Source organism: Salvia splendens, chromosome 10 (genome assembly GCF_004379255.2).
Source record: "Salvia splendens isolate huo1 chromosome 10, SspV2, whole genome shotgun sequence".
Lineage (NCBI taxonomy): Eukaryota > Viridiplantae > Streptophyta > Magnoliopsida > Lamiales > Lamiaceae > Salvia > Salvia splendens.
Window position 1 is genome coordinate 15,839,377 of NC_056041.1, and position 69,820 is coordinate 15,909,196.

At 35.5% G+C, this 69,820-nt stretch overlaps 9 protein-coding genes and 1 long non-coding RNA gene across 17 annotated transcripts; 4 read left to right on the forward strand and 6 right to left on the reverse strand.

The window, feature by feature from the left end:
* Positions 1-735: 735 nt before the first annotated feature.
* Positions 736-3,770, forward strand: LOC121752684 (bZIP transcription factor TGA10-like). The gene is made up of 9 exons (XM_042147791.1): positions 736-798; positions 911-991; positions 1,161-1,223; positions 1,311-1,370; positions 1,475-1,573; positions 1,672-1,738; positions 1,909-2,180; positions 2,287-2,526; positions 3,621-3,770. The coding sequence occupies exons 1-9, from the start codon at positions 736-738 to the stop codon at positions 3,768-3,770; spliced, it is 1,095 nt and encodes a 364-aa protein (XP_042003725.1).
* Positions 3,771-8,591: 4,821 nt separating this feature from the next.
* On the reverse strand, positions 8,592-11,751 carry LOC121752435 (protein ABHD18-like). The gene is made up of 5 exons (XM_042147507.1): positions 10,913-11,751; positions 9,751-9,835; positions 9,511-9,680; positions 9,103-9,377; positions 8,592-8,929 (listed from the first exon to the last, which is right to left on the reverse strand). The coding sequence occupies exons 1-5, from the start codon at positions 11,286-11,288 to the stop codon at positions 8,753-8,755; spliced, it is 1,083 nt and encodes a 360-aa protein (XP_042003441.1). The 5' UTR covers positions 11,289-11,751; the 3' UTR covers positions 8,592-8,752.
* A 696-nt stretch (positions 11,752-12,447) lies between these two features.
* LOC121751443 (protein POLYCHOME-like) lies at positions 12,448-14,016 on the reverse strand. The gene is made up of 3 exons (XM_042146192.1): positions 13,866-14,016; positions 13,087-13,479; positions 12,448-12,945 (listed from the first exon to the last, which is right to left on the reverse strand). Exons 2-3 carry the CDS (start codon positions 13,465-13,467, stop codon positions 12,679-12,681), a joined length of 648 nt encoding a protein of 215 aa, XP_042002126.1. The 5' UTR covers positions 13,468-13,479; positions 13,866-14,016; the 3' UTR covers positions 12,448-12,678.
* Positions 14,017-15,470: 1,454 nt separating this feature from the next.
* Positions 15,471-16,985, reverse strand: LOC121750765 (ras-related protein RABA4d-like). Its single transcript, XM_042145368.1, has 2 exons — positions 16,497-16,985; positions 15,471-16,058 (listed from the first exon to the last, which is right to left on the reverse strand). The coding sequence occupies exons 1-2, from the start codon at positions 16,724-16,726 to the stop codon at positions 15,629-15,631; spliced, it is 660 nt and encodes a 219-aa protein (XP_042001302.1). The 5' UTR covers positions 16,727-16,985; the 3' UTR covers positions 15,471-15,628.
* Positions 16,986-17,703: 718 nt separating this feature from the next.
* On the reverse strand, positions 17,704-20,485 carry LOC121752240 (OVARIAN TUMOR DOMAIN-containing deubiquitinating enzyme 4-like). 2 transcript variants are annotated; one of them, XM_042147197.1, is made up of 6 exons: positions 20,380-20,485; positions 19,259-19,760; positions 19,073-19,194; positions 18,760-18,800; positions 18,319-18,417; positions 17,704-18,062 (listed from the first exon to the last, which is right to left on the reverse strand). In XM_042147197.1, the coding sequence occupies exons 1-6, from the start codon at positions 20,380-20,382 to the stop codon at positions 17,891-17,893; spliced, it is 939 nt and encodes a 312-aa protein (XP_042003131.1). In that variant the 5' UTR covers positions 20,383-20,485; the 3' UTR covers positions 17,704-17,890. The 2 variants fall into 2 exon arrangements, with proteins under 2 accessions (XP_042003131.1, XP_042003132.1); XM_042147198.1 differs by lacking the exon at positions 20,380-20,485 and adding an exon at positions 20,186-20,373.
* Positions 20,486-20,653: 168 nt separating this feature from the next.
* LOC121751488 (protein cornichon homolog 1-like) lies at positions 20,654-24,111 on the forward strand. 2 transcript variants are annotated; one of them, XM_042146235.1, is made up of 4 exons: positions 20,654-20,894; positions 22,163-22,344; positions 23,173-23,295; positions 23,714-24,111. In XM_042146235.1, exons 1-4 carry the CDS (start codon positions 20,820-20,822, stop codon positions 23,784-23,786), a joined length of 453 nt encoding a protein of 150 aa, XP_042002169.1. In that variant the 5' UTR covers positions 20,654-20,819; the 3' UTR covers positions 23,787-24,111. The 2 variants fall into 2 exon arrangements, with proteins under 2 accessions (XP_042002169.1, XP_042002170.1); XM_042146236.1 differs by lacking the exon at positions 20,654-20,894 and adding an exon at positions 20,975-21,153.
* Positions 24,112-35,308: 11,197 nt separating this feature from the next.
* On the forward strand, positions 35,309-37,077 carry LOC121750847. Of its 3 annotated transcripts, none has more exons than XR_006039948.1 (4): positions 35,309-35,485; positions 36,195-36,495; positions 36,606-36,759; positions 36,835-37,077. It is a non-coding gene; the product is annotated as an uncharacterized LOC121750847 (long non-coding RNA). The 3 variants fall into 3 exon arrangements; XR_006039947.1 differs by having other exon boundaries at positions 36,384-36,495; XR_006039946.1 differs by having other exon boundaries at positions 35,309-36,495.
* Positions 37,078-37,299: 222 nt separating this feature from the next.
* Positions 37,300-39,750, reverse strand: LOC121750845 (zinc finger A20 and AN1 domain-containing stress-associated protein 8-like). Of its 4 annotated transcripts, none has more exons than XM_042145462.1 (3): positions 39,582-39,750; positions 39,048-39,189; positions 37,300-38,092 (listed from the first exon to the last, which is right to left on the reverse strand). In XM_042145462.1, exon 3 carries the CDS (start codon positions 38,079-38,081, stop codon positions 37,560-37,562), a length of 522 nt encoding a protein of 173 aa, XP_042001396.1. In that variant the 5' UTR covers positions 38,082-38,092; positions 39,048-39,189; positions 39,582-39,750; the 3' UTR covers positions 37,300-37,559. The 4 variants fall into 4 exon arrangements, with proteins under 4 accessions (XP_042001396.1, XP_042001397.1, XP_042001395.1 ...); XM_042145463.1 differs by lacking the exon at positions 39,582-39,750 and adding an exon at positions 39,342-39,567; XM_042145461.1 differs by lacking the exon at positions 39,048-39,189 and having other exon boundaries at positions 39,582-39,748.
* An 8,498-nt stretch (positions 39,751-48,248) lies between these two features.
* Positions 48,249-52,340, forward strand: LOC121750841 (serine/threonine-protein kinase Nek6-like). The gene is made up of 14 exons (XM_042145459.1): positions 48,249-48,528; positions 48,608-48,732; positions 49,226-49,292; positions 49,427-49,492; positions 49,594-49,640; positions 49,730-49,775; positions 49,862-49,942; positions 50,031-50,073; positions 50,166-50,215; positions 50,512-50,593; positions 50,668-50,717; positions 50,840-50,913; positions 51,018-51,069; positions 51,154-52,340. Exons 2-14 carry the CDS (start codon positions 48,614-48,616, stop codon positions 52,114-52,116), a joined length of 1,740 nt encoding a protein of 579 aa, XP_042001393.1. The 5' UTR covers positions 48,249-48,528; positions 48,608-48,613; the 3' UTR covers positions 52,117-52,340.
* A 6,540-nt stretch (positions 52,341-58,880) lies between these two features.
* Positions 58,881-61,185, reverse strand: LOC121750842 (H/ACA ribonucleoprotein complex subunit 4-like). The gene is made up of 2 exons (XM_042145460.1): positions 60,431-61,185; positions 58,881-60,082 (listed from the first exon to the last, which is right to left on the reverse strand). The coding sequence occupies exons 1-2, from the start codon at positions 61,142-61,144 to the stop codon at positions 59,147-59,149; spliced, it is 1,650 nt and encodes a 549-aa protein (XP_042001394.1). The 5' UTR covers positions 61,145-61,185; the 3' UTR covers positions 58,881-59,146.
* Positions 61,186-69,820: the final 8,635 nt, after the last annotated feature.

The following is a 69,820-nucleotide window of genomic DNA, read 5'->3' on the forward strand; positions in this document are numbered from 1 at the left end:
GGCTTCAAACAAAGTCAGCAGCAACGAGCTTCATCACTCTCACTCTGCACAACTAGCTCTACATCATCATATGCAACACGATGATCAAACCAATCATCATCAAAATCAATATAATAATTCTATGTTTTCATTTGGGATGATGCCATCGTCCTCATCAGCCACACCCTTCAATATGTAAGCAACTTCCGCCTTTTTTTTATTCTAATTTATTTTTCTAATATATATTTTAATTAAGTATGATTTGTTGATATGGAATATTAGCAGAAGCAAAGAATCCGGCGCTTACGAATCAGGCTATATGGATCAAGCTCTCTGTAAATACCTCAACAGCCAAGATCCATCTTCGTCTCAAGATCAACGTCGTAAACATTCATATGCACCTATATCAATTTTAATTTTTTTGAGATTTTACAAAATCGAATTTTTTTCTGTATCTTTCTAGAGATTCTGATTCTTCATGAGAGAAATATGTTATAAATTGGCAGATTGAAGCGACTGGTTTAATTTGTGCAAATCCTCAAAAATATTTTTCATTTTAACTATGAAAAAAAGAATATACAATTTTCTCAAAATTTGGGCAGACATGTAACAAACTTTTTGCTAACTTTTTTCATGTACAACCAATATTTGGTTTCAATTTGTTTAACCTTTTTTTATAACAATTATTGTCCGATTTTAATTTAATTGACTAATTTATATTCAATTAAATTAATTTGTGTCTGAATTTATGCAGAGATGAGGCAGCACAGTCTCAGCATTCTACCTCCTCAGCCCCTGCATGGTGAACCAAATTTCACGGTAATTAGAATTTAAAAAATGAAGCATTTTCTTAATTTCATTATTTGCTTGTTTAAACTCTTGATTTATGGTAATGGGGTTTTTGAATCAATTTATCTTGGGTTTTTGGTAGGGAGTGAGCAGTGGTTCGAAAAAACCATTTGAGGCATCTAACCCTAGAAATGATGTTCAAGAATTTGCTAGTGTAGTTCAGGTTGCGATATTATATTACTGCATTAATTTAATACAAAAATACCTATTTTTAATAAATCTAAAAGATTCCCCATTAACTAAATGTTGAGATTTATATAAGTGAAATTTTGTGCGTGGATCAATTAATTCCTTTATTTTGATTTTTTTCGTTTTGAATTACTTAATTGCAGCGTGAGGTAAACTGTCAAGGGCTTACTTCAGAGCAGGATGTTCTAAAGCCAACTGATTTAAAGGTATTTTCGCTTAATATTTTATAAACTTAGTTTTTAAAAAATTATTAAATATATTCTTCTTGAAAAGATTTGTTTTTGGAAATACAGACATTGAAGAGGCTTGCTCAGAATAGAGAAGCAGCGAAAAAAAGCAGGCTTAAGAAAAAGGCATGCTTTTAATTTAGATAAAAAAGCAAGAAATTTAGTTTCGTTTTTTATTAATTAACTAATTTATATATAATCTCTTTGATCTTTGTTTATTATTAATGCAGGCTTATGTTCAAGAACTGGAATCCCATGTTCAAGAACTGGAATCCCACAAAATAGAGCTAGATCAGTTAAAGCTGGAAATTCAAAATGATGGAGCACAAGTAGTCATATTTAATCTCCATTAATTAAACTACTTTTCTCTAAAATCCCAATTCCATATATAACTAAAAATTCTCTAAATGTACATTTTTTGCTATAGGGAATTTTACTGGGTGGAAATGCGAATGCCGGAGAGCAAGGCCTCGCTTATACCAACATAATTCCAGGTACAATTCTTTCTAAATTAAAAGAAAAAAATTAGGGATGAGAAAATTTATCCCAACCCATGTGCGTGGTTGGTGAATAGCGGCTGCGTGTGAAAAGTTGCACATGGCGTGGTTCTTGAGGCTGTTGCATTAATTATGAATTAATGAATTGATTCCACATATTTTTTTAGGTGCGGCGCAATTCGATAAGGCGTACGCGCGATGGCTGGAGGAGCACCACCACTTGACGGTGGATCTGAGGGGCGCGGTCAACGATTACCGGCGGCTGAACGAGATAGGTACCGCCACCAGGAACTGGTTGGCCCACTGCGACCAGATCGTCGCCCTCAAGCGCAAGGCCCTCAAGAACGACGTCTTCCACGTCTTCACCGGAATGTGGAAGGCACCGGCAGAGCGCTGCTTTATGTGGATGGGGGGTTTCCGGCCGTCAGCGGCCATCAAGGTACAAGAAACCCTAAATTCAAAAATGGAAAAAACCCTAAAATCAGAAAATTCCTAAATTGAAATTTTTTGAAGATGGAAGTTGAATCTCTCTTAATCTCTATCAGATAGCGTTGAGTCAGATGGAGGGCTTGACGGAGCAGCAACGGGCGGGGCTTCGGGGGCTGCATCAGTCGACCAACGAAGCGGAAGAGGCGATCTCTGGTGGGTTCGAGAGGTTGGATCAATGCCTGACCCAAACCATCGTCGGCAACACTCTCACTGTGCCACCAGATGTGAACACTTACATGACACAAATGTCTATTGCCACTAAGCAAGTCTCTGCTCTCCAAGGCGTTGTCACACAGGTAATTAATTTACTCAATTTACTATTTATTAATAAATTTAGTGTTTTGCATTTATGTTTATATAGATTGTCTTTTCTAATTAAACTACATTTTCTTTGAATCGTGTTAAATTAGACATTTAGTTCCCTTGGTCACCAGAAAAATTCGATGGGTTAATTAGGTATTATTAATGAATTGATGATGCATAGGTTGCTTTTATTTCACTGTGTAAAAATGGGGAAAATGTTAGTGTTCGGATTTGTAACATCTACTATAGAAAAATGTATATATGTGTGTTTATGATAAAAAATCATTCCACCCTACTACTAATATATATGTGGATACAATTTGAAGATGTAAATATCACTAACCTTTGACTTGAAAATACAGTGAAAAAATTCAGCCAACTATAGGTTCTTGTATATCTTTATTTTATTTGAATATGACTGATAAAATATTGCTAGAATTTATATTTTAAATTTAACATATACTAGACCACGTTAAATGTTATATTTATCCCATATAGAATCTTATTGCCAAATGCTTACTTATTTTCTATTTCTGGTAAATGCATTTATTATTAATTGCATCTTTGCATGATATACACGCATTAACTTTAAATTGTAACTTTAAGTTTTTTTTCCTCAGATATGAAATTGTAACGTAAGTTGGACGGGTCTTATATACTCCAGTTTATCTCTAGTTAGGAATCTTTATAGAGTTCTTAATAGAAGGATGCCATCAAATAAAAATAATAAAAATAATAGAAATAAAAAATCCACCACCCCTTTCAAAGTATTACTCCGCCCGTCTTATAAAAATAGACTAGTTTCTCTTTCTATGTTACTTAACTAATTGCGCATTAAAACTCGTGTCATTTAAAGTTATGCTATTAGTAAATAAATACTTTATGCATATAAATGTTTTTCTCTTTTATCCTTTCCATATTTAATTTGTCATAAATATATCATCTAACCTAAAATTTCCGTATAGTCAACATTCATGTATGATGAGTTGTGTAATAAACACTCATCAATCTTTATTCTTGTTATTATTATTGTATAACTTTAATTAATTAAAGTAAAAAAAAAATGGTTGATTTAATTTAATTACAGGGTGATAGCTTGAGGCTGCAAACCCTTCAAGAGCTGCGGCTGCATCTGACGATCCGCCAAGCCGCGCAATGTTTTCTGGTCATCAGCGAGTACTTCAACCGCCTCCGCTCCCTCAGCACCCTCTGGCTCAACCGCACCCGCCACGACTAAAGGCGGCAATAGAGAAATTGCTCTATGCATAAAACATTTGATTCTGAAGATTTTTTTGAAATTTTTTTTTGGTATGCATAACAGATTCAAACTCTATTTCTTCTATATTATTTTTTCTCTCAATTTACTTTTTTTCACTTTAACTATTTATTATTATTTTCCCAAAATACGTGTGAAAAAGAAATGTGTGACTTAGGCTGGGACAGAAAGAATATTAGTTTTATAATAAAATATAAGTGAGAATGAGTTAGCAGAATATAGGGTCCACTACCAGAAATAGTAAAAGTGAAAGGTGACAAATTTTTTGGGACAAATGAAAAGGGAAATAAGTGACAAATTTTCAATGACGGATGGAGTAATTATTTTGTCTAAAAACAAATGATACTTTTGTTAATTTACATTGATAAATTAAATAATAGTTAGATTTTATGTAAATTCTAATTGTTTGGATGTGTTAATTGGTTGACACAATATAACTTGTGCTAATTGTAAAATATTACTTTGAATTTTCTTTATTTTTGGATATATTTATGCAATTTTTGCTTTTCGATCTAGAGTGGTCTTTACAATTCGGATTTATGTTTTTTGAGTTGATTTTCAGATAATTTAGTTCAGTTTGATTTTCATTTTTCACAAAAATTTGTTTTTTCGGTTTGGCCAAAAAACCGAGTACTCACCCCTACTTCACAAAATGTGAGCAGTGTACGTATAGTTTGTGTACGATGTAGTATGTGTAGTGTGTAGTCTGTGTACAATGTGTGTGTATAGTGAGGGGCGGACCTACATAGTGTCTTGGGGACCCATGGAAACCCCAACAATTTCACAATTTACTATATATATATTGTATTCATCAAATTTACAAATTCATTTATCAGCACAAGTGACAAGTCACCTTGCCTTCCACAATCTTGATTGTGTTCGATTCCTCTCCCGCCAGTTTGCCTTTTTATTATTTCAATATGTCTATTTGATTTTTTATTTTTCTTACAGTTATTATAAACAAATAAAGTTCATGTTTTACAGTAGTACTTCATTTATTAAATTATTTCAAATTTATTCATAATTGATAATTTTCTTTTTTTGTTATTTCTATAATGTTTTTATTTTCTATAACTATTATGTACAAAAAATTTCATGTTTTATGGAGTATTTCTTTAATCTACCTATTTAATAATTATCATTATTATTAATAATAAATACATACATTTCTCCAGTTTTCATATCATTTAATTATTTCTATCTCATCACTCATCTCCCTCACAATTTTCGGTAACACCAGTATTAAAAAATACCCTAGAATTGGTCCCCCTCCAACGTCAAAATCATGCGTCTGTCACTATGTATAGTATGTGCAGTGTGTGTGCATGTCCAATGTGTGTAGTGTGTGCAATGTGTGTGCATGTGCAATGTGTGTGTAGTGTGAATTCTTTTTTCAATTATTTAAAATTCTCAAAATGTACATTTTTTGCTATACGCCATTTTATTGGGTGGAAATGTGAATGCCGGAGAGCAAGGCCTCCCTTATACCAACATAATTCCGGGTACAATTCTTTCTAAATAAAAAAAAAATAGGATGAGAAAATTTATCACAACCCATGCGTGGTTGGTGAATTGCGGCTGTGTGAGAAAAGTCGCACATGGCGTGATTCTCGAGGGCGTTGCATTAATTATGGATTAATGAATTGATTCCGCATATTTTCTAGGTGCGGCAAATTCGATAAGGAGTACGTGTGATGGCTGGAGGAGCACCACCGCCTTACGGCGGATCTGAGGGGTGCGGCCAACGGGTACCAGCCGCAGATCGTGCTAGGTACCGCCACCAGGAACTGGTTGGCCCACTGCGACCAGATTGTCACCCTCAAGCGCAATGGGCGTTGGGTTCATGGGCTGCAGCGGTCGACCAACGAAGCGGAAGAGGTGATCACTGATGGGTTCGAGAGGTTGGATCAATGTCTGACCCAAACCATCGCCGGTAACACTCTCACTATGCTACCAGATGTGAACACTTACATGACACAGATGTCTATTGCCACTAAGGAATCCTAACACCAGATGTGAACACTTACATGACACTTTCTGCACATAAGTGTTGTTTCTCTTTTATCTTTTCCATATTTAACTTGATATAAATTATATCATCTAAGATAAAATTTCTTTATAGTCAACATTACTATTCGCACGCGCGCACATACCACACACTTCACATGCGTGCATATCTTAACTAAAAAATTCTCCAAATGTACATTTTTTTCCTATAAGGAATTTTATTGGGTAGAAATGCGAATGCGGGAGAGCAAGGCCTCCCTTATACCAATATAATTCTGGGTACAATCCTTTCTTAATTAGAAAAACATTAAGGATGAGAAAATTTATCCCAACCCATGTGCGTGGTTGGTGATTGCGGTTGCGTGTGAAAAGTCACACACATGACGTGATATTTGAGGGTATTGCATTAATTATGAATTAATGAATTGATTCCGCATATTTTCTAGGTGCGGCACAATTTGATATGGAGTACGCACGATGGCTGGAGGAGCACCAACGCCTGACGGTGGAGCTGAGACGTGCGGTCAACGAGTACCGGCCGCAGAACGATATGTGTGTCGCCATCGGGAACTAGTTGGCCCACTGCCAACTGGTTGACATAACTATGTTAAGTATACTTTATGCACATAAGTGTTGTTTCTCATTTATCTTTTGTATATTTAACTTGATATAAATATATCATCTAACATAAAATTTCCTTATAGTCAACATTACTATTCGCACGCGCGTGCACACACACGCGTGTGCACACCATAACTTAAAAAATCTCCAAATGTACATTTTTTCCTATAAGGAATTTTATTGTGTAGAAATGCGAATGCGGGAGAGCAAGGCCTCGCTTTTACCAATATAATTTAGGGTACAATTCTTTTTTAATTAGAAAAAAATTAAGGATGCGAAAATTTATCCCAACCCATGTGCGTGGTTGGTGAATTGCGGCTGCGTGTGAAAAGTCGCACATGGCGTGATACTCGAGAGTGTTGCATTAATTATGCATTAATGAATTGATTTCGCATATTTTCTAGGTGCGGCACAGTTTGATATGGAGTACGCACGATGGCTGGAGGAACACCACCGCCTGACGCTGGAGCTGAGAAGCGCGGTCAACAAGTAACGACCGCAGAACGAGATGTGTGTAGCCCTCGGCAACTGGTTGGCCCACTGCCAACTGGTTGACATAACTATGTAAGTATACTTTAGGCACACAAGTGTTGTTTCTCTTTTATCTTTTCCATATTTAACTTGATATAAATATATCATCTAACATAAAATTTCTTTATAGTCAACATTACTATTCGCAAGCGCGCACATACCACACATTTCACGCGCGTGCATATATTAACTAAAAAATTCTCCAAATGTACATTTTTTTCCTATAAGGACTTTTATTGGGTAGAAATGCGAATGCGGGAGAGCAAGGCCTCCCTTACACCAATATAATTATGGGTACAATTCTTTCTTAATTAGAAAAAAATTAAGGATGAGAAAATTTATCCCACCCATGTGCGTGGTTGGTAAATTGCGGCTACGTGAGAAATGTCGCACTAGGCGTGAATCTCGAGGGTGTTGAATTAATTAATGAATTGATTCCGCTTATTTTTCTAGGTGTGGCGCTATTTGATATGGAGTACGCACAATGGCTAGAGGAGTACCACCGCCTGACGGTGGAGCTGAGGGGTGCGGTCAACCAGTACCTGCCGGAGAACTAGATGTGTGTCGCCATCGGCAACTGGTTGGCCCACCTCCAACTAGTTGACATAACATTGTAAATATACTTTATGCACATAAATATTTTTTCTCTTTTATTCTTTCCATATTTAACTTGATATAAATATATCATCTAACATAAAATTTCCTTATAGTTAACATTACTCATCTAACATAAAATTTCCTTATAGTTAACATTACTATTCGCACGCATGCGCACGCACACTAAAACACACACTGCAGCTTTGCAGACACTTTGAATTATAATTCAACTACTTTGTTAAACGAACAATGGATTTGAAATTAATTATAGAATTTCAATTCCAGTTCCGTGTACCAACGGACCCTTTATAAAATTCACAATAATTAGGGATTACTATTATATATCCTCAACTAATAGTATTTGTTTCCATTTTATTGCTACAACCCCTCGTTGACTCTTTGTGTGTATCTCTCTGTCTCTTCTGTCGCTCAAAGCGAGAACTAAATATTTGGTGGGCAAGACAAGTTTGATAGGGCCACATATCCATGTCAAAAATGATTTTATTGTTTAAATCTATCGTTAAATGACATATTGGGTCTTAAATAGGATGGCTCATTGGATTCTCTCATTTTTGTAACATCAATTATTGGGATTTTTAAATTTTAGACCTTCAGATCTTTTGTGAGACTCCGTTAGCTTTACAAAATATCACATTTGTAATTACCTTTAAATTGAGACGTTTCAATTTTCGAAAACCATGAGGATAAACCATATTTACTTTGAGTTTTTGTAGTATAGAAATACTCAAACACAGACACAGGAGTTATTGCAAGATACATCTCATATGACTAGAGATGAGGCACAAGATTTCAGGCTACAGAAAACCAGTTTACAGTCTGGTAAAATGGAGCTCGAAACTAGCACAAAAAGACGAAGATCAAAAGAGACAGGCTGCTCGCGAGCTAGCAATGGAGCCCGTCTCTCTCCAAAGACCATTTCAGTCATCAACCACTCAATATCACATGGCCAACATACACACGTATTCACTGATTTACTACTATCATATATCCAAATAAATGGACACATTTTTGAACAATTTAACAATTATATTCAGTTCATCAGCAAGGTATTTTCCTTTTACAATACAAATTAGAGACCGAGAAGAGAAAGCAACCCTCGAGTTCAATTACAAATATCGTGAGTTAGAGTCGAAGAATTAAGACTTACAACATATCTTGTCACCGTATCATGAATGAGGTTCCTTCCACTGCAGTCTATTAAGTCCGTCCACGATGGCTCTACGGAATTCCCCATTGTGAAGAAGGAAAGACGAGACGTGGCCCCCTGAAACCCACCTTACTTCTGATCCTGGCCACGCCTTCTGAAGCTCCAACACAGAGTGTCTCGGGATATAACCGTCGTCCTGCCAATAACACATGATGAATTCTCAATGAAATATAATGAATTCGCTGAGAAATGTGCAATTTCCGTACAAATTGCAAAAATCGGTGATAATTCACCTTCACGATCTAAGGGCTGAAAATAATTCATACTTCTTATTTTAAGAAATTTGAAATTCATATAAAGGTTGCTTACAGTAGCAGCGACGTAGATAACAGCGTTGGGGTTTTTGGGGATAGGAAACCGTGTGACATCAGTTAGAGACAGCACGTCCCGCATCCGTTCCCTCACTTCCTCAATCGTCAACGCGACTTTCTGCATGGCAAGATCTTCTCTAAGAGCTTCCCAGGCAGTCGCGTGCTTGAGAACCCCTTCACAGAATGCGACAACAGCAGAATGTGGAGAAAGAAAAGGGAATGTAGCAATAGGCGTTGGATGCAAGGATCCAACCATGGCAGCATGCACTCCGCCTACATTCACACAGAAAATATTCAACGGCACGGAGATACAAGAGCAAAATTCACTACCAAGAAAGTAAATCAATCAATGAATCCTTTTTTTTAATTCTGTCAATAGCTAAAGCAAATGACCGACGTGTCTTACCCATGCTAAGCCCACAAACACCCATTTTCCCAAAGCCAGCTTCGTAGTCTAACCAATGCAAAAGGCTACGAGCCTCTTCAATGGTAGCTCTTCCTAATAGAAGCAAATCACTGACGCACAACAGCTTTGCACCATGTTGCTGCAAAGGACGTCTTCTTCCATAGAAAGGGCTGCAAAAGCGTCGCATCGGTAAAAGTCCATAAGCTGATGAAAATCTATGGATTTAGGTAAAAAGTTCACCTCTCAAGCACCATGGTTGCTATGTTTTCCTTCAGCAGAGGCCCACCAAGGCGTAACCTGCGCTCGAACGAATGGTCTCCTGTGCCTGAAACAAATGACATATGCCACACACTGTCGTCATTTGTCTAATATATATAATGCATATAATCTTAGGAAAGTGTTTACTTCGAGTGATTGGATAGATTGGTAAAACATGACTCATACAAGTACAAAAATGTATCAATACGCCCGAGCATGGTAGATTAGCTTGGAGTAATTTATCTATCCATCCTATCACCTCAAAGCAAATGCCTCCTTATTCTTTTATCAGAACGACAAGAGAGAAGTTCCATACATCAATTTCTTACATGTTTGTTTCACTGGAAATAGACCAGGAGAAAAGAAAAGACACTCCTCCTCTATAACCTTCACGTGTGTCAAGTACAATTTTCAGATCATCTACATATGTGCAAATGTACGCCTATCAACACATACATAACAATTTGAATGCAAAACAACATCACACAAACAAGGCTCGGAACACTTAATTCCCTTATTAAATCATATCAATATCTTCATCATCAATCCCTCAATAGCAGTATTCACTTTATTAACTACTACTACAACATAATTCTAACTTAATCAACAACGACATAATTCTAAACCCAGCTCCATCATTCAGTTCGGAGGCGTCCACTAAGGTCTTGGTAAACACGATCACCAAAACTAAAACAGAAACAAACACACACAACCAATTCCAAATCCAATAAGCAAAACTAGCACAAATGATCAAATACAACCCAAAGCTCCCATCCATCTTCATAAACAACAGATTAAACTTATTGTATTATAATCCGTCTAGGCTAATTCTCAAAAGTAAACCGCCCCTCAATCAACTACGACATAATTCTAAATACAGCATCATCATTCAATTCAGAGGTTTCCACTAGGTTCTTGGTAAAGACAATCACCAATACTCAAGTCTCAAACACACAAATCATTTATATAATTACACACATACACTAGATTCTTGGAAAGACAATCACCAATACTCAAACACACACACTGCCAGAGAGCAGACTAGCTACACAATCCTCAAACAACATAACCACTACCCAAATCCAATTAATTTCCACATGACACCGCAATATAAAAGAAAACATAATGCAAACAAATGAAATACCAGCAAGATGAACAACGCATGCCATCCTCTGGGGCTGGCAAGATTTAGGGGAGAGAAAGGCAACTCTTGCAGTGTGGCTCTCGGGTGGCAATGCATTGAGAAGCACCTCATCACAAGGGGTCTGAAACACCCCTTCTCTCAAACAAGCAGTCTTCGATTCCCAAACCGTTTTCCAAACCGGCTGCACCAAAGCAGGAGGCCAATTCTGACCTTCTATTTCAGGAAACAACTGATTTATCATCTTCTCAAGAAGCTCAAGCTTCGTGCCGCCCCAACCCCTCGAGAAAAATGGAGGGCTAATCCTTGTTCTGTGCAGCAATGCACCATACACATGATCCAGCACATAGTAAAGGGTGCCCATGTTTACAGCCACCATCTCCTTTTTCTGGATGAATTTGGGGGGAAACACTCCACAAGAATCAAGAAATAAAATTAAGAAAGACTAGATTTTTCCATCAATTTTGGGCTGTTAGAGAGAATCCCTCATCAAAGGAATCTAATTGGTACCAGAACGAATTACAACAAATTGCAATTCAGATCTAGCGAGCTAAAATTTCCAATTTCAAATAGTATTGCTTGAAGCTGCAACAAGATGAGAGAGGGATGATTTTGAAAGGGGAAAAGATTACTTTTTTATTCGAAATGCCAAGTAACTTATACCCTACGACCACCAGATTAGGCGAAGAAACGGAAGCGTGTGTGTATGTGTGAGAGAGAGAGAGGGGGAGAGAGAAAACCAGGGGCGGAGAAGGTGGTGTTGTGACACCGCGGATTTAGATAAGGGTCCGCCGGCGGCGCCACCTCACTAAATCCATAAAATTATTATCTAATTTTTGTCTAATAATTTTGGCTGAATAATTGTGCCAGCAAATCGATTGCACTGTTTAAGGTGTCAATTGCACACCTAATTCGAGTCAAATCATGGAGTAATACTTAATTATGGTATTTCTATTTTTATTTTGGGTTAATGATATTGATATATATTTTCCAATTATGCGTATCAGTTTTGTTAGTATAATTTTTATTTTTGTCAAAATTTTATTAGTTATTATGAATCTATGATGATTCTATCATAATCTTTTCAACTCATTAATTTTGGTTATCATTTTTAGATAACTGTTCATAAAATATTTTATTATGCCCACCGTGTCCATGCAATTCAACAAATCAACTCAGTCGTTAGATTGAAAAAATGATAACAAAATGTATTGCGATGAATTGTGAATTGAAAAATGTACTAATCCCCTTCTTCGAGTCAAAAGGGCAAAAAATACTCTCAGAGAATCCAAATCAATATTTATACTCCGTACTTCTTTTTAAACACGGTTGATAATCAACTGAAACTCAACTTTTCAACGGTTGTCAAAAAGAAATAACTATACTAAAATTGAAGATAACTTACTTATAGTAACACATAATCCCAATTTGGATTTGATTAAATTCAGAAATAAAGATTAAACAACTTATTTACATTTCTTTCAACTTTCAAGAATCAAATTCATATCCAATGGATATGACTCTATGTTTCTCCCAAACTGTATCCTGACTACACTTCCAATCAAGAATTGAATATGAAATGTGATTTGTAGCATGAGAAAAGCTACAAACAAATCAACAATACTTGTATCTTGCCCCCTAAAAGAAAACTCTCGAGTTGGATCATCAGTTGATGATCAGCCATGCCCCCATCTCAAAATCCTTTAGTCTCAACCTTGGTTGAGAGTCCTAAATGAGCTTTAATCGAATCTACAACGAGCTTTCTCTCATCAGCGCATGGACCTCAAAGTCCGCACCCTTTTCTCCCTCTCACCTCTCTTGACAGAGGGCTTCATCATCCGAAGCTCCTCCATCACCGCCTTCTCGACTGTGTCAACGCTGTTCAAGAGCTTCTTCTGCGGCGTCATGCAAGCTGCGCCTCCCCCCTTTTGAGTCGTGATATCGAGCAATATCTTGGGAACTTTGCCTATGCTTGCTTGATCTTGAGCTTGAGGGCCTTCACCATCTCTTTCTCGCTCTCTTCTTCTTTCAATTGCCTAGATAAAGAGAGAGATACTATCAAATAACATGTAATCCAGAATTTGGAACCACATTTACAATCAAACTAGAAGCAATTCAACCAGCATCCAAAAGAGTGCAAAATGGAAATGGATTTCCAAGAGAATTGAGCATTTTACCCTCACTACAGCAGTGATGTCATTGAGAGGCCTTCTGGGATACCAAGCAGGCAATGGACTTCCGCCTGTGCCTCGGCCACTCCCCACCACAGGTGACAAGTTCTCCTTCCCTTCCAGCCTGATTTTCGGAGTCCCAAAACTACCTCCACGGCTTTGAGGCCTAATTCCAGGGGTCCCAAGAGGACCTCCAGCTGATCCAGGATTACCGACCAACGTTGTATCTCTCCACTGGAATGGAGTCCTTGCATTCAGCCCTTCCTCATTATCATCTTCAAGAACAAAAGATATCGAACTCCTATCACCAGTTCTTGAAACTCGCCTTTGGTTGTAAGATGCTATGGCGCTGTCTTCGGTCGATAGCCGATTTCTTGATTCAGGCATTTTGTCGAATATCTTCAGCATAATGTCAATTAGGCATAGTTAGATGCAAGCATATCACGATAAATTCAATCATAAAAACGGGAAATTCACCCTTTTCATACATACACTCAAATCAAATTCAGAAATCTAAGTACATCCACCCGCAGTTTTAAATCAAGCCCGCATCATAAGCAATGAGATTAAAGCAAACTTCTCAGCAAAACTCAAACGATTTCCCCAATTACAATGAGGTAAATATTACCACTATGAATCTAGTCATCTGTGCTACTAGATACACAAAACATAGTTAATTTCATCATATCTTCACCAAGCTACACCTGGGAACACTGATTTCTCAGTATGAAATTGAACTCGTAAAAACCCTAGAAATTAGAAAAAACAATTTAAAATCTTAGTACCTTCGAAAACTCTGTGATTGATCCGATTACTTCCTTATGGTGAAATCGAGGTGATTTCAGATCAGTAGTGAGTGACTAAAAGGGAAATTTATCCCCTCTTATAAGTGTGGGGATTTGTGAATCTGTGAGTTCAGACTGAAGAAGGAGCTGCAGAGAAAGAAGGCGAAATGGCGATTTTCAGAAATGCAAGTGAAGCCGCTATTTATACAATTGAGTTTAAGCAGAAATGGAAAGCGCGGTGATGATGGTCAGATTTTTCCGTTCAAATTTATGTAATTACCAATTTACCCATCAAATTTATTATAGAGATAATTTAATTGAAAAACACTAGGATTTATTACTAAATTAATCCACACTAATTGTGTGACGCGTGACACATTTATAATGGTACATTGTTAGTAGAATAATGCAAATTTGTTAGATTAAAAGGTTAAGACATGAAAAAAATGACTAGTTTGAAGTGATTTTAGGAAAATTATAGTATAACTACAAAAACAAATAAATATTGTCGACTGGACTAGTATATTTCAGTGAACTCCCATGCAATATTTTCTACATGGATATATATCAATCAAATACCTGATATTATTGTAGTACTAATAAAAATGTTTTAAACCATCAATAACATAAACTAAAGACTCAAATTATCGTGGTTGTAAAAAGATTGTTCGGAACTAAACACAATACTTAATCAAATGCATGAACTATATACACTATACCCCAAAGACAAAGTTTTATTAATATTCCCTTCATTCATTATTGAGAAAAAAATTCCTAATTTCAACCTACCAAGTTAATTGTGTGAATTAGAGTATCCAACTAATAATAATTGATATAGTGATACATAATATAGAAACTAAATACACCTAAAATATAGAAATTTCCTCAGTTGTTTTAGCCATAATTTAGATTCTGTTATCATACTAATTAATTAATTCAAGATTTCAAGGTAAGAAAAGTTCCATTCTATATGCAATGAAAAATAAAGTGAATAAAGTATGGCCATAATTATTATGCTAAAAATTATTCTTTTATTTCACAAAATGACTAAACAAGTAAATAAAGTATGTCCATAACTATATTAGCAAATTAGTTACTTATTTTCAATGTTTAATAATTTTGATAGCGTATAAAAAGTCAGAGAAAATTTCAAATGCCTTCCATTTTGGATAGGAACAGTAATATTTTTCTTCTTCTTAGTTTACCAAAAAATGGCATTGCATAATTTATGTTCAAAATTTTATACAAAATTCCTCTTTCATATCTCTCTTCAAGCATTTAACAACCAATACATAGTTACTGTTGTAACGAATTGTCATCTCTATTCAAGAGATTATTGTTCTTCTAATTCCATCACTTCTTTATCATTTTGTACTATGTTCTCCTTTGAATGCTATAAGACATAGCTTAGGTAACAGAAATTAAATATTAGAAATCATCCCATTAAACAAAGATTATAATTGAGAGCATAAAAATGATTGTTTTTTTTTGTGATCATGGAATGTATGGTCTATCTCTCTCCCTGATCTCTATCATGTGTTAGGACAAAGAGAAGAAAACTGCAAGCTTCCTTAACTGGAAAAATGCCAAATTTCTACATGTACATCAAAATGCAAAAGCAAAGTACTCTGCTGCTTACAATTTCTTCAAATTTTTCTCAGTTATGCAACACCAGTTCTGTCATTTCAACCACAAAAAAAGAAGACTAATCTAAACCAAAAAAGGTGTGTACACAGCAATGTATCAAGAAAAAAACACTCAGTTCATGTGCAGCAACCAGACTTAGATTCGTTATCTCCTTGACCAGTAACCATGATGGCAGTGCCCTTCAAAGACGAAGACTTCGAATACTCACCATTCGCAGCCAGAGCCCTCTTGCTCACGATCCGGTATATCTCCGTGAGAATGGTCATGAACGCACCCTCCACATTCGTTGCTTCGAGGGCTGACGTCTCCATGAAGTACAGATTCTCCCTCTCAGCAAACTCTTGAGCGTCCTCTGTGGGGACTGCTCGGAGAGTCCCTAAATCGGACTTGTTCCCGATCAGCATTATCACGATGTTCTTGTCAGCGTGCCCTCTTAGCTCCTCCAGCCATCTGGCCATGTGATCAAAGGATTGGCGTTTTGTTATGTCGTAAACCAGCATTGCACCAACCGCGCCTCTGTAATACGCGCTTGTAACTGCTCGATACCTAGAATCATCATTGCGGAGACTAATTAAGGTCCAACAGTATCATATCATATTTTGAAGAAACTGTAAATATAGTTGTAGATGAACTAGTGAGATTGATGTGCTTATTTCAATGGATCTGCTTTTTTGTTCAGCTTCTATGTGTATATGCAGATCAAGAATTTAGCACTCATTCATCCAAGTAATTTATTGGATGAATGAGTGCTAAATTCAACTTTCACACATTGCAAAAAAAGACCTAGAAACCTAATCTCTCACAAAATCACACACAAATAAGTCTCTCTCTCTCTCTCTCCATTAACAGTTAGCATATCCAAAAATCCTCATTCAAAAATTAGCTAAAGTCAGTTATTACATAAAACAACTAATAGCAGCGGGAAAACAATATGAAATCAAGATCTACTTCATCATTAATTGGAAATTAGGCCAAGAATTTAACCTCTCTTGACCTGCAGTATCCCAAATCTGTGCCTTGACAGTTTTTTGATCGATGAGGAGCGTCTTTGTCTGGAATTCAACCCCAATTGTGGCCTTCGATTCCAAGCTAAATTCATTCCTCGCAAACCTAGACAGCAACTGCGATTTCCCGACCGCGGAATCCCCAATCAACACGACCTTGAACACATAATCAATCTTCTGATTAAAATCCCCTCCATATAAATTTGACATTGCCACACCCTCGCGATCCTCTCCTCCGATTAGATCATCCAAACATCACGATTTTTTCACCGTGTAAACTTCGGAATTTGTTTAAAATCAACGAAAATTAACAATATTCTCCCTTTCCAATGGATCATCATAAGACGGAAAATTCAATCGTTTATATCCGGAACCGCGAAAATGAGTTGATCAAATGTTTGGGATTAGGGTTCGTGAGAGATTTCAATCGATGAATCGCATTTTTGTGTGGGAAAATGGGAATTTTTCGTGAGCTAGCCGAGCAGGAAATGAACCAACGGCAACTGCGGGCAAAATAAACGGTTTTTTGCGGAGATTACTAGTTTGCCCTTTGTATTAAATGGATATTTTTGAAATTATATACTAGTACTACTTTTACTAAGACCATTTTTTAGATGAAATCATTGAATATATTTGTAGGTGATAATACAGTTTCATGTTTTCGGAAAGACGGAGTAATATCTAAGGAATTGGACTTTTGAAATATTAAATTTAATGATTTTTCACTTTTTTTTTGATAATATACGGTGAAAAACAAGAGAGAGATAAAAGCAAAAAGCACGTCCAGCTTTCGGTTAATCCTATAAGATTATTTACAAAAAAGTATTATAAGGGCATTTTTTTGGAAATTTTTAGGATCATCTTTCCGACCTCAACCTGAATTCTTTTATCGACACGAGGACTTGGAGACGCCTCTAATTCACGCATATCGGAGTGTTTCATCTTTCCACTTTTGCTTACAATGAACTCTTAATTTATACCATACTTGAAGAAGCAATGTTAGATCTTGCTAGATTATATATGTAAAATACAAATTGTAAACATCACAATCTAGTCCATGAATTCCCATAATCAAAATCAATCTTCACGATTTGAAATGAAGCATAGAGAGAGTGATTATCACCATGCAATGCATTGTGCAAGCTTGCACCCCCAACAAATCCAACTTCTCATCACTCAAAATCAAATGAAATTGTAAGTTCAGCTATAGACTAATAGTAAAGAATAATTATAAATTTCAGGCCAATATCCCTAAAGATAAAGTAATGTTAGTGTACATGAAACTCAAATATGAGCCAAGAAGTTATAATAGAGGCATCAGCCCTTAATAAGTTCCGGTCAAAAAAGTCCATCTACCACGTTCGAGCAAGAGTCTCAGAGTCGAGGCCTTGCCCCTCTCTTAGCAGGAAGGCGCAGAGCATCATAGTGGCCATATCCATGATAAAGAACTCTAATGGGATCATCTTTTCCATATTCTTGGCCATACTCAGCTATAGATATCAAGCCGCCAGAATCTTCATCGCGCATGTATACAGTGATTGGCATCCTGGGATTTACGTGTCCATTAGTTCTCATATCACATTTCCATCTCGACTAACACAATATTTACCTAAATGTGGCAATCACATTTTTTATAACTGGCCTGGGTGATTACTCGTTCTTTATTATGTACTCAACCCGGAAAATGGTGAATTATCAACAGAAACGGCTCAAGATGAAACCACCCCACCAGGGAAGGGCAAATTTATACTTGGCGTGAATGCATAAATAAACGCTGCTAATTGCTCGATAGGTACACTTACTGTAGGACATGAGATGCCATTAATAATTCAGGTTCGCCTCCCCAAGAATGAGGCCTCCTTATTTGTGAAACGTATTTATCGAAATCACCTTCTATGAACCTGAAAGGTTGTAGCAAACTATATACTATTAAAATGCAGGATCTAAAAGAAATGCAAAAATAGAGCAAAAGAAGAATCATTGACTGGCGAAAATAGAGCATGTTTAAAAGCTCAAGTTATTGTTATTTATCTGATAGTTGTTGTTCATGACATCGTCTTGGCATCATTACATTATTCATAGACGATAAAATCTATTAATATTATCGCCAGTTTTATCTGACTTGTTTAACCAATTTCATCACATTTACATATACATACAAGTAATATAAGCTACTAAATGCAAACTCCCTCGTATCATGGGCTAATATATACGAAGAGGGGATGAAAAGAGGGAAGACTAACCATTCTGTTTCTTCTTTTCTCTTGATAAACTCATCCGCCACCTAACAAACCATGCAGATTCGTTGTGAAGGGACTAATCTTGAAAATTATGAAGAAATTGGGAAGGGTTTGAAATGTTTAGTTCGATCCCCTCAAATTCCGTTGAAGGCTTAATGTTAATGTACAAGTACAAAATGCAACATCAATATCAGCCAATTGTTATACTGCACATCTTATGCCGAAAGCTAATTATGCACATGGCGCTTCTGTACTTTACATATGTATGAATACCCTCGAAGTTTAAACTCAAGTTAAAGCCAAAGATGCAACTTACCCGAGCCCGTAACTCATCAGCTAGCTCTCTTTGGGCGTTCTCGTTTGGTGCAGGATTTCCCAGTCGGATACAAGCTCCGTGAGCTACAGAACGAAACAAGCATCTCCCGTCTCCAGGTATACCTGTGCAGTCGAGCAGTTATGTAAATCACATCTACTTAAAAGAAAATGACATGATGCTACTAACCAATCACAGAGTAGTCTGTCAGGACGTTCTTGCTGTTTGAATCCCCGGCACAAGAATCTCGTCTCATCTCATTCCCCTCATGCGACTCCGCATATGAAGGTTGAGCAGTCGAAAAACAGACCATTAGTCCAATAAAAAGGCCGGCTGACACACTGCGTTGCCTCAAAGAAAAAGGCCCTACTCTACATTTAACACTTGAGCCCTGGCCTCGTTTGAGCATCAAAAGCCTCAAATTCAAATCCCCGTAACCAGCTGAAATGTTGACACGGGTATCCCCACGACCAACAGGGCCTTTAAATGTCAGCGAATGGCATCCTAAAGAGCTACTAGACTTTGCATTGCTGGTTAACTGATTTAGTCCCACGTGTTTGCTGAGGGTGGAGCAACAGCACGACGGGTGCTGGAACGCATCAGAAACACGGACAATCGTGTGTCTTTGCACGTTCCCAACTAAGCATACAATGCTCTTGGTGCATGTGGTGATGGGAGTGAAAACAGCCATCTTGATTTAGAGCAATAATGCAAGTGAAAAGGATCAAACACCACTAATATACATAAAATCTATAATAAAATCTTCATTTACACAAACAAACCAAAATTGGGGTCTAAAATTTAGTGCTTAAATTCATATCACCATAGTCAGATTATATATATAGAACCACACAGAATCACAGATTCAGCCCTAAATTGCTAAATTGTGATCAAAATTGAATACCAAAAACAGAAAAACAAAGAGGGTGATTTTACCAAATTTATATGAAAATCCAAAAATTATAAACTTTCACACACAACACAAGGTCGCAGACAGACACAGATGGAAGAACACATCAATTATAGAGGTAGAAAAATAATTCTCAGCCATAAAAACATTGATCAAATTAAACATGCCATAAATAAATCAAAATAAACTGAATTGAATAGAATTACCTACATGACGTCCAAGGTTTCTTTTGTGCAGAAATAAAAAATTAATTTAGCTGAATATACGAATAAAAGACATCAATTCGAAGCAGAAAAGTAAGAATAAAACTCAGCTGGAAGCATTAGCTAAAATCAAGCAACTACAGAATAAAAGTAAAGAATAAAATAGCCATGTTAATGTAAGTAAAGAAAAATAGTACCATTGAATCTTTCTGAATTGTTGTTGAAATGAAAATAGAAGCTTCAAGCAAACTTCTGTCCTTCAAGCTTTGGAGCTCCGTAAACGACGTCGTATTTTATTTGGACAGGTCGCAAGAAATATAGCTTAATTAATTTTTACGGCTAATAAATACTACGTATTTCCCTTTTTTTAAAGATACTTATATTTATGTTTTTGTGTAAAAATACGCATTTCCATTTTTTTAAGGGAACGATTATCGAAAAATAAAAATTACGAATTTGGCTTTAATTATATGGAGTATATTCAAAAAGTAAACCCACGTTCTCCGAGTAGAATTAGAGTGAGACGATCATCATTTTTTCTTCTTCTTAATTCTCAATCAATCGCCAGGGAAATAGGATCCAAGAAAGAATCTTGCAACAGGGGCAGTAAATTCCAGTGTTAATTCCTTGCAAAATCATGGATTGGTTACCATTTATCTGGTTAATTTTCTCATGCATGAACCTAACTCTATTGGGATTAAATTTTTACGAGGTATTTTTCTGTCCTTTTCCCCCAATTTTACAGTTCCTTAATCGCGATTTATCATAGCCCCTTTTGGTTTTTTGTGATACAGTAATACTCAGTCCCAAGTAAAAAAAAAAAAATCTTTTTGTAGCTGTGAGGATGAGAGCCGAATTTTGTGCTTTGAGCTGCTGTTTGATTACTATTAGCATAAAGCTTTGGTTTTGTTTATATTCCAGTTGAAAAGCTAATTGCTATGTCAATGACAAAATTTTTGGGTCAGTCTAATGTATGTATTCTTGTATTCTGCAATTTCTTTTTATGTGAAGTTTAGATTAAATTTGCAGCTTGATTAATTAAATTTGTGAGCTGATTAAAAAAATTGCAATTTTTGATAGCTATGAGGTTGAAAAATCATGATGTCTCTAGATATGAAAAGCCCGCTTGATTTGAGTAGTTGTTTAATTGCTGTGAGAATAAAGGTGTTAATTATTTCTAGGGTTAAGATATGCTAATTAGAATCCATCTCTCTCTCTTTTCTTAATTTCTTGTGTCTTCCTTGTTTGGAAAGCTAATGGCTCTGTAAAAGAGAAAATCCCGGCCAGTGTTTATGACTGAAATAAGGCATTTGCCAAGCTTCGTGAATATTAGTGCAGTTTGGACAAAATTTCGGCGTTGAGCATTGATCCTTAGTCCTTAGGCCCACTTTCCTGCCTCGACTTCATGAATTGGCTGAGAATTAAATTTTTCCTTCATAGTTGTTTGTATTTGGCCAAATTTTCAGAGTGTAAGTGAAAAAATTTTACTTCTGTGAATTTGTAGAGAGTTCCGTGTCTACTTTAAAGATTGTTTCAAAATTTGAATGTCGGCTGCATTTGTGGATGCATAAGTTTTTACGAGGATAGAGAACTTGGCTTCAAATCTAGGAACGTCAAACACACTAAGTGTTTCAATGTTCTTTGTTGGTTTCTACAATGAATCCTTAATTTCTTTTACATCCAACTCCACTTTGCTTTCCTGCCTCGACTTCATGAATCATCCTCTTATTTTAGTTCATAACTTTTCTCGAAGTCTATGATGTTATGCGATTTCTTGATCGTGTATTACAATTTTCTTTAAGCACCTAAGCTCTTTGCTTGTTATCGATGTTTCTTGCATGTGTCCTCGGGCTCCACTCTCGTCTGTCTGCCTATTTATTAATCTAATACCAGCATTTAGTCCTCACATTTGTTCGTGTAAGTATCTCAGCCACGACCCAACGTCTACATGGATCTCAAAAGCTCGTTTGTTTTCTGTAGTTCTTAGGGTTCTCGGATTTGGAGGCTGACTTTTTGAATCCCTACGAATTATCTTCTCGTATCAACTATGTGATTGTGCCCGAGTATTTGTTGCATGGCGCATTGTGCATTCTCTTTCTCATGACGGGGCATTGGATCATGTTCTTGCTCTCGCTTCCCACTGCATACTATAATCTCAAACAGTAAGTTTTCACCACCCAATTATTTTGCTGCAGCAGATAGTGTGATTTACTCATACAACTATAACTATTTCTAATCAATAAACCATTTATATCTAAATTCATATTACAAATATATGCTTCAAGCATGTTCTGCAAGCATATTTGCTGCACCTTTTGTTGCAACTTTTATTAGTATATGATATTACGTTTCATTATTAATTTCCCTTGGTATTTATAAAAATTGTGTCATTATCCATTACATGGTTTAGAGTTATATCATTATCAATATCACATATGTTTCCTTAGTGGCAATGGTGAAAAATAGCCATTTTGTTTGGTCGACATATCAATAGTTGCCAAAGTTAAAAATATTTATACAAATTATAGCCACTTTTTATGTAAATCGACTTTGTTACCTTTACTGAGTTGTAAGAAAAAAACTATGTTCATGGGAAAATTAGAGGTTCACACGATCATGTGAATTGAACAATTTCGCATGAACCTTCAACTTGAATTACTTTCATATTTTAAATTACTATGGGCAAGAATTTATATATTTTCTCTAGGATTTATATGTTTTTAAACTTTGGCTACTATTTATATATCGACCAAGCAAAATGCTTATTTTCTGCATCTATATTTCTTATCTGAACTGTGATGATATCTAGCCATGCCCTGTCCTGCCCTTGGAAATGGATTAGGCCAGGAGAGACTGAGCCTGGCTAGGATCATCATGTGTCATCGTGTGAACATGCTTGGTTAAATTTGTGCACCCACAACAACATCATTACATTTTCACCAGATTGCTCGTCTTGTTTCTGTCTAATGTCTCTCGAATTTAAATTTCAGGTACCTATCAAACAAACATCTTGTCGATGTGACTGAAGTCTTCAAAGTAGTCAGTACTGAGAAAAAGGCTCGTCTTATAAAGCTGGGGTTTTACGTCATCTTCTTTGGTCTAGTCATTACAAGGTTAGCTAAAATACTTATCCTCCAAATTCTTTGTTTCTGGTGAATGAATGCATTAATTCTTTTGTGGCCATTCTCATCAAATGTGTGTTGTTTGGATATAGAACTATTGCTATGGGGCATTTTCTTCTGTGCTCTCAGTCCTCCATTCCATTGACAAAGAATTAGATTTTCGATCCAAGTACTTGAATTTTAGAAATCAGTTAGTGTGAGCAGAGCAATAACTTTGAGGTAGTTTTTCGAAGTTGATGTAATTAAAAAATTGCATATTTTCTAGTTTTGCATCTCCTACATGGTCAAATGGTTTTGTTCTTTAATTATGTTTTATTTACTTAAAACTCCCGGTTTCTTAAAATAGTAGAGGCCGTTCTTATCCAGCACGATAATTCTTGATTTATGATGGTTGAATGGTAATATACAGGCTTGCATTGTCTGTTGTAAGCACTGTATTTGCCGACGATGAGGATATTGTGGCTTGGTCGACTATATATTGAACTTGTGTAAGCCGTCGTGTGGCTTCTTCCTGATGATTGTCCGACTTGGTCGAGAGTGAGATAAGCGCCATTTGCAACCAAGTCTCCCAATTTAATATAACATGGTTAGCCTCTCTCTCTCTCTCTCCCCCCATAGATTAGGACAAGAGCTGATGTCTGATCTGCTCAAATGGCTAGTAAATTTGTCATGGCATATGTTTTTAAGTTGTGATCATTCGAGCCTTCTTTCTTCACATGCCTTGTAGTTTGATTGAATTTTTTTTGGTGTTTCTCTGCATAATGTACCTTGATTATAATTGTTGAATAGGATGGTTAATTTGTACTAGGAGTAGTATTTGCTTGAGGATTTGTGCATTTTGATTTTGGTGTAAGTCCGACGTTGGGGAATGCATACGAAATATTCTACTTCCTCCGTCCCCAAAGAATATGCACTTTGGGGTTGACACAAGTTTTAATATAAAAATTGGTAAAATAAGAGAGAGGTAAAGAGAAAAAGTAAATAAAATATTGTTAGTGGAGAATGTGTCCCACCTCATTAGAGAGAAGGCTTTTCAAAATTAGAAAGTGCATATTTTTGTGGGACGGACTAAAAAGGAAATAGTGCATATTCTCGAGGGACGGAGGGAATATAATATTTGGTTTTCACTAAATGGAATGAGGAAAGATCTCTTAATGTTGGAGATTGCACTTTTATCTTTACTAACTTTTATGTTGTTGATTCGTTTATATGAAAGTACACAAAAACTAATACCCTCAAAAAGTAGTCAATAAACCACATAGGACTCCCTACGTTCCATAATAGGTGTTACATTTTCTTTTTTTCAGTTTGTCCCAAAAAAGAAAAAGATGTTACATTTCTTATTTTGAAAAATTTCTCTAACATTAATATAAATATATTTTTTCTCTCTTCACTCAATACACAAAACAATATCTCCTAAATTTTCGTAGCATTACCCAAATGTATCATCTATTATGGGACAGATGGAGTAGTAAAAAGTAATAAACTAGATAGCAGTCCAGCCAAATGGTTCAATCTTAAGCTACTACCAGTCTAAAAAAAATAGACTAGTTTTGTGATTTTGGGTCGTCCATCAAACATAGATTTATTCTAAATATGGAAAGTTTTAAACACTATTAATAATATGGACCCTACAATTCACTGGCACTACTTCCACTACATTTTTCTTCACTCTTTCTTACTTTATCAATTGCGCATTAAAACTTATGTCATCTATAATTTTATCCATTTTTTTGTGGACGAACGTAGTTTTACAATCCTCATTTGTTCCACTGAAAGTGACTCGTTTTTTTAGGGATGTCATACTTAAAGTTATATGTTACTCCCTCCTACCCAAAGAGTATGAACTATTTCCTTTTTCATCCGTCCCTTAAGAGTATAAACTTTCTAATTTAAAAAAATTCAAACAACATACTACCCCTAAACATCATTTTATTTACCACTTATAGCATAACCATTAACATTTATTTCATTATAATAATGTGGACCCCACTCTCAACTAACATTATTTCCACTACCCTTTCTCTCTCTTATTTTTCTCCCTATTTATTAAAACTCGTGCTGAACCCAAAGTTTATACTATTTGGAAACGGAGGAAGTACATAAAATGAAAACATCATCATATTTGCTTCGTCATATTTTCTTCTTTGTATCTTCAAACACGAAAACGTTTCGCTTTACGCGGAACTCATTTAATTGACAGGCCTAAAAGCCTAAACACACGTACAACGATGTTAAATGACAGATAATTTGGGGGGCACAACTGATTGGGCAGAAGACATGAAATTTCACATATCACTGTTAAATAAATTTATTAATATAATTGAATGAAAGGACCATGGGGACATTGGGCCCAATACGCCTATAACTTGTCTCCCATCAAAATATTCAATTTTTGTCTTATCACCTAAATACTTTACTATTAAACTTTGAACATATCAAAGATTGTTACTTTCATTGTCTTAAAATTGAGAGTGACCTTCAACTATAATTCCTTCATTCAAATACAGTATATTCATGTTTGATTGTGTGGTAAAATATACGGTGAAATCGAATGCTATTATGTTCTAACTTGGTTCACTTAAGTTTTAATATTGGGCCAAGTGTTTATCTAGTATGTCAAGAGTCAAAACTCACGAGATTAATCAAGTCTAAGAGCACTTTTGGAATTCAGAGATATGTTTTAAATTATGATGATTTTCTTGTTAAAATATAGGAGTACTATGTTTTTTATCCCCAATGATACATTATATTCATTGGTTAATATGAATAATTTAGTTGGATATATAATTATAGTTAGCTAATAATTTCATAATATGAGGTCAAATCACTTGAGGAGCTTAGCTTGCTCACGAGTTGACGGGACAAATGCTACCATATTCAGGCTTTGTTCGTTTAGCTAGCAAGTTGTACAAGTTCGAATGAACCTTTTTCGACTGAAGCCTAAAATAGTTCGCAATCGACTTGATTTATTAAAAACCATGTGCCTAGCATAGTAGTCCCTCAGTCCTGGAGAAGTTGTTATAGTTGGGGGATGACATGAGATTTTGATCTTTTATTTCGTACATTAAATAGATAAATAAAAGTTCCGTAGATATATTAGTGAAGAAAGAGAAAAGTAACTAGAGTAATAATAAAAAGAGAGAAAATATAACTTAATGTACAGATGATGATTTACTTTTTGTTTGGGCATATAAAAAAATGGGATATGTTTTGTAATACGAATATAAATATTTATGAGAGCAGATGATAAATCTCGTAATGGAATTGTGGCCCACGAGTGAGGTGGGGGCCCAAGTTTGGTGCATTAACTCTGTGGCTTAGTGTTGGATGTGTGGGTCATGGCTCATCAACTTCGTTGGTGTTGTCAAACTTGGTATTCATCTCAAACTCTACACTTATAGGGTCATGACAGCTTGATAAAGGGTGGAGACATATCACCACAAATATCTATTTTATATACTCCGTTAATTAATACTCCACTTATCTCATAATAATTGTCGCTCTTATTGTGGGCACATGTTTTAAGAATTGTAAAGAAAAGTTGGTTGAAAAAGTTAGTGGAATGTGAGACTCACTTTTTTATATATATTTTATAATAAAATATGAGTGGAGTGAGTTAGTGGAATGTGAGACCTACTTATCATTTATGGTAAAAAAGAAGTGTGACAATTATTGTGTAACGGACTGAAATGGAAAAGAGTGACAATTATTGTGGGGCGGAGGAGTAATAGACTTGATAGTGAATAGTATATATTTTCTTACAAAATTAATAAATTAGGAGAATGATAAGGATAATAGATAAAATCTGTAGCTCGAATGAATTGGGGAATGATTTTCAGATTGGCAGTTTTATTTTTGAGTGAGCTATTTGTTGTTGTGCTGGTGTTGGTTCATGTGTTCGCTTTTGTAGGTATGTTGTTGGGACTATTTCTTGGGCTACATTCCTTGGTTTTGGTTTTTAGCATGGTTTTGTTCTAGTTGTTTGGTTGTCCGTTTCTGTTTCTCTTTGTTCTCTGCATCATTTTCTGGTTCGCATCCCTTTCAGACTTGAGCATTTTTATTTACCAAAAAAAAAGACAGTGTGAAATTTTTGTTAAGAATCATTCATCAAACAAATACCAATGTGTAATTTTTATATAATCAAACGTTTCTTTTTATCTAATCAACTTCCTATTTTCTATACACCTTTTCATATGAAGAATAGTATTGTTCTTTCTATCAAAATTCCTTCTGGAGTTCTGGGGTAAAAATAATTATTACGTCGCATATAGGGTTCGTATTCAGAAAATCAACCAAGATATTAAAATATCTCCATCTTAAATAATTTGTAATATCACATCGACAAACACAAAAAAAAAAATTGCAATATCATCCGCAACGCAACGTATTCGACAAACGATGCAACTATTCAAATAATTGTCAAAATCTCATCATCGAAATTGTTACACATGCAAATGAAAAATTCTCAAAATAGTTCTTTCACTTTGGCAATGATTATTTTGTAGTAGTTTGTTAGATAGTTAAAAACTATTCTGTTCGTCTTATAATAATAGAACACTTTTATCATTTTTAGTTTGTCCTGTAAAATTAGTTATCTCTATTTCAAATTTTTTAGATTATTTCAATCAAATTTTTTATCTCATACTAACTGTGTAATAAAATTCCTTCTGTTTTAAAAATGTCTATTTTTATGAAATGGATGGAGGTATGTACATTGATTAAATAATAATTAGAAAGTGAGCCCTAAAAGAAAAAAAGCCCAAATAAATTGGGCCGAGGGAACAATAATCACGTGAGCATAGGGCAGCTGGAGCCCCACTCAAATTTTATGATTATGATGTTTTTTCTTCTAATTTCATAATAAAAATTAAGGCCGATTATTTAGTGGTCCATGTAATTAAAGGGCATATAATAATAATAATAATAATAATAATAATAATAATAATAATAATAATAATAATAATAATAATAATAATAATAATAATAATAATAATAATAATAATAATAATAATAATAATAATAATAATAATAATAATAATAATAATAATAATAATAATAATAATAATAATAATAATAATAATAATAATAATAATAATAGGCATCTAGATGTTAAAGTATGTTGTAAATTAATAGGAGTATAGTAAAGAAGTTACATTATCCTAAAACAGTAGGTTTACTATATGGTTGAATTTTTATATTGAATGAAGTCTTCATTATTAATTAGCGATGATATGTTAAGTACTCTGTTTATTTTTCATGGAAAATAATACTACCAGTATACTAATTTATTGGAAAATAACATTATTGCTTTTTATTTAACTCAAATTTACCACAGATTAATTTTAAATTTATAGAATATGGGTCAACAATGTCGACGGTTTGTACTATATTTATTTATATAGTAGGAGTATTTAATTTGGGGAAGATGCGTCAACAAATACTGCGGTAAATTTATTTCAATACCGACATTTTAAACAATCTGATTCTGACATCTTATATAGTAATATTCCATGCGATTTTATCATTTATTATGGTACTATTTTTTTTCTCCTTTACACAAAAAGTTTAGTATCGTATTTTTATTATTTTTTTCAGTGTAAGGGTTTTTAAATATACACTACAAATACAGTAGCATATTGTAATAAAATCGTTTATTTTTAGCTAGCAATTATGTGATCAACGGTGCATTATTATTACACCATAATTAGAAATCTGAAATTAAAATTAATGACCTAGCTAGGTCTTCCAATTATCTAAGTAGATGAGAAGCCTAAATTGTGTTGCTTTGATAATAGTGTTGATTATTGTTCTAATAAAGTTTATTTCGATTTATATAATTGACACGTCTTATGGTAGATTAAGGTCGGGTATCATAGCTATTTTCCTATCAAAGTTTAAGAGAATTATTATTGTAGAATATTAATTATTTTTGTCAGAAAACGTCCTCTTCTTGACTTATATCCCTATTTTATTAGTACTTCAATATTCCATTTTGGAATTAAAATTATTTATTAATTTTTTTAAAAAAATATTTATTGAATAAATAGGGATTCAACCAATCAACCCTAAATATAAACCCATAAAAATTGTTAAATTATTAATAACTGATATAGTATTATGATAACTTAACATACTTTTTTTGTTTTGTATTTTGTACTCCCTCCGTCCGCGAATAGAAATCATATTTCTTTCCGCATGAATTTTAAGATATGTTAAAAAAATTGGATGGAAGAAAATTAGTGGAATATGAGTTTCAATCTCACTTTTATATATATATATTAATTTTTAATAATATGTGATTTGAATGAATTAGTGAAATATGAGGATATTAATTATGAATTGAAACATGTATTTACGGATTAAAATAGCAATACGGACTTCTATTTACCAACGGAGTGAGTATTTATTAGTATTATTAAGAAATAGCAAAGGCAGTGCAGCACTGTTTCTGACAAAATGTACAAAAAAGTAAGAAAAAGAAGTGTATGATAAAGTTGTTTCATAATTTATGAGAATTATTAAAAGTTTACGAAGTTATGATCAGGAAATTAATTATAGAAATTAATGCTTAAATGGGAAAAGCAGTGCTACAACGTCAGAGAGCTCATCTATATAGTAATTTAAGTAGTGTGCCGACAATTTTGACTATCTTCACAATCACATATAATAACAATTAGAGTTATTTATTATTAATCAGTTTTACTTATTGCAAACATATTAAAAATAATATTAATAAAATAAGAGAGTAGAAAAGAGTAGTTAAAGTAGTGCATTAAGTGGATAATGAGACTCATATTATTAGTAGTGTTTAATGGTCGTATAAGTTGATGTATAGGGATAATAAATTGGAATGATATGCACATATTTTTATGGGACGGACGAAAATAGAAAGTGCACATATTTTTATGGGCGGAGGGAGTATAATCTATTACTCTCATCCGTCCTAAGAAAGATGACTCATTTTTTGGACGACACGAGATTTTAATCAAATTGATTTTTTGTGTTAAATTGAGAGAATAAAATAAAAGAGAAAGAATAAAGCACGAATAAAAATGTTTCAGTTTTTAGTAATGGGGATTTTGGTTGGAATAAACCAAAAAACAAATCATCTTCAGTGCAACACGGAAGGTATAAGTTAATATTTTTAACAATTTTTTTTATTTATTACTAGAACAAAAATGGTACTATAAAAAAACTAATGATGTCAAGAGTTACTAAAGAAAAAAAATACTAGGAGTACTGTGTATAGATGGTAGACTCAGACATATAATTTTATGCAAAACTATTATTTTATTTTTAATAATGGATTTCTCGATTAAGAATCAAAATGAAAAGTGTATCATTTTGGAAGGGACAACTAATAACCAATTTTGAAGGGGGAGGATCCCCTACTGTGCTTCAAAACACAGCACAAAATGCTGTGGTACAAAACGCACATATTTATGCACAAAACGCACATATTTAATCAATCCCTTTCCTTTTCTTTTTTGCAATATATCATTCTTGTTTTTATATTTTTAAGTAACTACTGCATTATTAATTTTCAACAATATATCATTTACTGTATACCTTTGTAGTTAATTATTTTATACAATTGATGATTTCAATTCATTAACATTAAGTTGGGATCATTGAGTTTGAAATAATACTCTAATTATAATTATCATTCTTGGAATAAAGAATTAACTAAAAAAATATGTCATCCTTAATTTTTTTCTTTCGTAGTTAATTATTTATATGATTGATGATTTAACTTACATTTAATTAGAGTATATATTTATCATTCGTATTAAATATTACGGAGTATTAGTTGTATAGTAATCATTCTTGATATATAATAATTAGCTCAAATATATGATATATTTTAAAAAAAAATTTCTTTTGTAGTTAATTATTTTATATAATTGATGATTTCACTAACATTTAATTAGGTATATACATCATTGAGTTTTAAATATTATTAATTTTAGTTATCATTCTTGAAATAAAATAATTAGCTCAAAAATATATTTAATTTTACATTTTTTCTTTCATAATTAAGTAGTACTCTTAGATAATGATGATTTCATCCATATTTAATTATTTTGAGATGATGATTTTGTTTCAGAACTGATAATATAAAAAAATGAAAACAAGAATGGGAAGATATTGAAAAAAACAGAAAGTGAGAGATTGATTAAATATGTGCGTTTTGTTCCTAAATATGTGCGTTTTGTACCACAGCATTTTGTGCTGTGTTTTGAAGCACAGTAGGGGATCCTCCCCGAATTTTGAATCCATTCTGTATCTAACCATCTATACATCTTTGTTTAGTTAGAGCATCCACAACCGTGCTCTTGCCAGCGGCACGGTTGTGGGCCCGGGCGGTACTATTCATGCCTGCTCTCTGGCAAGAGCACAACACCCACAATTGTGCTCTTCCGCAAGGACGAGCACAATTAATATAAAATTCAATTACACAGAAACATTTCCATAATATTAAAATTCATTTAAAACCCACAATAAATATTACAAATGACAAATAAAATTAAACATTGCATAATTAAAATCATAAAAATTAAAAATTACATAATTAAAATCCTAAAAATTAAAAATTACATAATTAAAATCCTAAAAATTAAAAATGACACTACTCGTTGCCGAATTTCGCCCACATGTGGTTGATTAGGTCTTCTTGTAGTTGATTGTGGATTCGAGTATCGCGCATTGTGTGTCTTGTCTCGATCCTCTGGCCAACCGTCGTATGCTCGCCTCGGCGTAGGGGAGACCTCGGACAATTCTTCCACCTCCAATGCATGCAGTCAATGCTGCCAAGCATTCCGGGAAAGCCATGGACTGATTCATGAAGACGAAGCAACCGTTGGCAATCATCAGTGGTGGGTGCTCGAAGGAATTCATCCCCAAAAGCAGAACGAACGCCCTCGCAAAAATTCTTTAAACATAGGATTCCAGTGGACTCACCGATATGCAAATACTCGTCGAACATGTCGGCCGTTTGCCCAGTAGCGAGTTGTCGGATGGCACACGTACACTTCTGCAACGCCGTGATACTTTGCCGGCCGGCTGCATCTACACCTGTTTGAAAGTATTCAACACGTGCGGACAATGTGTTGACAATTCGCATGAACAAGCGCTTTGACATGCGAAAACGGCGCCTGAAGTAATCTGCCGGAAACCGCGGCTGGTCGGCAAAGTAGTCGGCAACGAACCTTTCGTGGGCTCCCTCCCGGTCACGATGGATGTACCGTCGATTTGATCTGGTTCGTTGAGGAGGAGGAGCAGGGGTATTCGCCGCGACATATGCTTCGTAAGCGGCACGATGTTGTTCGTAGTATTCTTGTTCTTCGCGTTCCGCTTCCGCCATAATATGGGTGAAATCCATTTGAGATTTTGAGTGGGTGATGAATGTGTTGATAGTTTGTATGAGAATTATGAATGAGAGATGAATGAGAGATGATTTGATGTGATAAATGGATGATGAATGTGTGTATTTATAGATGATTTTGGGGAAAAAAAAATAAAAAAAAATCAAAAAAATTCAGAAAAAACGGGAAAAAAACGGCCATATTTTTGGGATTTGGAAAATATTTTTTTTTTATTTTTTAGCATTATTTATAATTAAATACCGATTTTTAAAAAAAAAAATAAAAAAAAGTTTAAACACAACGGCTATGCCGTTGACGAATGGGAGCGCGCCACGTGTGCGTCCGCTGGCACGGACGTGCTCGATACATCGAGCAGCGCCGTGCCAGCGGCGCGGCTGCAGCGGCGGCGGTCCTGCGCCTTGCCAACTCGCCACCGCTGCGGATGCTCTTAAACCATGAACAAGTCTCATAAGGTATATTATACTCTTTTGACTATTTTCTTGATATTTGTGAATTTCTAAATTTATAATATTTCGTATAGCAAATGCAAAGAAAATGACGGGTTACCCACTGGCCACTGCGAATGAATGAATGGCGGTCGAAGTTGTTATCCTCCATTTTATATATTCTCCCTCGGTCTCATTTTATATATTCTCCCTCGGTCGAAGTTGTTATCCTCCAAACTTTGTTCTTACCATTTTGCCATCGGTGGAGGATTAATTTATAAGTAATGTATTTTATAGTAATAATAATGACTACTCATAGAGTTGTTTGTATCTTCTAAATTAATGGATTTTATGTGCATTTAAATAACAAATGAATGCATTTTTCACCTCAACAATTATTTGTTCGAACAACTAATCAAGTCAAATTTCGATAATAAAGAATTAAAACTACTCCTCCTTAATATTAGCTTGTTTGAGGAGTATATATATATATATAATCATAATATCAACTTTTAAGGCATGCTTGCTACTATAATGAACAGTGATTTAGAAACATGTATTTGCTACATATGATATTAATTTAGAATTTTTTTATCATTTTTTATTTTTAGTTAATTATTAAATTTTTAATATCTATTAAGATTAGAATAAGATTGTATTATGAAATTCTAAAATACAACGAATCATATATATGCTTCAACAATCTAATCTAGTCTAATCGTATGTTTGAATTCCCTTATTTCACACCAATTCATAATTAATTACGTAAAAGTCGTAGATACATAGATATTGTGCATAAATATTACTACTACTTCCTTTAATTATATCTATGTGGGGATGTATTCATTTCCTTTTTGTATCTTTTGTTCTATTGTTCTTTTTAATCTCAGCCCCACGATTTTGTCATCCGACGGTTAGATTGATGCCACATGTCATTTAATAATGCAGATTTTCAGTTGAATAATGCGCACCGAGTAATAATGCACCATTATAGTGTAATAATGCAGATTTTCAGTTGAATAATGCACACTGACTGATAATGCAAATTTTTCATCAAATAATGCAGATCATCACGACCATCCAATTCAATGATCCAAGGGTTGTGATTAAAAAGAACATTGGACTGAAAAGCTGCGAAGAACCTTAACACACTCCTATGTGTGTCTCATTTAATTTAGGCGATATAGATGACTTCCTTTAATTTAATGTTGTTCATTTAAAATTTTCTTTTGATATCAATTTTTACACAAAAATAATGACAATGGAAATAACATAATTAATATACTTACAAAAGCATATGAAAATTTTATACTATTTTTTAGAATGGAAAATACTAATACTACTAGTTAACAAAAAATCAAGGTATAGTAATCTGATCTTTTAATTAAAAGAAATTTAAACAAAAAATGCAAATACTATATTCCAATTTCAGATTGGACCAAAATACAAAAAATATATTTGAGAAATACTATGTATCATGCATTTCGATTGAAATATCATGATGCGATTATTTATATGAGAATATCGTGAAACGAATTAAAATTGATTATGCATAATATGTGAAAAATAATTTTAAGATTATTAAGTTGTTGACCAATTAAGATTTTAGCATGGTGCTTAAATTTGAAAATATTATGTCATGAATTACACATTTTATACGAAATATGCTATATGCATAAATATGTGAATGTTGGATACATGTATTTTTTGGATAAGGATATTTAATTTAATTTGTTTTATAATTTAATTTTACCAAAATAGGATATTAAATATTATTTCCATCCCTAAAAATTTATCACCTGTTACTTTTACCAATTTTTGTAATGGACACACGTTCCACTAACTCATTCATATTTATATTTTATTACAACCAGTATATAAAAATTTAAAATTTTTATTATATTTTTTAGAAATTCGTGTCGAATTATATGGAGACCAATTATTAGATACCGGATGTATTTTAATGAAAAGTATAAAATATAATTATGGAAAGATAAAGAGCAATTATGATATAGAGACATGTGTCAAAAAATTATTTTACTAAAAGTTAAACAATATTATAATCGGACTGAATATATTTATTGATTATTTGAATTTCTACAGACCAATAGTAAACTTCTAATTACGAAGTACTTAATAAAGTAAAAGAAAATAAGGTGGTTCATTCATTCATCCACAGCAAGGGCATAATCGTAATTCCGTAACCCCAAGAATGATATGAACAGCAGACAATTGCAATTGAGCTGAAAATTCAGCTCGGAAAATGGCGGCAGCAATCACTTTCCGATCCCGATTCAGACCGTATAATCGGGTTCTAGACGTTGTAGATGATCGTTCGGTTCTAATTAGTGGATGCTTGGAAGAAAGGTATTTTTCCCCCTACTTTTATGGAGTGATTAAATAATAATGTGGTGGAATCGTTTAGTCGGCCTCAATTTGGTGAAATTACGTGTTTTTATTTTTCTGCAATTTTGTTGATCAACTGGAAAGTAATGGAATCCTGATTAATGAATTGGTTAAAATAGCGGCTTCTTAATTGATGTGCAGGGGGCGTGTTTGAAATTTTGAATATCTAGGTTTGTTGTTAGTTTCGTGTATGTGATTATTATGGGGAATCAGAACTAGTATATTTGGGGTTTGAATGAGTAATGTGATTGAATTTGCTGTTAATATGTGATTCCAAAGCTACTTATTAGATGAACCTGTTCTGCTTTGCTCTCACAATATCCGAGTCCCTGACTGAAAGGTCGTTGTATACGTCGTTTGATCGGCTGCTTACATAGAAATGTATCCAGATGGATTGTTTGTGCTTCTTGCATTTCAATTGGCGTCTTTCTTTGTTATCAGCTCAAACGTGTGGTGGTCTTTGTTTTTGTGCAAATCTGCTGCTGCATTCACTCTTTTATCTTTAGAATATATGTGTTTGGTTCGGCCTATATAGTACGAACATTACAGTTTTTGGAAATACACATCAACCTAAGTGCTTGGGGCTGATATTGATGGTTAATCTTCTTGCTGCGGTCTCCCTCATATTTCCTGCCTCGGGTTTCCTTGTCCCTGTGTATCTCAAAATTAGCCAAGAGAATACCAACACTAGCGCAGAGAGTTTTCGAACACGGAAATCAGCCTGAGGACTTGTGGCTTATATGATACCAACATTAGGGTAGAGAGATTTCATAAATGGACACCAAGCTGAGTATTTGGGGCTGATATTGATGTTTACTCTCCCCTGTATATTTCTTAACTCGTGTTTTCTTGCATGCAGCATGCCTCAAAATTAAGCCTAGATTATACCAACACAAGGTAGAGAATTTTGGAAAACAAACATCAACTTGTGGCTGTGTTTAACTTTTGATGGCTGTTCATTCCAACACAAGGTAGAGAAGTTTTGAAAACGAACATCAACTTGTGGCTGTGTTTAACTTGATGTCAGTTCTTCTTTTGCTTCCATCCCTTGCATATTTTCTAATTGGCTTTTCTTGTTCAGATGCTGTTGTTGGTCCATTAAATTTTCTACTACAGTAGTTCCCCTGCACTGCATTTGAGTTTCCATTGCATTTCACCATTTCGTCGAAGCAATGGAGCACTACACAAGTCTCCATGATGAGCTAAAATGGACTTGAGACTGTTATGTTTAAAAGGTGACATTTTTCTGTGCGATCTCAAGATCATTTGTGTTACATATTTTTACTTATTCAGATATTCCTTCTTTGCAGTTTCTGTTGTATCATTGAAGTTTGGCTATTAGTAAGATGCAGCCGTGCATACCCAACCCCATCGACCTTCTGCATCGTTGCAACTTGCAAGTGTTTGAAACTGACTTGTTACAGTGCCGATAGCTCTTCAACTGTAGGGTTTATTGAATATGCACTTCTTTTAATGTTTTTAGCAAACTTGAGTAATGTCAAGCATTATCTTATTCATGTACGATTATATAACACAAGCGTTGTTTCTGCCTATGATCTATATATCCCATCATTCCAGCACTTAATGGTTGATTATCCAATGTGTGAGTCTTGTATCAGATTATCCAAACACTACAAATTTATGCCATTAGATATGAGTTTGAATTCACGTCGAACACAATTCATTACGAGGGGCGAACAACGAGCAAGAACTGTATGAACCATATACGAGGTCCAGTGTAGCATGATCCGTAGAACAAAATGATGCACACGATGTGAAAAAGATGGGCAACTTACAAATTCCACAATAATGTTATTCAACAAAGCCAGCAAATAACAACTTGCACACTGCAACCAAACCAAAGTAACCCTAGCCAATTGAAGCACGACTCTAGAATATGCAACAACCCACAATCACCATCAACCCTCCCCTTCCCTTCTTTCCTCCCTACACCACCCAACACAAGTCTAGAGACCATGACGAACCACTGACATTTTAAAGATAGCAAATTATCATACTATGGCCCAGTGACCTTTCAGATCTTGTCCAGCTTATCAGCTTTAACGAGCGGGTTCGCCTTTGCTATGGCGTCCTGAGCAGCCGACCGGTAGTCGAACGGGCACTCATGTTTGTCCGAGTAGCGATGGACCGAGCAGAAAAGGTCCCCACACCTACAGCTGAATCCGGTCAATCCCACGCGCTTGCGGCAAGTAGTGCACCTGTTTGGCCCCTCCTTTGGCTTAGGCTCCGGGCTCTGGCTTGATGCCACATCAGGGGTCAGTTGAGGAGCGTCAGTTTTTAATACAACTGGCTCAGCCTTCACGTTCACCACATCAGCCGTAAGAGGCTCGATCAAATTGCTGCTTGAGCTGCTGCCATTGACCATGTTCTCGATGGATGCGGCAGCAAACTGGGCCTGCTGCTGTTTCAAGACCATGTCTTTATGGCACTTGGAGCACATATTCATCGTAGCAGCACTGCCGAAGAAACCGCAGTTGTTGATGCAAAGAATTGGGCCTTCTCGAGCTTGGCAGCCAGTCTCCTTGGAGGATTCCATAGATCCAATTCCTACAAAGGCAAGCAACAAATGTGAAGAAGGTCTCAAATCGAATGGCAGTCAGGATCATGTACCTTAAGCAAAGTATAAACACACAGCTAAAGACATCAAAAAGCCCAGCTCAAACTCACTTTCATTTTGCAACAAACAACCACCTAAGAATTTTTAGATCTTCGAAAGTGAAGACCACAAAACATCTATACCAACTTTGAAAAAATTATGCATCAAGCCGTAACACACATCTCATGTAGTTATGCATCAAGTGGTAACATGATTTTTTTCAAACAACATTAGACAACCAGCACCAAAGAAGTCATTCAAAGGTCACTTTTTATTATCAAAACTGGCTAAAAAAGTCTCCTTTTCAACCCATCTCACTGTACTGCAGCATGAGACGGGTTTTGAGGCGGGAAGTTTAATCACATCCTCAACCATATAAAGGAGCCCAACAACTTAACCAATTGAGCATTAAGTTCAGTAGAATGAAAAGATTATATTTTTTCAAATAAAAACAAAGAAGAACCAATTTACAGAATTTCAACAAGATGAGAAAAATAATCCCCCGGTGAGATGAAATCATGAAATCCTCTACAAGTGACAAGTGAGCAACATCGACAACAATTTATAGAGGATAGCCATAGGACGAAGGTCATCAGAACAAAGGGACCAACTCTGTATTATGTAAGTGAAATATCAATTAAAATGCGCACATCAATAACCATAACCTTCGAAATTGACCAGTCTGCTATATACCTATTGTTCCCATATGATTTCTCATCACAAATAATTGATTATAGTCACCCACGAGCATAAATAAATCTCACCGAGTTACTATTCTCATCATTCAATATATAAGCTTTAATTCATTTCATTCAATACCGAATATATAATCATCTATTAGAGAGCATGAGAAGGGAGCAACAGAATTCATCCCAAATAGCTAGTAACTATGGAACAACATATTACCTTCATAAACAAATCCAGAAAAATATCAGCAATAAAATTGAGAACGCAACCAAATTAAGCCCTCTGGATACAACAGGACTCTATTTAGCTTGTCACGAGAAAACCCACAATTGATATATCACGCATCTCCTTTACCATAAACCTAAAATTCCCAAATCATCATAAACTCAAAAACATAAACATTAATCAATAATCACACCGAATCAATCAAAGGTTCACAACATCAATTAATCATCAAGGCAATTCCTAACAAAAAAATGAAAAAACCTAAGCAAAAAAGACGGGAATTTTCACCTTCCGAGATGACAAACAAAGAGGCGTTAGGGCGATCTTAACTTAATGGAAAATATCAAAGAAATTTTGTGATATTTATCCTGACCCACAAGAAAAGCAACAAAAAGAAAGGGAGCGGAAGGCAAAAGATTCAATTTTTCACATAAATTACAAAGAACCCTTGCGCAGATCAGTGGATCTGAGTCCAATAAAAATAGGGGAAATGGTAACAATTAATCAACAAACAAGAGGAAATAATACCTTAATCTAAATAGCTTAATTTAACAGATAATTGGATGAATTTGAGAGGTGAAGAGAGAAACACAGGGGTTGGGAAGAGAGAGACGAAAATGAGGCCTTCAATTTGTTATTGAATTGTAATTTTATTTTCGTTTGGAAGAAGAGTCGTACATTCCGCCCTCACCAAACTCTCATTTTACCAATTTGCTATTGGGGAAATGTATTTTGATGATCTGTCTGTATTAAATTTGTTTTTTTTAATGTGTATTTTATTAGATATTTTTATTTGAGGTGGTGCCACGTAAGATCCAGTCCAGCAGAAATTGAAATTCGAAAAATTACAATAATATGTTTTAAAATGTTAGAAATTGAAATTCGAAAAATTACAATAATATGTTTTAAAATGTTGATGATAAAAACAATATTTTTGGAAGTTTTGGGCATTATCAATTAAAGGAGTATGATTTTAAATTTAAAATCCTCATTACATTATATTATGATTTTATCATTTATGGCATTGTCTGAATACAGTGGAGTGAAATTTAATTCATTTTGACCTTGACTAATTTAAACGCGTTACGCAGTTTAATTTTCATGATTAAGAATTTATGGCTAGTGGGCTGAAATACTATTAGGCAATTTATATTTTGAGAAATAGGAGAAGGCCCATTTGGTTGCTAAATTTTGTGATTCATCCAATTTAATACACAATTATGAAACTTGAATCTCCAACGCATATATATAAGAGTATAATCATTTTTCTTCTGCAATACCAACCAAAGACACCTCTAGTGATTATTAGACTTTTCATAACCCAACTTTTTTGTCAAGGCTCAAGTCTTAAGAGATAAACAAATATTTTTGACTGGTTACTTATTTGTAACATCAAGTCATGATGAGACTATAGATGATATCTTGATTGAGAACTTCACATACAATCTAGCGTTGAATAAAATTTAAATGGATTGAGATGTTGAATTTTGTAGGAGTGGGAACTTAAAACTTTTGCTATATTCTATAGTTAGTGGTCTAAAATTTGGATTTAATAGAAATTATTGGACTTCGTATTATAAATTCAATTAAAAAACCCAATCAAACTTACTTGATAGTATGATCTATATCGCTTGATTTATGCTTAGGAGCAATGTAGAAGTCGCACATATGAAGTTTACATATAGGCATTAATTCTTGACATATACACAAATAAAATTAAAAGGAAATAAATGAAGAGGAAATAAATTAGAAAATAAATAAAATTAAAAAATTGTACTAATTGATATAAGTAAAGAATACTAAAATCGTGACTGGAGTATTTGAATAACAAAACAAGATAAGTAAGTTTCCAAGAGCTGAATATTCCGTCGACGATGAAACAATTTTCATCCACACTCATTAATCATAATGGAGTTGTATCATTACTAGATCGGATAAGAGAGACCGAAAATTAGAACTCCACAAATTTCGAAACCCAACCCATTATAACAAACAATAAAATCATGTTTTGAAGTTCACAAAATATATCATACTTTTTCCGTGCTGAAAAATATATAGAATTTTAATGTATAACTACTAAAATAAAAGTGTAAATAGTGGTAGTAGAGAGTGAGTTCCACGTGATTAGTAGTATAGTGTAATTGTATAAGTTATAAATAAAATGATATGTAGGGATAATATGTTGTTTTAATTATTTCAAAATTAGAAATTTTATACAACCCTCATCTCTGAAAATTTGTCAAATTTCATTTTCTGCATTCGTTTTGGAAAAAATTATAATAATAAATAGTTAAAGTCTATAGAGAGTAAAGTAAGAGAGTAAAGTAAGAGAAAAAATAATGCAGAGAAAACTCTAATCAACGTTATTATTTCTCTTACTTTACCCCCTCTCCACTTTAGCTATTTATTACTCCCTCCGTACCTGAAAGTTTGTCCCATTTTTTCATTTCTGTCCGTCCCACAAAATTTATCTCATTTCACTTTTTGTCATTTTTTATAGTGGACCTCATATTTCACTAACTTATTCATACTCACATTTTTGTTTAGAGGGCATTTTGGGGTGAAAATAACATCAGGTACCAAAAATACGATTTATAGGTACCAAAAATGATATAAAATAAAGATCAGCTATCATTTATGTGCGAAAGTGAAAGATCAGATACAATTTATGTAGTTCACTCTAAAACTAATATATAAAAGTAGGACCCACATTCCACTCACTTTTTCAACTCACTTTTCATTACATTTCTTAAAACCCGTGTCAGGTCAAAGTGGGATAATATTTGGGGGACAGAGGGAGTATCATTTTTCTAAAATGAGTGTACAAAATGAAATGTGATAAATTTTCAAAAACAGATAGTGTAATATTTTTAAAGGACAAAAATAGTTCATACATTTCAGGGAGGAATGCAGTACTAATAGTCTATATTATCACTTGCTACATCAATAAAACAATAATTTATAAGTGATTTTTTTTTATCAAACACTATATATATAGATTATATTTATTAAAATTCATGTACGTATTAATATATTAGACTTTGGATATAGGCTGGTGCAATATCAATTACTCTCCCTCAATTAGGACCACAACTAAAGTTTAATTTCACTTTTATTATAAAATGAATAAGTTGAATTTGCATTTATTAACTCATTTCATTTATGTCTGTGTAAAAACAATGGGACTTAATCATATGTCTCAAAATTATTTTCTGACGAGGCATTCTATTCATTGGTAAAAACAATCGTTTGTGGGGGGATGGGATACGCATGCAAAAATCAAACCGGACCGGCAGTTAACCGCCGATTCATAAATCAGAATTGGAACCGGCATGGCGGTTCACACGGTTCGGTTCAGGTTCAACGAAATGCGAAACCGGAACCGCCGGTTCAACGGTTAAACCGGCGGTTCAACCGAAATTTTTAAAAATATATTTTTTATTTATAAAAATTAATTTTTATATTTAAAAACAATTTTTACAAATAAATGAATACAAGAAATTCATAATAGCCCATATATATTTGATGGGCTTGGGAAATTATGAAACCATTCTAGATTGTTTCTCTTTTATAGAGACATCCTTGAATATTTTTTATTTCACTTTCAACGTGGGACAAAATATGTTGAAGTTTCTTTTATAACTATATGTTTAGATCATTTATTCATCCTTTTCCAATGTGGGATACAAAACTTTGTTTTGTTTTCTACTTTTCTTTATTTTTTACTACATTTTATTATTCACTAACTTTATCTTTATTTTTGTTATGATTCTTTTTCTAAGATAAATTTATAGATAATAATAGCATCCAGGGATGGAGCCAGGAAGTCTACATAGGTGGGGCAAAAATATACATAGAGATATTTTAATACATTAAGAAGGGGCAAAAATAAGGAAATTTAAAAAAATTTAAAATTAACTATTAAAAATAGCATACATGAATTATTTTTAGGTGGGGCAATTGCCCCTTGTGAATGCCATATAGATCCGTCCCTGATAGCATCAACTAGAATAGTTTAATTAAATTTGAATGTTGCATGTTGCTAATAATTTGTATATTTATAGAATGTGGACGTGTTCAAATAATTGGATTTAAATGTAAGTATGTTGCTAATTTTTCTCAATATGTTGATTAAAATGTGAAAAAAACAACAATTAATATAATTGGTATAATAATGATAAAAACAGATAACTAAAGAATGATTTGTTTAGTGGTATAATATAGTTTATATATTTATATATTAGTAGTAGACTAATAGTATGATTTTGTATAATAGTTGTTATTCTAATAGATGTAGTATAATTTATATAAATAAAATTATTATTTGTGAATATATTCTTGATAGATAAGAATAAACACTTATTGAGTAATATGATTTGTATATAGATAAATAATTATTCATATTATAGTTATCGCTAGATTAATACAATTTGTATAATAATTATTCTCTTAATGTGTAAAATGGTATTTATTAGTTAACATACACATAAACTTATACACAAACAAATCGATAATGATAACGAATTAAAGAATAATACTTTATGTAATTATATTTGTTGTTAAGTTATAATAATAGAAGATAGTCAAGATATAAACTAATATAAATAAAGATGATGGAGATATATTATGTAGTTATAAATAAGGAGTTTTATCCCACATTGAAAGAAAGAGCAACACATCCAAGAACATGTAACTATAAAAGGGAATAATCCAATACACTCTCTTTTCAACCCAAAGGCTCAAGTCCAATATGAACCGCCGAATCGGCCAGGAACCGGCGGTTTTGAACCGCCGCCGGAACTACCAGTTTTTTGAACCGGAACCAGAACCAGAACCGCCGGGGGCCTTGGCGGGCCGGCCGGCGGTTTTCGAACCGCGTGCATGCTTAGATGGGATCCATTAAAATGACTAAATAATAAGGAATCATTTTTAATTTTTAAATTGTGGAATACACAGAATATCCATAATCCAAGTGAATTCACAGTTATGACTCCAAATCCTAAAATAGTAAAATGTGAGAACTCTCATTTATAAACTCACTACATTTCACAAAAATTTCAACCTATTTTATAATTTTGTAATCTCTTTTCAAAATAAGTTATTGACGTAATTCTTATACTCCTACGTATATACTATAAATTTGTACAAAAAACTATAGCACGTATCAAATTTTGCAAATGTCAACATCGGAAACCACTTTCCTTTGATTAAGCTATTTTTTTATTTTTTATTTTTAATGTTTGCTATCGTACGAAATGCTGTTTATTTACCAACAAATTTTATCTTGTCTTCGAAGGTGAATAAAGTGTTAAAGATCAATATAGGGAATGGTGAAAGTAAAAAATATAATATGAGACTACTTTATTTTAGATATTTTTTTTCTTTTTTTTCCCTCCTTTATTTTAGATAATTTTACCCTGTCGTTTTTAGCAGGTAAAATTGGAAAGAACGTAAATTTGGAAAGATTATTCTCTTATCAGCCAACGCTTGTTAATTAGATTCAAGTCGTACTGCTATTGTTCATGTTAATTTTTAGGCACTTTCGAAGAATGAGATAGCTGAAAGAAAATTTTAAAGTTGTTCTATTAAAATATAAAAATTGATTTTTTAACTATTTGATTAGCGGTGGATGAGTTCCATATCACTCGACTATATCTTTTTAAGTTTGCCAACATTTTTCTAGAGAGATGAATGAGTGAATGTTTATGAAATCAATCTATGAATACAAATGTAAGGACAGAGACACAGAGTGATTGAAATGCAATGAAGAGATTGAATCCAAATGCAATAAAACAACTTATTTTGGCCTATTGTCATCCCTTAAGTTACTATTTGGTTATTTCATATTAATGGCGCCAAATTAAGGTGATGAATAAAATATCATCGATGTTTAAAGTTGAACTATATATAGTGCAAATTACTATAGTTTCGAATTGCTCAAATAAGGTCATGTGTGACTTGATATTATAGTAATTCATTTATTGCCAATTATTATTATGTCTATATAATTGGTCATATAGTTTCAATATGTGAAGTGTCTCAAGAATGAACAACTATGAAATTTTATCAATAAATAACATTCAGCTGTGAATTAAGATATTTAATATTTTGAAGTGGATCGCATATATATAAATATTCGATAAATTAAGTTACTTAATATTTAAAAGTAATATCAAACACAAACCGAAGCAGTAATGCAACCACATTTATAATTGTAGTCGCAAAATTCAGGCCCCTGCTTCAGACCTAGGCTCCGCCATTGGTTCGGAAATTATTTTATCAATAAAAGGAAAAGTCAGACCATTGCAAGTAGCAAAACTCAGATTGCGAATTATTTTACAGTTAATATTTCATGTAAATAAATTATTGATACACAATAATCGTAACATAAATAACACTTGTACCAGCAGCAATAATTTTTTCAGTGCAATAAATCGCTCTGCCTCAGGCTCATGGTAAAAAGCTATTTCAGGACTTAGATGGTACTATAATTTTTTTATTAATTACCAGAATTAACGAAGGATTAATTAGTTTTTTTAGCAATTATATGCATATTAATATTACATTTCTATTAAAGGAGATGGGAAAATAGTTATGCAACCTGTTGTTTCGTTGAAGATATGTTTATTATGTTGTCCCATTATTATTTTTTTTGAAAACCCCATAAAAATAAAATAAAGTGAAATATGGGCTGGCTGCCGATTAATTTCCCACCGACAAAATCTTAAATTCTTTTTATGTTTTTTCGTGGCTTTTGGTTAAAAAGAAAAAGGAAAAAACACACCAACAGACATAGGAGGGCCAATCCATAATATAATTGTGCCCCACCAATTTATATGAACGTTAAAAAAACAAATTTTCTATAGTGAAAAATCCAACTCTTTTGTCGCTCAACTTGAGAATTTACCTCATGTACAATTTACTACTACTATAGAAATTAGTATGACGAGGGAATAATTTATTTATTTAATGGGATTTTCTCAGTGTTAATCCTAATATCTAAATATAGAATAAACTCCATCCGTAGAGCTTCAATCTTATCGTTAGTATATCTAATTCAAACTTTTCAAAAAAAATCTTAACAAAATGTGTCAAAATGTCTTCGCCAATATCTATTAAAATAACATGTAAAGAGCGAACAACATCCTTTGATGAGCTTAAAAACGAAAGATCTTTATTGAGAATATTTGGTATGCTAAAAAGAAGGAAAAAACGAAAGAAAATAGTTGTCAAATCAAATTAACAACTATGAAAACTAACGAATAGCTTGCTAATTAAATCGCGAATGCATATAGATGATTTTTTTCTCAATATATTTTTCCATTTTACACGCTCAAAAATTAGGTCAAAGTTAGATCAAACCTGCCCTATTTTAATTATTTCTCTCACCTACTCATTAGTACCGGGGCTCTTCTATTATGAGGTAGCAAAAACAATTTTTGGGATTTAATTATAAAGAAACCGTATAATACGAACCACATATATAATTGATGTCATCAATCGGATAAACATTGTTTGTAAAATTTAATTATTAAAAATGATATAATGATCGAAGCAAGCCAAATAATGTCAAATCAGTGTAATAAGCATCGACAATTAATAAAGTAGCATTTAATTAGAATTGGTACAAATACATGAATCAAATTGAAAGTTAACATATATTTTTCTTTAATTAAGCATGGGGTCCTTGAATTTTGCCTTTTATCACAATTGAATTTTTATTGTTATTTCTTAACATCCACTATTAAAAATAATTATGCATCATGTTGGAATATTTTTCCACCTTTATAATTTATTAAATTTATTTACTGGTTGTAATTAGTGGTGGGGTTTGCTTAATTGTTTATAAAGAGCCTTTAGCAAAATCATAATAGTATCATTAAAATTTCATAATTTTCTCTCTTTTGTCCTCGTGGGGAATCTTTTCCGGCCACTTTCAGCATAGGTGACAAATGATTAACATAAAGTTGAATTTAACTAACTATGAGAGAAATAATCTCGTGTAAGTAAAAAACTAAATTAAAAAATATTTCCTATGTCTCAAAGTTGTAATATTCAGTTATAAATTGGATAGTATATCTCATGTGATGTAGTGAGTCATGTGACAATGATGACGTTTTAGGTGACTCATCTCATAAAATAATCAATAAATCATGTAATATAAATATTACTAGGAAATAAAAAGATACTCCATGGTTCGTATCTACAATCTACAAAGATAGGCATAAAAGAACAGCATAAAAGAACAAAGAAATATGTAAAAAAGATAAAATTAAAACAAAGACTTCAACGAGGTGATAAGATTTAGAGCATCCAATGGAGGAGGTTCCGCCGGACGTCGGACCGGCGTGCCGGACATCCACGCGGGACGTCCGCCATTAGGCAAGGGAGGAGCGGACGTCGGCTGCGGACACCGCACATCCGCGGCTTTCCCGGACGTCCGCCATTGCGGTGCCACGACGGACGTCTAGGCGAATGTCCCGATTGTTTACTTTTTTTTTGTGGATGTCCGTCGGGACGTCTTTGGAGATGTCCGTCATTATGCAATAGGATGTCCTTATGACTTGACAGTGCAGTTTGAGGCCCATATAACATGACAGGAGGTGTTTTGGGAAGTTTGCCGAACATCCGCAATGGTGCGGATGCTCTTTTAGAACCTTTTTTTGGGACACAGAATCTGATAGAAACTCTAGTGTTTTTCTTATTATAGGTAATATAAAGTTTTAAAGTAGACAAGATTGGGTATTTTCCAAAATTAAGAGAGAGAATGTCTTTAGGTAGGGATGGTGACATAATAACTGTATTTCATCTACTCAATTGAGTGATTTATTCTATTCTTTTAACAGTGTGGGATAAAATAATCAATTTTCCATCATTTATGTGAAATGCAAGCAAACTTTCTTGGCCCTCCCAATTTGCTCTTCTGCACCAATCATTCATTTCTCATCTCACCTCTCTCTCACACACACAAAAATTATGCGTGAAATTATTAAAAAAACAAGAAGTAAAAACAAATGTAAGTTTCAACGTTTCATTATAGTCATGTTACTTTTTTCTGCAGGTCTTAATTACAGAGCTATTGACTTCCACAGCAATAAATTCCCAATATTTATCTACCTTGATCAACCAAATTTATTATTAAAAATCAATATTTTATTGTTTAATTCAATAAAAATATAATTATAATTCTGGGTTTTTGCAATAATCAATATAGTTGTCTCCTGTGCTGCATCTTCTCTCTCTAACCAAACCCACTCCCCCACACACAGACACACACACTATATTTGTTGCCATAATTGTATCACGTAACTTTACACCTTCATTTCCCCCATTGCTATAATTACTGCCAATTAAATTCAAGCACCCATCTTTTGAAGGGCTCTTCAGCTTGAAGCTGCCGCGAGCAAAAACTACCCACGATTTCGGGTCCCCTTTTGCAGAGGAATCTCGATTTTCCAGCTCGACTTGAAGCAGGGTGAGTGCATTAGTGTATTGATTTTGGCTAAAGATTGAATCTTTAGCTGAAAAAGGACTGACCCATGTCGGATTTGAAGGGGTTGATGGAGCCGGAGAAGTGGGATTCCAAGTCCAGAATGGAGGATTATGAAGTCATCGAGCAGATTGGAAGAGGTGCTTTTGGAGCTGCGTTTCTCGTGCTCCACAAGACCGAGAAGATGAAGTAAGAACTTTGTGTTTTCAGCTGCGTTTATGGCTTTGCATGCATAATGTAGATTTTTCACTTCTTGTTCTTCATTTTGTGTATGAGAGAAGGGCACGTTTACTTAGGCTCATGAACCTATTAGAGGATACATCTTTCTTGACTTGTTGTTCTTGATTTTGTCCCTGTATGTGTGTGTGTGTGTCTGTTTAGAGAGAGAGAGAGAGAGAGAGAGAGGGAGAAGAGCATGTTTATCTGGGCTAATTAGAATGCAACTTTCTTGACTTCTTATTCGTTGATTTTGTCCTTAGTGCGTGTCTTGAGTATCTTTCAGGGAGAGAGAGCATATTTATTTGAGCTAATGACAGTATTAGAGAGTGCAACTCTTTTGCAAGAAACAAAATTACAAAACAGAACCGCATCTGTGTTCAAGAATTAATAACACAATGCATTGTAAGTAAGCGAAAGGAAAGTTGAAGTTTCTAACTTGTACTTATAAATCTCACTTAACTAGGTATGTGCTAAAGAAAATTCGAATTTCGAAGCAGACTGAGAAGTTCAAGCGCACGGCTCACCAAGAGGTTTTTGCAAAACTTAGTTCTTGATTTCTCTGTTTTTTATCATGATATAATCTTTGCCTGGAATTGATTCAATTTGCATGTATATCATGCGAGTCTTGCTCTATGTTTGTGATGTTTGCATGCTTTTGTTCCAGATGAACTTAATCTCAAAATTACAACATCCATATATTGTGGAATATAAGGATGCTTGGGTGGAAAAGGTACATTGTAGTTTCATGTTCTTTTATGTTAATTGAAAGCTATCATCACCTTTCATGAATTTGATGCTGAAGACTGAAGAGGCTTATTTGCATTTGTGTAGGGAAGTTACATTTGCATTCTGACCAACTACTGTGAAGGTGGAGACATGTAAGTAGAGCAGACGAACTTACTGTTATTGTCCCTTTGAGTCATGTTGCTTTCTCTCCTTTCTTGTATTCATCTTTTCACTTATGCAGGTATGGGATCTTAAGGAGGGCAAGAGGATCATATTTCTCTGAGGAGGTGAATAAATTTGCCGAAATTCTTGAGGAAATTTAATTCTGTTTGCAAACTCATCTTAAGCATTGGAATTTTTCTGTTTGCTTCAGAAAATATGCAAGTGGCTGACCCAACTTTTGTTAGCTATCGACTATCTGCATTCCAATCGCGTCCTTCACAGGGATCTCAAGGTTCGTTCTGTACTCAACGTAAAGCAAAGATGTACTCCATTTATGTAGGCCCCTTGTAATGTGACTGTTGTTCTTCTTTCTCTTTCAGCTGTCGAACATATTTCTCACGAAGGAAAATGATATCTGTGTTGGTAAGAAGGGGAAAGCAAGTTTCGTCGAGTAAACTTGGACTCCACATAACTGATTACAGTTGCTGATGTTTGCTCGCTGTTTTGACTTATAGGTGATTTTGGGCTCGCAAAACTTCTCAACGAGGAGGGCCTTGCTTCTTCGGTATGTATAATTCTACAAGACTAGACATTTGTATTGTTTATGAAACATGGATGCTGCTTATTGTGAAAACTTCTTGATTTTACCTATGAATGACTAGTTTTGAGCTGTACTTACATACCGGGGTTTATGAAAGAGCTGTGCTCGATCCATTTGGCCGACCAATAGTGCAAGTGAATTGAGAAGTAGGAAGATGTAAAGTCCTGTGTAATGCATTAGGGTGATGCTGTTATGTATTCTAAGTTACTCAAACTGCTTGGCCGTTGGATTTCTGGATAATTACGTATTTGACCCTCTAGGTTGTCGGAACGCCCAATTATATGTGCCCAGAGCTTCTTGCAGACATCCCATATGGCTATAAATCAGACATATGGTCACTAGGTAATGAATTTGATCGAGTCGATCTTAGCTAGTTGTGTTTCGATTAGTAAATGACGAATGGCTGTTTTTCATAGGTTGTTGTATGTTTGAGATTGCTGCACACCATCAAGCATTCAAAGCTACTGTAAGTTGATTCTTGATTTGCATAAATCACTACCAAAAAAGAAGAAAATTGTGATCTATTTTTATTCACTATTGCTATGATGTGTTGTTGCTAAATGCTAATATTAGAACGAAATGAAACAGGATATGGCTGGACTTATAAACAAGATAAACAGATCTTTGATCTCTCCACTTCCCATTATCTACTCTTCCACACTGTAAGTCCTTTACATCGACTGCGATTATATAAATTTCGTCGACACGGATATCAAGAAATGAAACTGGGCAGGTGAGATTGATTTCTTGTGGTTTATCATCTCAGAAAGCAGATCATCAAGAGCATGCTGAGGAAGAGCCCGGAGCACCGGCCAACGGTATGATTTCATACTCATTTGATCTTGTTTCTCTCGTTGTTGAGAGCATCATGATCCCTAATTCCGTGTGTTTGCTCATCTTAGGCTGCAGAGCTGCTGAGACACCCGCATTTGCAGCCCTTCCTCCTCCGCTGTCACAATCCGTCAACAGTGTTTCTTCCAGTGAAGTCCCCGTCTCCGAGCAAGGCAAACGAGAAAACGGCAAAATCCTCGCCTAGAAGCTCGTCCGGTTCTAGGAAAGAGCCTAGGGGGAGAGAGTTGAAAATGAAACAAAGAGAGCTGCTCCCATTATTCGATGAGAATGCAGATATGCCTTATCCGAAACTATCGGATGGTAACACGTTGGTGGAATACAAACTCGAGACAAAGAGAGTCGACCCCACGAGCTATTCAGGGAAGATCTCCCGCGACAGTGAAGACTCCAAGAGCGGAGATGCAAGCTGTGAGACCACAGCTTGCAACGGAGATGATCTGGAAATGCCACCAAACGAAGCTCGTTCACACGAGCAAGACACGCATTCCCCCAGTTGCGCTGCTCAACAGGATGACGAAGCTCAGGCAAGTGTAAAGATAGAAGCAGACACAAATGCAGACGACGCTGCAGTGAAGATATGCAGCGAAACAGCTGAATCCAACACGGTTTCCTTTAGTGATGAAGGCGTTGCAGAAAACACGCCATCAACTGAAGAAACTGTGGTCTCCAATGTCGTTGATGAGATCAAGGTGGAGCCCTCAAGCGAAACGAAGGAAGATGAGAACGAAGGTACGCAGCACGTAGTAGGGCAAGCATCACCGGTTGATGATCAAGCAGCTGCAGCTGAAGTAGTAGAGGAAGGTAAGGGCGATCCCGAGGCAGGTGTGCCACGAAGAGCTGATGCTTTGGAATCGTTGCTTGAGCTGTGCGCGCGCCTGCTCAAGCAAGATAAGTTCGATGAGCTATCGGGCGTGCTCAAGCCGTTCGGGGAAGACACAGTGTCTTCCAGAGAAACAGCAATCTGGCTTACAAAGAGCCTAATGAATGCACAGAATTTGCCAAAGGAGTCTTGACTGTTCAAGCATTGGGACATGATCAAGAACTTGAGACTTCTGATTATTTAGAAGAAGTGTGTGTGTGTGTGTGTTTGTTTTTCTGGGCTGGAATGTGTAATTACTTTGCCTGAAAGATTGTTAGTGTTTTTTATCTTTTGATTTATCAGGGGAAACAAGTGTTAGTGCTTTTTCTTTATCTTTCTTTGATTGTATCAAGTTCAATAAAAATGTCTACTTTCATATATAATTGTCACATTAGGAATTCTTATATACATGTAACCATTTTTTATTTTTTACACCTAAAGTTCTAAATTGATTCTAAATATATGATTATTTTACAGTTTTAATCTAGACTAATATATGACATCAGTCTAGTTTTTTTGTCTTTTTGGACGGAGACATAAAAACTAATGTGCAACCAAAATTAAGTTATTTTTTAGTACTTACAAAAATGACTTATATATAGGGGTGACAACGACACAACATGATAACAACAAACACGAACACGACCCGTTAAGAAAACTCCAAATACGAATACGAACACGACCCGCTATCCTTAGACACGAACACGACACGAACACGTTAACGACACGAACCACTTCGGGTCAACACGACACGATAACAACACATATATGACACGATACAATAACGACACTATAATAATACGAAAAATAAAAAATCTATTTTCACGCTAATTCTAAGTGCTCCATTAGACTAACCTAATTTAAATTTTAAAATAAATAAAAATAATAATACTAATATTATTTCTTAACGTATAACACGAATACGACACGAAATTTTCGTGTCGTTATCGTGTCGACACGAACCCAATAAGCTTTGACACATACCCATTATTTTCGTACGGGTTCGTATCATGTTATCGTGTCGTGCCAAAAATTACAAGCCCTATTTATATATATTTGATAGTGAGTTTAAGCTGATTTCATAAATTTATATATATTTGATAGTGAGTTTAAGCTGATTTCATAAGTTCAAGATATGAAGGTAAGAGTGTCCACTATAAGGCGGACACCCCAATAGCCCCGCCCAGTTTTTGTCCATAACCCCAAAATTATTGCCTATAGCCACGAGGCAGCAACGGCTTCCAGAATCATCGATGGATGTTTGCTTTTGAATCTAGTTGTGAACTGGCCTTTCCAGGCCACGAGGCAGTTCCTCCACTCTCAATGCATGCAATCGATGCTTCCTAACATTCCTGGGAACCCGTGGGTCGAACCGCGCATATCCAGCAGTCTCTGACACTCATCAGGGGTGGGATTCCGTAGGAACTCCCCACCGAAAATTTCCCGGATCCCTTTATAAAACTGCCTAAGCGCCGTTAGGCTACTCGTCTCACCTATTTGTAGGTATTCATCGAACATATCGGCTGGACCGACGTAGGCAAGCTGCCGGATTGCAGCGGTGCACTTCTGATGCGTAGACAGCCCGATCCGGCCAGCACAATCACGCCGGAGGGTGAAGCACCGGTAACGCTCCGCCAAATTCGTCGCTATATGGTTGAAGAGCCGTTGCGACATTCTGAATCACCGGCGGAAAATCTCGGGTGGATAACGGGAGTTATCCACAAAGTAATCAGCCATTAGACGCTGGTGTGCACCGACGTGGTCTCGTTGGATGGTTCGCCGATGAGTAACCGCACGAGGGATCGCAGCCTCCGCCTCCTCCGCCAAGCGCGCCGCATCCTCGTGGGCGGCCTGGTGTTGCACTTGTTGAATCAGATAATTCCACGCGTCTTTCCATAAATTGTCCATTTCAGACTACAAATTCAAGTGAGAGAAAGTTTGAGTGATGAAGAGTTGGAATGGTGTGAAAATAATGAATGGAATGAGGTGTATTTATAGGTGAATTAAATTGAATTAAAAAAAAATAATTTCGCCATCCACCGGCGCGCCGGGCACCGCCCCACTATAGCCGGTGGGCCTATTCGCCGCGTCCTCGCCCTGAAGACGCCGATTGATCGTCCGTCCCGGAAATTTCGTCCACCTCGGGGCGGACGTGCTCCCCAAGATGGATAGCCCCGAGATTGCCCCGGTCGTGGCTATAGCTGCGCCTGGCTTATAGTGGAGACCCTAAGGAGTACTCCCTCCGTTCTACAGTAATAGAGGCATTTCATTTTGAGCACTCGTTTTGAAAAAATGATAATAAATAGTTAAAGTAGAGAAATAGTAAAGTAAGATAGAGAATAGGGTAGATAATACTCTTCTCTACACTATTCTGTATCTTACTTTACTCTTTCTCAACTTTAATCATTTATTATCATTTTTTTCAAAACGAGTGCTCAAAATGAAATGCCTCTATTACTGTGGAACGGAGGAAGTACTAAGTAGTACTCCCTCCGTCCCGGGCTACTCGCTCATTTCCTTTTCGGCTCGGAGATTAAGGAATGAGTGTATAGGAAAGTCAAAAATGACGGCTGTAGGTGAAATTTTTTATTAAAAATGGAAAGAATGCAAGTAACTTGGGACGCCCAAAAAGGAAATAAGTGCGAGTAGTGCGAGACGGAGGGAGTATATAATATTGCAGGCTAAAATCGCAGAATGACCTCATCTTTTTAGGATCAATTTTAGTTTTTTTTTATAATGGAAGTGTGAATGGGTTCTATATTTTCTTTTTTTGGGCGACAAGTATGACTTGAGAATTTTCTGAGCTAATTAGCTATTATTTCATTGTCCAAATGAATATATAGTTGGGAGGCTAGTCACATCAATATTGATTCAAGAAAAATTTGGGGTCTATTTTAAGATATTAACTTGCCTAACAGTCGGAAAAGATAATTATGTCCTCCAATTATGATAAAACTTCTTATGAAATTTTGAAATTTGAGATTATTGGAACAAGTTTTGTTGTAAAAATGACGCTTAATCGGAAATAGGAGGAGAACAAATTTGTTTGAAATGCTAAAAGATATTGGAAAAATTCAATTTTAATGTGAAATAAGAGTATTTTTCAGACCGTTGGCTGATTTGTTTAAAAATACATTTTATCCAGATAATTATATACAGCAGTACAGCTTAGCCGATACGACGCCGTTGCCGACACTACCAACCACTCACAAACCACTGTCACCAGCTGTCACCCCACCCCTACCTCTATATAATCTGTACAACCCCATTGCCTTCCAGTACAGCTCTTCCCACGCTCAAATTATTAAATTATTCTACACTTTGCTAACCTACACCGCTTCACCAATGGAGCAAATTAGCTTCAACAAGGCCGCCGCAATGCTAGCCTACGCCGCCGTCGCGGTCTCCGCATTCGCCGCCACCGCTTCAGCTCAGGCTCCGGCACCGGCTCCAGAATCCGTCTCCGGAGATGCATTGTCGTTGTCGATCTCCGTTACCGCCGTCGCCGCATCGGTTCTCCTATCCGCCGCCGCGCTGCTGAGGCATTAAATTGAGTGATTTGAATCACTAATTGCTGTATTCCCCCCCCTTATGTGTGGATCTTTATGATTCATAGTAGTAGCGATTTGTTGTGGTTGTCTATTATGGATATATTCTTTTGTATTTTATTCATTTCTGAGGAATAAAGTGAGATCTTTGCTTATTAATTAAGCTGAATTTTCTATTTTCTTTTCATGTTTTTCGTAATTTTGTGGAATCCTCATTTAGTTTATAATTAAAATCGGTATCAAATTGATCATCAAGATTGCATTCAAAGAATTTATAAAAGTTCTAATGTATGCATGTTTTTTTAACTGAAAACAATTTCAACCCAAATACAAAATGTCACGCTATCTGTCATTGAAACTAATCCAAAAATTAGAGTAATGTTACAATTAATTAATCTATTTAGTGCAAAGACTAAAAACATAGGAGAATTGGATTATTAATGAAATATGAAAAGCAAGGGTCCCCTACAATGCGTGTAGAGATAACCGGAAAGGTGACCCTAAGTAACATGAGGTGGGGGGCACATACTAATTATTTATGGACCCAGGCTTCACATATGCAAAATAAACACATATATTTTTGAAATTTGAAAAAGTTATGTATTAATGCACATGAAGAAGAAGATGAAGATGAAGATGAATAAATGGGGATGTTTGAGACGCGAGAATTTTAAAATCGCCACAAGTAACTAACTCCATCTCACAAATTAAATTATAGGAGTACAATTTCTATTTTAGGCGTTCATCCCATAAATTATTCATTTCATTTACTTCACAGCCTTGTACGTTACTTTTCTTATTAGTTATTTGAGTCCACTTTTTTATAAAGAAACAAATAAAATAAGTAAATCTCTTCTTTACTATTCAAGAATTACGCAATTATTTTATTCCTTACTTAACTATATTACCTACAACCCACCTTCACTTCTCTTAATTATTTATGATCTTATTTTTTTAATTAAAGAAGCAAATAAAATGAAAGAAGTGAAATGAAAAATGTTAAAATTGGATTCAAACCAAATAATCCTGCTACGCCAACCCATTGCGGCTTGGGCTACCAATGCCGTTGTTTGAAAACGGCAAACATGTGAAGTCTATGCACCCAAATTATTATTCCATCATCAATTATTTAAAGAATTATTTGAACTTGCTATTAATTTTAAAATTTTATTTGATTTTTTGTAAATAAATTTTAATGAAAAAAGTTTGTAAAATATGAATTTGAGTATTAGTATAAGTTTAAGGTTGGATTATGAGTGAAAAAAATTAATACTAGAACGTAAAGTCCACATACAAAAATTATAGAAAAAACTTTAAATCATGAATATTTCAAATTAATAAAAATTAATCTTTAAATTGGAAACATAGGGAGCACGTCCCTTGTTCTCCGCAACCCAGAGTCTTGCTCTGGATTTGTTATGTAGAACAAGATATGTTATCACTATTGTGTATATCCTCAATTATTCAAAATTTATACTTTCTCCATTTCACGGTAACAGAAGTACTTCATTTTGAGTACTCGTTTTAAAAAATAATAATAAATGATTAAAGTAGAGAAATAGTAAAGTAAGATAGAGAATAGTGTAGGGAAGAGTATTATCTACCATATTCTCTATCTTACTTTACTATTTCTCTACTTTAATAATTTATTATCAATTTTTCAAAAATGAGTGCTCAAATAAAATGTCTCTATTACTGTGGAACGGATGAAGTAGTATTTTCTCGGTATTTTGAGAAACATTTTGAAAATAATAGTATGTAATTTAATGTAAATTTGATAAAATATGAAAAGGAAAGAAAAAAATATTTGGAATGATATTAGTAAGATGCATGCGTGTATGAATTGTCACGTTCACATGTGATTTTTGTTATCAACTGTAATAATTTCTCTCTCTTTCACGGTTTCACCGTATGATCGGTTACTATATACGATGGAAAATGTGGAAGAATTATTTAATATTGTTATCTTGATTTTATTTAATTTACAAACTACGATATATAACTAATATTAAAATAATTTCATTTTCATTTTCACAATTTAATCTTAGAGTTATCTTAACTTTACAAAATCAGTCCATACAAATAGAAATTGTTAATTAAATTACATTAAATTCAGTATGTTTATAATATTACAAACTTTTATCGAAATTTAAGGTTTCTCATCAACTTTAAAGTTGGTAGCAAAAACTATGAACTTATGTTTTGTATTCAATTTCTTATTGAATTAGTGTTTTCCCAATTCATGAAAAAATCACTAAGAATAAGTTAATGATTTTTGTGTCTAAATTTTAAATTCATAAAAAATATTATCAAATTAGGTAAGAGTTTGTGATTTTAGAGACCAATAGTCACATTTAGAATTTATTTATAATTTCTGATACAAAATATCTTATTTTAAACAATGTGAATTTAATATTTAATCTCTTTTTAGTATATTAAATGTGTGTAGTAAATTATTTTTGTACTCTTATCATTCCCGCCGTCCCAAGATAAGCGAAACACTTTTTTTTGCACGTGATTTAAAGAATAAATATTTAAATAATTAAAATAGAGAGAGTAAAGTATAAGAGAAAGAAAAATAAAAAGAGAATAAAATAGTTAGAGAATAGAGTAATAAATGAGATTTTTTTGCTAAAAAGCGTAATACTCACTTATAGTAGAGCATTCTAAAAATGAATCTAACTCATTTATCTGAGACGAAAAGGAAGAATAAGATTTCAAATTTTAGTGATCGCATTCATTATGTGATTAATATATTTTCCAAATAAAATAAGCAAATATTTCAAACAAGCATTTCAAAGAAAAACAGATAGGTAGACAGCCTAAAAAGAAGAAAAAAAACGCGCCGCACATGGAATTACCGCCAAACCACAACGTGTCCGTCGCCGTCAATCATTTCCGCGTATTATTCTCTGTCAACAACTGTCACTCTATCATCATCTCCCTCTATAAAATCTCTATAATCCCCATTCCTTTCTCTAATTCAAATTCTTCTTAGTTATACCTATGGCGCAAATTAGCTTCAACAAGGCCGCAGCAATGCTAGCGTACGCCGCTGTCGCGCTCTCTGCCTTCGCCGCTACCGCTTCCGCTCAGGCTCCCGCGCCGTCGCCAGACACCGGAGATGCATTCTCATTGTCGGTCTCCAGCGCCGCCGTTGCCGCGTCGGTTCTCCTCTCAGCCGCCGCGCTTTTGAGGCACTCAATTTGAATTCGTTTATTGCTGTTTGTTTCCTTTGTTGTGGAGTTTTCTTTTCCTATTATTTATATAGTTAGGGATTTATTTTGGTTGTGATCATTCATTTGTATTCCTAGACATTCCATTGCAATACATTTCTTCTCCATTATTATTGTACCAAGTTTCAACTCAGTTTCAACTCAATTTCAACTTAAGTGTATTATTTCATTTCACTTTTAATTCACTAAGCAATCCAATACAAACGAGCACCTTCTACCCATAATGTGAGATTTTTTAGGAAAAAAGACTGGTACAAAACTTGCGATTCAGAAACACAGCAGATATTAAAGTACAACACCTTTGCCAAACATAGTACTCATAAAAGTTGCACAAAGATTTGATCCAAACTCCAAACACTCTAGATATTTAGAGGAGAGCAAATAAGGCAAACTGCTATCCTTACTCTTTTTCTTCACCATCTTTGTGCTTCTTTTTCTTCTTTTTCTTCTTCTCACTTTTACTATCATCGTCATCCACAGCAGCTGCAACAGATCCCCCATTTTCATCGCTCTTATCTTTTTTCTTCTTTTTCTTCTTCTCTGACTTCTCCTCACCTGAGGCCGGAGCTTCTGCCTCTACCTCACCACCCCCTTTCTTCTTTTTCTTCTTCTTTTCTTTAGTCTCCACCTCCACATTTGCATCATCCTCTGCTTCAACCTTCTTCTTCTTCTTAACAGTACCGTCAACTACCGGACTGCCACCAACAGCATCCACCTTCCTCTTACTCTTCTTCTCATCCAGCACAGCACCCTCCTCTGCTTTAGCAAGTGTAGCCGCCTCACCAGCAACCACTGAATCACCCCCAGCAGGCAGAGTGACATTCCTAGACCACTCACTAGGTGCAGCATCCCCAATCACTTTACCATGCTTATCCAGCTTCCCCTCAGCAATCAGCTTCTTCTTCATCGAAGCCTTCGGCCCCAAACCCCATTTCCTAGGATAAGTATCCCTATCCATCACCACCCTCTTGATTTTCGCCACCGTCCCATGATCACATGTAGCCATCACAGCAGTCGTCATCTCTGCAATCCCCAACGCAATCGCCTCCCCTTTTGTAGTCATCAACACCACCTCCTCTCCAACCTCAACATCATTTTCAAACCGCAACAACCCTGGAATCATAAGCTTTGCCCCATAACAAATCGCATTCACAGCTGAATCCTTCACCACAAGCCTCTTGTAGCTGGTCAAAATCTTCTCCAACGGCATAATCACCCTCCTCAGGTAGCTCTCATCTCTGAAATTATCATACATCCACTGTGCATCCATCACATCATGCATAGTTACCATATTGTCCTTCTCCCCCATTATCCCCGACCTCACCCTACGAAGCTCCTGCACATATGTTTATATTTAAATCAAAATGCAAACTTATGATATTCAAGATTCAATTATTATAATGCACATATATACTCATTATTCCTAAATATTATAATCAGACACCGATAATTCGATTCAAATACGAATCGGATTACTATCCTACAATGCTTCTACGTATACATCACTATTTCAAATATTTCATTTTCAAACTCATAAACACATTTTTATTTGTTTATTCATATATACTCCTGATAAAACTGCAGCAATCAATTCACATTCGTGAAGAATCAAATTGAATACAGATAACTGAGAATATCAATTAGATTTAACAACTCACAAATATAGAATTGTTTATAACACTACCTGCATATGCGATCCCACACCCAGCAATAGCCCCAAATGCACGCACATTGTCCTCACATACGTCCCAGCCTCACAGGAAATCCAGAAAACCACCAAATGCCGGTCAGCATCGTACTCAAGCAGTTTGCTCTCGTAGATGGTTCGGATTCGAAGCTGCCTTTTCACAGCAGAGATCAGCGGTGGCCGCTGAAAAACAGCACCGGTCAGCGTCTCGAGCGCCCGAGCGACCTTAGAAACTTCTGGAACCTTCGAGTGGAGGCGAGCGACGCAGACGTATTCCTTCCCGGCGCCCTGCTGCGATTTAACCAGCCGAGTGGCGCGATCTATGCAGACAATTAGGTTACCGGTGACTTTCGGGTCGAGTGTGCCGGAATGACCGGTTTTTTCGACCCGTAAGATGCGCTTGATCCACGCCACGACCTCGTGCGACGACGGATTCGACGGCTTGTCGAGGTTCATGATCCCGTACTTGATGTACTCCACCAACGGACGCTTCAGCGGCGAGTAGCCGCACGGGAGCGGCGTGTAGTGGCCGGTGCGGACGTTGAGCTTGTCGTAGTTTTTGAGGAGAATCGGCCATTCAGAGGTGTCGACAGCCGGGGTGAAGCTCTGCGGCTTGATCAGAAAATCGGTTGTTTCGATTTGGCTGTCATTTTCGTCAGCATTTTTCTTCTTTTTCGGTTTCTCGGAAGAGTGGAGCTGAGTTTCTGTCATGGCGGTGGAGTGATTGAATTAGGGGTTTTGCCCAGAGAATTTTGGGGGTTTTATAGAAAACGATAGGGTTTAGGGTTTTTGTGTAATGGGCTAATGAATATTGAAATCTATGAGTCTAAAAAGGCTTTAAATTTTGGGCCTCTGTTTACATGAGGTTTTTAATATTTTAAAAGTAAATAAATTAAAAAGATATCATAGTTTATGGTTTATGAATTGATAAGAACAATAAGTTGGATACATATTATTAGAATTTATTCTAGTATAAAAATATATTGGACCACTGTATAGTTTACATTATGTTGAAATCATATTTTCAAACAATTTGCCATGAAAATAAGAACGTAATTGGTTTCAAAATTTAGAATATAAATAAAAAATGCTACAAATTACTGAATTTGAAATATAAGAAAAAACAATTACGAGGAACAAATCATTTTTTTTAGTGTCATTGGGGTTAAGTCAGACCCCCAACCCGTAAATGAGATCAAAATATAATGTTCCAACAACATAATCTTAACCCAAAAGTGACTAAGATCGAAACTGAGAACATGAAAATGTAAACCAGAGGTTCCATAAGCCGGGATCCTCCATGCTATCAAGACGGCAAGAAATGCTAAAAAAAACATCATGAGCGCACGCTTAATCCACATCTCTACGTTGGAAGCGGAAGTTAGGATATCCCAATTGGTCCTTCCTAACGAGCGCCTTCAGATACCGAGGCGCAGAGATTGGATCAAAGTATGTAAGGGCAGGGGTCTGGACCCCCTACCTGCCAGAAAGTCGGCAGCCCGGTTCCCTTCTCTGTAGATGTGTGAGAAGCGAACGTGCCCCTGAGATGTCACGCTCCGGATCAAAGCCATATGATGTGTAAAATCTGCGGCGCCAAGATGTCCAGATGACATCATGCTAACCAGAGCCGCTGAGTTTAGCTCAATCCAAATGTGAGTAGAAAGCTCCATAGCCATCGCCAAACCCCGAATCAGAGCCAAAAGCTCCGCCTCAAAGCTCGATGATGCAGCAATCGGAGCACAGAAGGCCCGCAGAAGGCCTCCATCAGAGCCACGAACCAATCCTCCCTCCCCCGTCTCTAAAGTACAAAAATTGGGGTTTCATTTATAATGTAGTGTACCAAGTTTTTCTCCACAGCACCATTTTCTGTTCTTAACAATAGTAACTTATATGTGGATGTAGTTTGAGTACATAATGCAAATATCAATATTTGTAGCTAAAATGCCTAAAAATATAATTACTTATACATTAAACTGTACTCCCTCCGTCCCTCATTAAATATCACATTTCTCTTTTTACATCCGTCCGTCAATGAATATCTCATTTTACTTTTACTATATTTGGTTAGTGGACCCTACATTTCACTAACTCATTCCACTCACATTTTATTATAAAACCAATATATAAAAATATGTCCACATTCCACTAACTTTTCTACCCACTTACTATATAAAGTCAAACTATTTCTTAAAATTCATACCAGTCAAATAGGGATATCTAATCATGGACGGAGGGTGTATAAATGTGTGAATTGTTAAACTATGTAGTATATACTTCTATTATTTACATCAATAATAATGCATAAAAACCTCTATCTCATGTATACATAAACTTGAAATAGATGGAACTTTATATATGTATATATGATAGTAATAATATGCAAAATCTATGTCAACGTATTGCTAAATTTCAGGATTTGATGTCAATGCAATGTGTTACCACTTGTTGACCATGTGTTGACATCAAATCCTGAAATTTAACAATGTGTTGATGAAGTTTGAAGTTTGTACAATATTTAGAATTTGCATTTGATTACATCCATATTATTATTAATTATACTTATAGTATATTTCATATACCACTAACTTTTTCTACTCACTTTTCTTAACAAACAACAATATCTTTCTACTCACTTTTCTTCACAAACAACAATATCTTAAAACCTGCATCAGCCAAATATGAGACATTTAATGGGAACCGACTAGAGTATTAATAGATGACAATATTTAAGTAAAATATAAAAATATAAGTTTAACATATTTGAAAAATAAATTCAATGCATATGTATGTTTATGGACTGTCCAATGACATGACTCCTGACTTATATTTATATCGCAAATAAAAGCATCGAAATCTTATTTCAAAACCTTTTCACTTCCCCTATTTATTAATGATGAGAATTAAAAAAAGAACGATTTTTTAATATTGAGAGTTGTTTATGGGGAATTTATTTTATCACATATGGTTAACGTATTTGATGATTTCAAGAATTTTTAGTGGGTATGAGAACTTAAATAAACAATTAAAAAAATCACATTGAGGAAAATTGAAATGTTTTCTCACCATGGTCTCCTCCCAATGTTATATGAAATGTTTTAAATTGGACCAAAAGTCATATACGTTTTGGAGGAGTTGTTTCTATATAGTGCACAATAATGATAGGAATAGCATTCATGTAAGTTTCTATAGATCTTCCATTTTATATATTTATAAATAGATTACCTAACAAGGACTCAAATACTACTAAAGAGCATCTTCTACGCAAAATGTGAGAATTTGTAGGAAAAAAGAGACTGATGCAAAACTGGCGATTCAAAAACACAGCAGATAATAACGTACAACACCATCGCCGAATATAGTACTTAGAGCACCCGCAACGCGTCGCGCGGGTGTTTCGTATCTCGTCACTCCGAGACGAGACGGCTGCGAGACGCGTTGCATAGTCTCGTCTCGTCCCGGTCTCGCTGAGACGCCCGTCCCACCGAGACGGCTGGCGCTAGGCGTGACTGATGTGTAATTTTAGGTCTTTTTAAATCAGAATAGATAGGCAAACAAGTTCACAAAATTATCCCTAATATTACCACTTCACTGCAAGAGTACAGCTTCGTATGTAGTAATTTAAGGTGTCGATCCACAGGGAAAGTAAGTTCGTTTAACTCCAAATAAATAAAAATAACAGTAAAGATGAAGGTTTTTGTTTGAAGTTTATTTTTTGAAAATAATGAAAAAAAAAAGTTGAATTCAAATTAACACAAGTGAGACAATTGTTACTCCAAACACTTGTAAACAAGAAACGGATTAATCCTATGCATTCAGTTCTATCTCATAGGTTCGGGACAATTTAAAAGTATTCACCCTGCAAGCACTAAACATGCTAAGCATCAACTAGTCAAAGAATAGCTAAACACTTACTCTTTAAACCAAATTCAATAATCCTAAGAACCCTACGGAAGCGCGAGATTCAAAGTACAATTGCAATTAAGATCAAAATCCATTATCAAGTTGTCATTTAAACAATTCCAATTGATAATTCATTACCACCACAATCCATCCCAATTCAAGCTAAAGATGCATTAAATCAAGACTATAGAATTATCAATAAAGGTGCACCTAAAGTAATAAATTCATTCAATTAAATAAGTAGTAATAACGAACATGAGATAAAAACGAACATAGAATAAATTACGAAATCAATGTCATACTACGTGTTTGGAGTAACACAAGATTCTTAGCCTAACATATTTAAACCAAGACTAATGATAAATGGAGATAAAACTCAAGAAACTATGGAGTAGATTTGGAATAGATAATGGCTGGAATTTTCCTTTCTCTCCTCTCTACGTTTCTCTCTCTGAATTCGTCCGAACCGCCCCTCTCCTCAACTGCTCAATGCTCTGTTTCTCTCTCTGTCGTATGCTTTAAAAAAGTGGTGTCCCCCACTGCTGCCTTTTCTTCTCTTTTTTATATGACGTATTTATTCCCTTTCCTCCAAATAGGTCACACAATACTGGGCTTCTTTCATTTTGCAAATAATTTATGGGCCCACTTATATAATTTGCCAAGCTCCACGTGATGCATTGGATATACACATACATATGTAAGGCATCATCTCAATAAATCTCTGTGCCTAACTACATTCTCACAGAATTGCAACACATTCGATGCACATCCAACTACATAACAAATTCATTTAGATCATAAATTGATGTATGCTTGTTGTTGCCCATGCAGGAGGAGTTTTGTTCATCCAAAATTTGCTATCCACACACCCGTAAATCACTATACATGAAAATATATCAATTAATATATAATAATTAAACTTCAATAATTAATTGATAGATGATTTTATATATAAATTAGGAGAAATCTTTGAGTAGAATTAATATTATTTGATTTACATCAAATATCCCCAAACTTAAGTTTTGCTCGTCCTCGAGCAAGATAAGCAATCAAGCACAAAGGTTTTCAAATCATGACGAGACTCATTAAATCCCCAAATTCATAGCATAAAAACTCTCACAAGTCAAGAGATTACCTAAGTTAACTCCACATTCTCCTTTGAACATGAGTTAGAATGAAAGTATGAACACAAACCAGCTCCCTAAGATCTAGTTATCCAACAAGCAATCCAAGTCCAAGCAATGAGTCTAGTGTCTCAAACCATCGTTGCTAAATCTTCAAAAGAAGTTCATTCGGCTATTCTCTATTTTAAATCTATTTGGTCTTATCCATCTCCAACCCCAACTCAGACACTTTGTGTCCTAACACTATGCCCTCTCTTACCATGAATTGACATTTTTCCCAATTGAGAACGAGATTAGATTCTTCGCATCTTTGCAGAGCTCGTCTCAAATTGTCTAAACATTGGTCGAATGATGACCCAAAGACGGAGAAGTCGTCCATGAATATTTTCATGATATCTTCATTCGTGTCACTGAATATCGCCATCATACACCGCTGAAATGTTGCCGGTGCATTGCATAAGCCAAATGACATGCGACGGTAAGCATAAGTACCAATTGGGCAAGTGAATGTCGTCTTTTCTTGATCTTCTGGGGCAATCGTGATCTGATTGTACCCTGAGTATCCATCCAAAAAATAATAATGAGAATATCCCGCAATTCTGTCAAGCAACTGGTCCATGAATGGCAAAGGGAAGTGATCTTTTCTTGTTTCCTTATTCAATCTCCTATAATCCATGCACACTCTCAATGAATTAACTAATCTTGTTGCCATGACTTCATTCTTCTCATTAACTGTGGTTATTCCCCATTTCTTTGGTACACATTGCACCGGGCTTACCCACTCGCTGTCGGATATGGGATAAATCATCCCAAAATCCAATAGCTTTTAAACTTCTTTCCCAACCACTTCTTGCATGAGTGGGTTCAGCCTCCTTTGCCTATCTCTAACTGGTTTAGCTCCTTCTTCTAACAGAATTTTGTGCATGCATATTGCTGGGCTTATCCCTTTAATGTCGGCTATAGACCATCCTAGAGCTCGTTTATGCTTCTTCAATAGTTCTATCAATTTTTCCTCTTCATCAACACTAAGTTCTGCAGAAACTACAACTAGTAAGGTCTCATCTTTCTCCAAGAATGCATACTTGACATTGTTAGGGAGTGGTTTCAACTCAAGCTTGGGAGGCACTTCAATTGATGGACTCAAATCTGCAACACATGTGTCAATCACAACTTGTTTCTCTGAGCTCGATTGATCGACTTGTTCTCCATCCATGTCAGCGATACTCATCTTGAATGTGGAGCCAAAGTCTCTTTCTAGACTTCCCTTTTCAAACACACTTCCTTCAATTCTAGCAGAGTAGCACGACTTATCAAAGATGCATCTGTCTAAGACATCAACTCGAAAACGTGCCTTTGCATCAGTAGGATGTTTCATCGCCTTCTCAACATTGATGGTCAGTTGCTCACCATTAATTCTGAATGTAACAGAGTTATCCTTTGCTCCAAGCATACATCTCCTGTTGAAAGAAGTGGTCTACCAAATAAAATTTTCATATATAAATTAGGAGAAATCTTTGAGTAGAATTAATATTATTTGATTTACACTAGCCGGCCAGCGAGTGGGCTTCGTCACGCTGACGCAATAAATCATGTTTTTTTTAAAAAAAATTCAAATTTAATAAAAAAAAATTAAAAATTCAAACGGTAATTTTGCCGTTTTCGATCATTTTTTTTTATTTTTTTCCTTTTTTTACTCTATAAATACTCCTATTTCATCCTCATTATACACACAAACACACATATATTCTTCCCAAATCATCTCCATTTCCTCTCCAATTTTCATCTAACCTCTCCAATTTTCATCACAAAATGTCCGGCGACGGAAACTCTGGCAGCTCCGGCGGGTTTGACATCAACGCGTTTGGCAACTGGGGAGGCATGTACAATGTCTTGGGTGGTTCCGGTTCCGGTTCGTCGACGCCGGGCACCCAAGGCTCGTCGACGCCGGCGGGGTACCAACCACCTCATTTTGATGTGGATGCATAAGCTCGTTCCTTCGCCCCGAGGTATTCGCAGGGATTATCCCAAATTATGGAGGATTATCCGGATGAACCCAATCCGGAAGGAGGACGAAGCGGTGGAAGCTCCAGGGCATTCGACGCCGTGGAGGAAGAGGAGGAGGAGGCCGAGGAGGAAGAGGAGGAGGCGGCCGAGGAGGAGGAGGATGTAGACCGTCATCCGTACAACCGCAAGGACACGATGGCTCTGTACAACGCCTGGATCAGCGTCTCGTACCATCCCATCGTCGGGAATCAACAATCCCGGAAGTGCTTTTGGGAAAAGGTCACCGAGGCCTACAACGAGATTAAGCCGCAGGGGTCCCGCCGCCGCACATTGAAGATGCTCCGAAGTCATTTTGACCGAGTCGACAGAGAGGTCAAAAAATTATGCGGCATCTACAAGAATGAAGCGGCTCATTACCAAAGCGGAGCCACTGGAGCCGACATTCTGAGATCGGCTTTGCGAGTCTATTTCGACGATAACGACAAAGAATTCAAACATGTCGATGTTTGGGAGGCAGTCAAAGACGTCGAAAGGTGGGCCCGACGATGTTCAGTCCAGCACGGGCTCGACCTCGAAACGCACGAAGCACACGACGGGTGGCCAATACTCGTCTAGCGGGGGCGGTTCAGGCAGCGCCGCACAAGAGGTTGCCTCGCAAGAGGTTGAAGGCACGACAGACGATGCAGGGGGTCCTCCCGTGGGCGCCGTCGGCCGCAAGGGACCAAGGCGGCTAGAGGGAGGAGGGGCCGAGACAAATCAAGCCAGGCGAGTTCCCAAGGGCCGCCCTTCTCCCTAATGTCCATGTACTTCACCGCCACGATGGCGGACACTTCCCGGATGACGCTCACCCAATATCAAGCCCGCCAGCGGAGTAGTTTTTATAATTTTTATAAATTTGTATTTTAAATTATGTCTTTTTTTTATTTATTTTGCCACGAATTTAATTATATATATTTTTTAGAATTTTAAGTTGTAATTTTATTTTATTTAATGAAGTGTGTTTTTATTAATTGAATTTGTTGGAAATAAAAATAAAAAATGAAATTGAATTAATAGTTAAGGGATGAGATGGTTAAGAGACGAATATGAGATGGAGGGTTATAGGTATTCTCTTAGTTAAAAGATTGAATGAAAAGTACAGTGGGCCCAATGAATAGTTAAGAGATGAGACGGTTAAGAGACAGCGTTGCGAATGACGGTTGTATAAGTTATAACAGTTGCACAAAGATTGATCAAACACAAAGCTCAAATTCTATTCTAAAACTAAAGTCCCTAGACACTTGAGAGCTGAGCAAATAAGGCAAACTGCAATCTTTAGAGCACCCACAATGGGGCACCTGATGGCGTCCTTCGTCCTCGGGCGCAGACGATGGCACCATTGTGGGTGCCGGCCATAGGGCGCGCCCGATGCTCACGCCCGATACATCGTCCGCGGCGTATGGCGCGGACAATAGCCTATCGTCCGCGCCATTGTGGAAACGGCGGACGATGGCGCGGACGATGGGCTATCGTCCGCCCCACTGTGGGATCGACGGACGATAGTCGAGGATGATGACACGCGTATTTTATTTTTCTATTTAAATCTCGTTTCTCATTCACTTTTCATACGAACGTATCGCCTCTCTCATTTCGCTCATCTCTCACGAATCTACCTCTCTCGCATACCAAAATGAACCACGGCGACGACACCAATAGTTCTAGTTCCTCGGAGTCAAGTACTTCGACATCTGAAGCCTTAGATGCAGCCATTGAAGAGGCCATGGCAGAATGCTTTGAGGAAATACAGCGCGAGGAGGCGGCAGCGGCAGTGGCGGCCGAGCAGGTCCATAGGCCTATTCGACGTCGGACGTATGTCCCACGCGACCACGCGGCAGCTCACCAACGTCTGGTTGAAGACTATTTTGCCGATCGACCACGGTGGGGACCGACTGTTTTCCGCCGCCGGTTTAGAATGTCGCATTACCTTTTTCTCAGCATTGTTCGGACGTTGTCGTTACGTGATGAATACTTCACGTATCGGGAAGACGGCATCGGCAAACCCGGCCTTACACCATTGCAAAAGTGCACGGCTGCAATCCGTCAGTTGGCCTACGGCACCACGACGGACATATTCGACGAATACCTCTACGTTGGTGAAACAACAGGCCGCGAGTGCCTGAAAAGCTTTTGTAGGGGAGTTGTGGAGGCCTACGGCGACATATATTTGCGCAAGCCGACTGCAACTGATTGCCAGGGCCTGATGAAGATGCACGAGACGGTGGACGACTTTCCTGGGATGCTAGGGAGCATCGACTGTATGCACTGGCAGTGGAAAAATTGTCCGATGGCGTGGAGAGACTAATTCACTAGTGGTTACAAG

Excerpts from the sequence above, each read along its gene's own strand:
- LOC121752684 (XM_042147791.1), top strand. The coding sequence starts at position 736 with ATGAGGCAGCACAGTCTCAGCATTCTACCTCCTCAGCCCCTGCATGGT. Across the intron at positions 1,574-1,671 it reads TTCAAAATGATGGAGCACAA|GGAATTTTACTGGGTGGAAA; the intron begins GTAGTCATATTT and ends TTTTTGCTATAG. Across the intron at positions 2,527-3,620 it reads TCCAAGGCGTTGTCACACAG|GGTGATAGCTTGAGGCTGCA; the intron begins GTAATTAATTTA and ends ATTTAATTACAG.
- LOC121752435 (XM_042147507.1), bottom strand. The coding sequence starts at position 11,288 with ATGGTGGCTGTAAACATGGGCACCCTTTACTATGTGCTGGATCATGTG. Across the intron at positions 9,836-10,912 it reads ATGCGTTGTTCATCTTGCTG|GCACAGGAGACCATTCGTTC; the intron begins GTATTTCATTTG and ends CATTTGTTTCAG. Across the intron at positions 9,378-9,510 it reads TGTTTGTGGGCTTAGCATGG|GCGGAGTGCATGCTGCCATG; the intron begins GTAAGACACGTC and ends GTGTGAATGTAG.
- LOC121751443 (XM_042146192.1), bottom strand. The coding sequence starts at position 13,467 with ATGCCTGAATCAAGAAATCGGCTATCGACCGAAGACAGCGCCATAGCA. Across the intron at positions 12,946-13,086 it reads ACATCACTGCTGTAGTGAGG|GCAATTGAAAGAAGAAGAGA; the intron begins GTAAAATGCTCA and ends CTCTTTATCTAG.
- LOC121750765 (XM_042145368.1), bottom strand. The coding sequence starts at position 16,726 with ATGTCAAATTTATATGGAGGGGATTTTAATCAGAAGATTGATTATGTG. Across the intron at positions 16,059-16,496 it reads GATACTGCAGGTCAAGAGAG|GTATCGAGCAGTTACAAGCG; the intron begins GTTAAATTCTTG and ends TGATGATTCTAG.
- LOC121752240 (XM_042147197.1), bottom strand. Across the intron at positions 19,195-19,258 it reads GACAGACTACTCTGTGATTG|GTATACCTGGAGACGGGAGA; the intron begins GTTAGTAGCATC and ends TCGACTGCACAG. Across the intron at positions 18,063-18,318 it reads ATGGCATCTCATGTCCTACA|GATGCCAATCACTGTATACA; the intron begins GTAAGTGTACCT and ends CGTAAATCCCAG.
- LOC121751488 (XM_042146235.1), top strand. The coding sequence starts at position 20,820 with ATGGATTGGTTACCATTTATCTGGTTAATTTTCTCATGCATGAACCTA. Across the intron at positions 22,345-23,172 it reads GCATACTATAATCTCAAACA|GTACCTATCAAACAAACATC; the intron begins GTAAGTTTTCAC and ends TTTAAATTTCAG. Across the intron at positions 23,296-23,713 it reads TTTGGTCTAGTCATTACAAG|GCTTGCATTGTCTGTTGTAA; the intron begins GTTAGCTAAAAT and ends GGTAATATACAG.
- LOC121750845 (XM_042145462.1), bottom strand. The coding sequence starts at position 38,081 with ATGGAATCCTCCAAGGAGACTGGCTGCCAAGCTCGAGAAGGCCCAATT.
- LOC121750841 (XM_042145459.1), top strand. The coding sequence starts at position 48,614 with ATGGAGCCGGAGAAGTGGGATTCCAAGTCCAGAATGGAGGATTATGAA. Across the intron at positions 50,074-50,165 it reads GGAAAATGATATCTGTGTTG|GTGATTTTGGGCTCGCAAAA; the intron begins GTAAGAAGGGGA and ends TTTGACTTATAG. Across the intron at positions 50,718-50,839 it reads ATCAAGCATTCAAAGCTACT|GATATGGCTGGACTTATAAA; the intron begins GTAAGTTGATTC and ends GAAATGAAACAG.
- LOC121750842 (XM_042145460.1), bottom strand. The coding sequence starts at position 61,144 with ATGACAGAAACTCAGCTCCACTCTTCCGAGAAACCGAAAAAGAAGAAA. Across the intron at positions 60,083-60,430 it reads GTGTGGGATCGCATATGCAG|GAGCTTCGTAGGGTGAGGTC; the intron begins GTAGTGTTATAA and ends ACATATGTGCAG.